The 72,089-nt window shown below is 33.3% G+C and overlaps 2 protein-coding genes, 1 long non-coding RNA gene and 1 pseudogene across 3 annotated transcripts; 3 read left to right on the forward strand and 1 right to left on the reverse strand.

Annotated features, from left to right (window-relative positions):
• Window positions 1-4,358: 4,358 nt before the first annotated feature.
• LOC132714715 (uncharacterized) lies at window positions 4,359-7,975 on the forward strand (the record flags this gene model as incomplete). Its single annotated transcript, XM_060697627.1, is given in 7 exon segments — window positions 4,359-4,535; window positions 4,765-4,809; window positions 5,203-5,274; window positions 5,555-5,638; window positions 5,926-6,021; window positions 7,019-7,170; window positions 7,902-7,975. Coding segments are annotated over 7 exon segments (700 nt in total), but the record flags the coding sequence as incomplete, so codon positions are not given.
• On the forward strand, window positions 5,200-13,830 carry LOC132714710 (uncharacterized). The gene is made up of 11 exons (XM_060697624.1): window positions 5,200-5,274; window positions 5,555-5,638; window positions 5,926-6,021; window positions 7,019-7,319; window positions 7,902-8,184; window positions 8,608-8,844; window positions 9,158-9,234; window positions 9,582-9,686; window positions 10,157-10,377; window positions 11,029-11,193; window positions 11,463-13,830. The coding sequence occupies exons 5-11, from the start codon at window positions 8,025-8,027 to the stop codon at window positions 11,710-11,712; spliced, it is 1,215 nt and encodes a 404-aa protein (XP_060553607.1). The 5' UTR covers window positions 5,200-5,274; window positions 5,555-5,638; window positions 5,926-6,021; window positions 7,019-7,319; window positions 7,902-8,024; the 3' UTR covers window positions 11,713-13,830.
• A 40-nt stretch (window positions 13,831-13,870) lies between these two features.
• On the reverse strand, window positions 13,871-17,619 carry LOC132714711 (uncharacterized; annotated as a pseudogene).
• Window positions 17,620-19,346: 1,727 nt separating this feature from the next.
• On the forward strand, window positions 19,347-21,376 carry LOC132714712 (uncharacterized). The gene is made up of 3 exons (XR_009623595.1): window positions 19,347-20,469; window positions 20,881-20,963; window positions 21,245-21,376. It is a non-coding gene; the product is annotated as an uncharacterized LOC132714712 (long non-coding RNA).
• Window positions 21,377-72,089: the final 50,713 nt, after the last annotated feature.

Raw genomic sequence — 72,089 nt, forward strand, 5'->3', positions numbered from 1 at the left:
GCATCAATGATCCAAAAGGGCCCGGGAAAAAAATATAACAACACTAAAAGTGAAGTACGGGGCAACGTTTTACAGCTGCCACACGGCACTTGACACCTGCTGCTGTGAAGTATAAAAATCTGGAAACAAAGTCGCTGATGTCAAATCTCTTCCACTATACCGTTGTGGGTTTGAATCCTGTTAAGAACTTAAAATTTTAACATGTCAGCAAGCTGGATAAATAGTTTACGGAAAGTAGGTGTTCCTACTCAGGTGCCAGGGGAATTGGGGCTGGACGGTAGATTTGTTTTTGTAGCGCTACCTGAACCGCTTCGCATTCGAAAGAATTGTTAATGTTGTGTGTTACTTTTTTATCATTTGATTGATTGTGAATCAGTAAATTCTAACAGTGTCACAACTGTTTAATTGCTTAAATATGTTTAAACGTTATCTCAAAGATAACGTTTAAGAGCCAGTTTAGAGATAACAGCCAATGCATTTAGATAACATAATACTCCTGTTTACTTCTGGTTTTATATAGCCCCTTTGGAGATAACATTTTGCGAAGAGGATTTACTTTTATAACTTTATGATTTCATGACTCTTAACGTTCATAAACCGTTTAATTCACCAAGCTTAGAACAATAGTAGACATCAATAAAAATACTAAAGATGAATTTACACACAACATTAATGGTAAAAATGTATACAATGTTAGCAAGGTTTAATGGGTCTTCTAATTCGGTTCATTACATAATGAAATAAGTCTCTCATACAGAATTGTTTTTAACAAAACATATTTATTTATTAGCTAAACTCCTTTCACAATGCAATTGCATTGTTGTAAACCATGTATATTTATACAAAAATTGCATGACAAGATAAGTGTATGAGAATCAATGACACGGTTTTGTACTTATATTAGTATTACTATAAACAATGAAAACACCTCTAACACAATTTAAAGATTCATGCTACCTGCATCAACTACTTCATTTTTCGATAAAAATATAGACTGTTTAAACTGTGCATTCTTTTACTAGAAATAATTTTGATCGCACCATTTGTTAATTTATTTTTAATGACAAGAATAATTATATTGTAGCTTAATTTTTTAAGGCATATTTCTTTAAATTTATGAAGTGCCTAGTGACGTCTTGTAAATATAAATAGTCATATCTCCATTTGCTTTTATTCTCTTTCCAAACATATCAATATAGAGTCATATCAATATTATAACACAATTTAATTTTTCATCTGTTTATCAGATGTTTGTCGTATAAATCTTCAAGTTTATTTCACTTCTGATGATAATTATAATCTAAAGTCATTTGGGGAAATGTTATCTGCTCATAAAATAAATTCTGTAAATCCGTAAATTTTATTTTATGTACTTTATTATGTAAATGTATGTATTATAAATAAAATATTGTTTTAACTAAAATTAACGCTGTCTTTCCGCAACTGGATTAATATTCGAAAGGGATTTCATTAAATGGACTTCTGTATTTATCTATTTTGTGTACAAAACTTTGTATCACAATAATATTTACAAGGAAACTTCGTTAAATGTTTATTTTGGATAATATTTTCCTAATAAGTTTTACTTATTTACATGTCGCTTATTAACAGTCTTGTGTAATATGTGTGATAGAAAAAGTGACTTCGAAATATTCATGCAAAACATGCAAGAAACATTTTATATTAGTTTTGAACTGTCCATCGCTGCCAAATGTAAGGTGTCTTTAAGGATTCTGTTTTTCCCTATTTTATTGCCACATCCGTGTTATTTGTGCCGTGTGGCGGCTGTAAAAAGTCTCCCCGTACATTTAATCAATGATGTTATATTTTCGATCCTTGAAGATCGTTCAGCACGACATTATTGTTATGTATACATGTTTTGTGGTAATTTTAGTTTCTTCTATTTGGCCATTTTCAACTTGGGTGGTTCCAGTTTTCCTACTTGAATACTGTATAATCACCCTTAGGATATGTTGCCTGCTTTTTAAATTTGTCTTTTGACGTCTTATCTGTGATATGCAGGCATCATAACCTCGTATCCCCTTTCTAAATTCCATTTTATTTAGTTCCGCCCATTGTTTTCTCGTTTAGGGCAAAAGCATTCTTTAACTTGCGGACCATACGCCGCTTTTCATGGAATGGCACTACTGTGTCACATTGAAGGTTCCATGATAACCGACGTATGAAAACATCTGCGGATGTTTCTAAATTCAAAATTTCACCATTTTCGTGTTAAATGTTGAATTCTGCTTAAGCCGGTGCTAGGGGGCGTGGACGGTAACTTGCACTTTCCAGTACCGTCCATGAACAGGCTCAATCAAACCGAGCCTGCAACATTTTCAATTTTGTTGTGTTGGACTTTCTTTAAGGATTCTGTTTTTCCCTATTCTGTTATATTTTGTTACTTCGTCCTTGTATAATCCCATAATTGGTGGCAGTACTAATTGACAAGTCTAGTTTAGTTGAATGGCCAAATATTTCTGAAGTACTGTCCCCTCAACATTGCGTCCTTTTCTGTTTCTTAGTTATATTTTAGTAAAATGTTAAACTGTGAAATTTACCCATATAGATGATTAAACTGAACTGATTTGTCGTTTTAAAATTCCTTGATTTTTATTTTCAAAAACGAATTAGTTTCATTCTCAAATTGATTTTGTCTCTCAAAATATTATTATTATCAAAGTACATAAATGAAATATAAAAAACTGAAATTAATCAAATTGTATTCCATAATAAGCCGCTAATCTTACCTCTATTAGTTTCCGAGTAATCTGCCCGGTTAAGTTACTTGCATTTGTGTGTATTTAAATGACCTGCCTTTCTAAAAATTGTCTTGGTGCCAGAACTTTGAGAAGGAAAATTTGATAATTTTTAATGAGTTATTTCTTATTGTATATGCTAAAATCAATTCTCGAGTTGTTTGACCTTTTAGAAGTTTTATAATGTGATGCACATAATGTAGGATTCCGACAGCAGTGCTTCCTTCGATACATTGTCCCGTGAATATAATTATATTATCTCTTTTGATCTTTCAAAAACATTGTGATATTATGCAAAAGCATAGAGGGTATTGTACTAATTTAAACAACATCAGTTAATAAACATGTATATCATGTTTTCTATGAAAGAAAACACATTAAATCTTGATTTACTTTTTTAATTCACATTAAGTCTTGATTAAAATTTAGCATTTTAAAACATACGTTATTGTTCATGAATTTAGCCTTGATTCCCACCATATTTTAACCACTTTTTTGATTATAGTGGAAAAACATATCTGCCCCGAGAAAACAGACATATACAAGCACATAATTGATATGCAACGATAATGTAACCGTTTTGATAGATGTACGTGTAGTTGGTTTCTTCACATTGAAATAATTGAGTTAAAGACGTAGCAACTTTGGTTCAAGACATGGATCAATATCCAGCTTGCTTACCTAGTGAGTTTATTTTTATATATTCGTTTGTATAAAAAAAACAAATACACCTAATACGCACAATTCCTGCTTTTGGCCTTGAAGAGGTACATGTACCCAGAGATTTTATATCTAACGCAAATAAGGATAGAAAAAAACATCAGTACATAGTTCAGAAGTTCACATATAAGTGATGAAAAAAATTCATCTGTTGTGTATTTCTTAGCAGATTCCATACAAGTTGATTGAGTACATATACTCTTTAGACATGCCGGATACTGACCGAAAACCAAACTCTTTTAAAATTGAGTAAAATGTGCTGGATATAAATTATCAAGCAGAGATTATTTTTTGATTATTTGACCATTATTCTGTTATTGGCAAGACAAATGTGGCTATATCCTGGATTAGACTCTGGGGTCAGTCTAAACAGGAGAATAGATATAAGGTTCATTCCGTTTTCTTTAGTCACAAATTAGTGTATTATATACAAGTTTATGAAAAATAAATAGGGGTCTAATCCATTAGATTGCCAGATTGTGTGGTACAGTATTCTGAGGGTCCCAATTTTAGACCCGGTCTGGTTGCACATTTTTATTACACTATGACGTTTGGTTAGTGATGATATATAGTGTCATGTCCAATTTCACAGTTCAAAACTGTTCAACTTTTTGGGCTGATAGTATGTAAGCGGCCAGATAGTTGTCTGTAGAGCCACAGTACTGCATCCAAGGGCTCTGATTTGAGTTGTGGTCAGGTTGCATATTTTTTCACCATGTGAGACTGAGTGTGACATCTGTTTGTCACTAATGTTGTTAAATGTTTGAAAAGAAAAAATGACATATACTATAATAATTATTACAACATAAATTAAAATTTATGTATGTTTTTCTAAGTCCATAAACCTGATATAGAAAATGATATTTTTGTCTAATATAGGTATGAGCATAGTTTGGATTTGGCTTCCATTCCAGTAGCAGGTTGTTCAAAGATGATTACCAAGTATGTTCAAGAGGCTGGTCCATCAAAGGTCACATCCACACCAATGCATGCTGAATCTGGAGCTGCCAGAACACCATCAGTGTCTGAAGTGTCTAGCAGGGAGTCAAGTGACAGGTAGCCATATATTTTTACTTGTTATAGAAGACATGTTAACACTTTTTTTAGACATACATTTAAGGAGATGCATTTCTAAATTTTTCATACAAATACCAGTCAATGTCTAAACAATTTTTTAAGGTTACAGGAAAAAGAATTTGAGAATCAAAAATTAATTATTGTTGAGAATATTTATGATATTAATTATCCCAGTTTAGTCTCATACAATCCTATCTTTATAATTCAGGGAAAAGGAAGACATCTCTGGAGTTGAAGTGATTGTAGCATTTCAGCAAGAATAAGTGAAGTATGTAAGTTTGCAAAATATTGTACGATAAAGCCGTTATATATTCAGGATTGTGGTATACAAGTATTTTTAATTAATTCACAAAATTTATTATTCTGCAATTCTGGATAGGGTTAAGGCTATAACAATGTGTGAAACATGGCTAGAAAGCTCCTATTTGTTTATTGCCTTACTTCCATAATGAAATCCACTTGTTAATACCTTGGACTAAGAGTTTCAATATTTTGTAACTATGATTTTTTTAGAGCTCAACCTGTTTTCATTTTCATTAGGTCACTACAGCAAAAATGAAATGATGATCATTCATGATTTTGATATTAATGAAAATGAAACTTAGGTGGTTTTGTTTGTATCAACAACAAATTTTCTTGCTTTCAGGGAACAACAGTTGCCAAAAGTAAAAGTTACTTCAGCTGGAGATGCAAAACTAAAGACTCTTAGAGGACTACAGTAAGTAAATTTCTTTGAGGCCAAGTTATTCAATTTTTCTAAATTAAACATGAAATTATATATCTTATTTAAAAAAAATGAAAATCAGAAATAAACGATTATGAGCGTAATTGATATGTTGTATCATACCCAAAATTCTGTTTATTTACTCACAAGTTAAGATATTTTATCTATTAAGTTTTATCACATTGCTGGACTTGTTATTTAGGTTACCTTTTTGCATTTATCATTTTTATTACTATTTATTACTATGTTAAAGCTGATTATTTTATTAAATCAGGACTTCCAAAGGCCAGGCTGTCTCATCTGCTGGGAGGAAGGTTACTAAAAAACAACTTACAGACTCATTCATTGATCCATTCAAGTGAGAATTTTGTATTTTTTACTTTAGATTATAAAAGTAAACTTAAAAGATTATTCATGTATCTGTGTTGCATGTATTTCTTTGTTAAGACATACTCTCAAGCATGAGAAAAAAGTTCAAACAAAAAGGATATATTGGCAAATACATGTATATTAATATGCACAGACTATGCAGGTATATCCTATGTGTTAGCCTCTAATATTATCCAAAAAGATAACTGCATACATTTTGTATTTTACTGTTTTAAAAATGTGGTGTTTTTATTTAGACCTTTGTTTTTGATCCAGTTTGTCAATTGAGATCTCTGATGAAAAAGACAGTGAAGATGAAGATGAAAACATAGATGAAGACTACCAGCCAAGCTTTTGTTTAACAGCTGTGCTGTATGTATACTCAATTCTAGCAACACAATTTTTAAATTTTAACAGAAATATGTGGCCTGAAACTAAGTGCTTTCTCATTCATTGTAACTCAATTGGGTACATAAAATTTGTATTATGCTATGATTAAACATAGCTGTGCTGAGAAATACTGACACATTTGAACATAACATCAGACACAAGAAATTAATTACACAATTTCTAGATTTTTTGTCACATGATGTTTGTACATAGTAAGAACCAGCATACTTTATTTACATCCATGATTACAAAAAAGTTTGTCATAATTTCTTAAACCTACAAGATTATGGAGTAAGTGATTAGTACTTTATGAAGTTTACTGCTTGGTAAGAGGGATTTTTACAAGGACATTTGAAAGTTTTCATTATTAAATGATAATTAAATGATTATTGATGGCATCAATTATCATTTAATAATAATCACTTTCAAAAGTTTGTCAAAAAATACATGGAAGGGTGTCCGTTTGACCCTTGAAATGACTCTTTGACCCTTAAAATTTCCAAAAGGCCTGACTTGACACCTAGGAATTAATTAGAGGGTCAAACATTTTTAAAATCATGTGGATTTGACCTTGTAGTCAGTAAAACATTGTCAAAATGACCTTCAGGATTTCATGGCTAGTGAACTGTTAGGTCTTCAATAAGCAGTCTTTTCCATACATTTTTGTTAAAACAAGTGAACATAAAGCTACTCAGAAACTTACATACATGTGGCTTTGCAAATTGGTAAATTTATGCAATTTACAGGGTATGAAGGTCAATTTTTGCATGATTTTAAAGCCAGAATTACTTGTTTGTCACAGGTTCATGGTGGACCAATTTTCTTTCACATGTGCTTTGTTACATAAAAGATAGGTTCATCACGAAAAGGAATTTATAAAGATCTGAAGCTCTAAAGTATACAAAATATGACTTGATTGATTTGTAAAAGAAACTTTTATAGTTTTGAATTAAAGATACTTATTGTTTTCAAATTACAGTCCTAGAGAAGTGACAGTGTTAGCAGATGATGTTGCGTTTGAAGAGGTTGAGTTCAATCTTGAAGCAGACGATGAGGAATTAGTTGAGGAAGCCGAAGATGTAGAGAACATTCCAGTGGAAGACATTAAGATTATAACATCTGAACAGGACAGTAAGGACATAACATCCTCAGTGAAATGTTTTGTCTTCCTGGAACAACTGCTGACTCTAGCATCTTATGGCCAAGTTCAGTGTACAGAATGCAGTGACATTGTACAAATAGAGCATTCTTTTATTGGATCAGCAGTTTATATCAAATGGGTAGGAAATAAAAATACATTTAATAGTTTTAACAAAAGTAAAATATGTTTATTCCAACTTTTTACAATGTTATCAATAAAAGTCTAAATGATCAATTCATGTTGATAATGGCAATTGATTACCAACTTAAATTTGTTGTCTTACAATAACATAAGAATTGTACTGAATCACATTCGATTTTAAGGCAATTAGTATAGTTTACTGTTACAGTGATTTTGTATGACAGTCGTTTACGTTATGATTTTTTTTATTACTTTCTTCTGCTGATAAACATCCAATTTACTTGAATTTGTTATAAAATCTTCATTAGAGACATGTTTGTTCCTTCTAAAGAAGAAAACAGCTGTTCATATCTGAGGTGTAATGAGCCTTTAAACAGTGATGAAATGTATATTTATAGAATGACAGGATATAGTTTAATTGCAATTGCAATCAACTGTTAAGTACAATTTAACTATTTCAAATGAAGTAAAATAATGTAAAATTTTCACTTATGATTTATGCTCAACATTTAATCATAGCATAATTATTTATTTGTGAAACAGAATGACAGCATTTTAGCAATTTCATTTTAACATACAGATTTGTGGCAAGAATCATGTTGTGAAGAAGTGGTGTTCCCAGTCCCAGTTGAACAGAAAATTGCACTCAGGTGATTTTCTCATCTGTTCCACAATTTTATCATCTGGGAACAACTATAGTAAAATGCTTTTGTGGGCGAAGCAACTGAACTTGCTGTTTCCCTCTTCGACACGGTTTCATGGAATACAGCGATGCTATATGATTCCAGCCATAGAAAGTGCTTGGGATGAAAATGTGCAAGAAGTTCGGTCAGAATTTCAAAACCGTGATATTATTTTAATGGGTATGTGTCTATTTCTACACCTTTGTAAAGCTTACCCAATAAAACACAATAATTTCTTGAACTGTCAGGATTAATGGTTGATTAATTAGTGTTACCTTGTCTTTAAATTACTTAGTGTGTTACACAGTGTAATTGTATGATTTTTACAGTGTCAAACCATTGACTCAAACCTCTGTCCAGTATTACAATTTAACAAAGATAAATGAAACAGTATTATGTTGGAAGTATTCTTTTTCAAAATAAAAAAAAACAACTATTTATTTTTAAAGGATTGGCAGCAATATGATTATTGAATTTAAATTAAAGAAAAAAACTTGCATTAACCTGCCACCTTGCAACCAGATACTAGTAATCTAGTAACTTATTAGACCTGTTTTTAGTATATAAACTGTTGAATAGCAACTGTGAATTTAAAATATTTAGGTGATGGAAGAAATGACAGTCCAGGCCATTCAGCCCAATATTGCTCCTATACATTTATGGAATATGACACAAAGAAGATAATTTCCTTACTCACCATTGATAAGAGGCAAACAGAAAGAAAGTCGGTGAATATGGAAAAAAGGGGATTTATACAGGCATTAAATGAAATAAAAGATAGTGGCTTGTCAGTGAAGGAAGTTGTGACAGATGCACACTTGGGAATATCGTCTGTGATGAGTATGTTTATACATGTTGTTATATGCATGAACTCTGAAGACATAATTAACATATTTGAGATTTTTGTTTAGTTATAGAATATAGTCTCTGCATATATTTCCTAATGCAAATACCTTGCACAAAATAGATTACAATTCATTTGATTTTCTTATTATAAAATGTCCTTAAATAACATTTGATAGTGCTTTTTCAAATCAGTCATTACTTAATTTATAAATGAAAATATTTTCATGAAATACTAGACAATATATCATTATTTTTACATTTCTGTGACTACTTTTAAAAGTATAATAAGTATCTTTCTGTATTTTAGAAAAACAATACCCTGATGTGAAACACTCATATGACATTTGGCATGTGGCTAAAAACCTTGGGAAGAAAATAGTTAAGGTATATTTATCTTACAAACAGTAAAATTTATTGTAGGCAGTACTTTGTTTAAATTGTTAGACCAAAATAGAACTATATGTATTCTGTTATAGAATTATACAATTAATATTAACAAGAAATCATATTAACAAAATTAAAGCCACATAGTTTTCATATTGCTTCACAATACCATGATGTTTGTCATATGAATGGACTGTGTACCTGGATTCTTTGTAAAATTATAACCAATAAATCATATTAATAACTTAATAGTGATGAAACTTGATAGATCTTTCATTTTCAAATTAAGAGTTGTATGATTGGGGAAAGATATTGTATCAAGCATATGTTGTTGTTGTTTTTTTCAGGCATCTCAAAAGAAGCAGAATATGGTCCTCATGAAATGGTCTAGAGACATTATAAATCATTTCTGGTTCTCCTGTCAAAAGGCTGAGAGTTATTCAGAGTTTGTGGTATGTACATAGAAACTTTTTGTGGAAGGCAGGATTTTTTTCCATAACAATCACCACACTAATTAATTAAATATACTTGTCCTATCTGGACAGAATCATTACCATTTTTAGCCAAATAAAGATAATAAATATGTATTGGCTAAATAGGGAACAGTGCAGACCATAATCAGGTGGCCCAGATGAGGTTGCATTTCTTGGTCTGCACTTGTCACATGGGTATATTCAATGGCTGAAAGCATACTAGAGTTAAGATGTTTGCTTTGATTAATTCTGTATCAATATTTGTATTGCAACAATTTATTAGGAACACTTGCATATATTAATTTTGTGCGTGTGTCTGTGTGTGTGTGTGTGTGGGTGCATGCAACGTGCAAGTTGATTTCTGTATAAAGTAGACTGTTACATCTGTCTTATTGTGTATCATTACAGACATAAAAATTCTCTGTTTTCATTTGGTGCTTGTATTTTAGGGCATTTGGAGAAGTGTTCTTCACCATATTACCAACAAACATGAATGGATAATTCCCCACGGAGGATTGTACCAATGCCTTCATGATCCTCTTGGAGAAGATGAATCAAGAAGCAAACCATGGCTTCATCCTGAAAAAGACAGTCATGTTCTCAAAGAACTGGCTAACATTGTTTTGGACAAGAGACTATTGAAAAATGTGGAGCACTTCTTAAATTTCAGGTATTTGTTGATGAATGTTTTTGATATTTCCATATACAAATAGTCCTGGAGGTAAATAAAAGACATGGTTGTCAACAGTTGATGTATTCAATTTTTAGCATTAAGTTATATATGTTAACTTATTGTAGAATTGAAAATTATATTATGTCATAGTTTTCTTTTATCCCAGCAGACTAACATTTTGGCAAATGAATAGCCATTATATAAGTGGCCTAGTGTCAACACAATTATTATATTTTTGTATCTTGTAAGGAAACATGATTTTTTATTGTAACAGTTTTTTGATCTTTTAAATCAATTTTGGTGACAACAGTTCCCACTAATTACGCCGGTTGAAATAATAATGTGTGTAGGTACCCCTATCCTCCAAGAAGGAAAATACCAGGAAACTTAACCAAAACACATACAGTTTTATTTGTATTCTACAAATGGGGACTTAATAAGTAGTTTATACCATCCAAGCAAATGTATAAATACAAAATACTAGCCTATAGTATCTAGAGTTAGTACTCAATGGTATTTCTATGGATTTGATTAGAACTTGGTTTTCCAGTATTATTTTTGTTTATTTAATAACTTTGCATTTTCTGATCTTTCTATTTCACCAAACATAAGTCAAACAAATGTGAACCAGAAAAAAATGTTTTTCAGGAGCACAGCAGAACTAGAGGGGTTCCATCAACACATACTGATGTACTGTGCTAAACGTTTTGCATATACACCACCCGTATACAGGGCAAGGAACCTGCTGGCTGCACTGGACCACAACAAAAATGCAAGCAGGGGTGAAATGAAAAACAAGGATGGATCTACAAGGTATTTTTAATATTCAACAATTTTTAACTCGGCTTTTTCGAAGAAATAAATTTGAGTTATTTCAACAGGCATCTCATCCTTTGCTGTTGCAGTCCGAAATTAATGGTGATTTTTTTTATATTATGGATTGTCTTCATACTTGGAGACGAGACAAAATATCGATTGTACTTGACCTTGACATTCAAGGACAAATGTTTGCTTGATTTTTATTATAATTGGCTAAGATTTTGTTATTTATGAATGAAATGTATTCACACTTTTTTTAACAGGTACCACAGGACTTACAACAAGAAGTCAGGAAGGTGGTCAGTTTATGCCTGCAAAGAACCAAAATCCTTCGATTACATTCAGGAAGTCCTTGTGAAGGCATTAATGAACAGACTAAATGACACCAAGGGAATGTATAGGAAGGTGACTTTGGACCCAACAGATGTCCGGCTAATAAGCAAGACAATCGCACCTGTTGAACCGCCATCCACACAACAGCTGGTTCAAGAAAAGAAATCCCGCTATAATTAGACAGTCTGTACGGCACTGTTATGGGAAAGCTTGTTTGATGTATTTAAGTGTCAGTTGCTGTCTTTATAAGAGATGATTTGATTACATGATGTCCATTATTACCAACAATTATTTTACAGCTTTGGCCATACTTCACAGAAATGATTCAGACAGGATGTGGACAACAGTTGTAATATTGGTGCTAGTCTGGTGGACAATTAGTTAGTAACAATAGAATGTTGAAGATCTTCTTACAAAAGCTATAATATTTGGTAGCTTTACCTGTTGGTCCTCCACAAAAGTTGTATATTATATTATATGAAAATTTTTGCCGACCATGTGCATGAAAAATGCTGCAGAAAATCATATGACCACCAAGGTCACAGCAACATTTTATTAAATCATTTAATATATGAGCCGCGTCACGACAAAACCAACATAATGGGTTTGCGACCAGCATGGATCCAGACCAGCCTGCGCATCCGCACAGTCTGATCAGGATCCATGTTGTTCGCTTACAAACCCTACAACAAGTAGAGAAACTGATTGCAAACAGCATGGATCCTGATCAGACTGCCCGGATGCGCAGGCTGGTCTGGATCCATGCTGGTCGCAAACCCATTATGTTGGTTTTGTCATGACACGACTCATATATAAACTATATAATAACTATGTAAAGAATAAGCCCTTAGTTGTGACATTTGCTAAGGCCATAAGGTAACATTGTTCTTGTTATTATGCGTAGTATTTGTAAGACCCTTGTCTGATAAACAGCATAAGCAAAAATAAGCCAAGCTAATGTTGCTATGACCAGGCCAGTTGATGACAAATTTCTGCTTTTACAGGTTATTAGGTCAATGTCACAGATGTGAAAATCTTGTCATGCCAATGACAATAAGTTTTGAGTCGGGTTTTATGGACATTTTGAGTTATAACACTTTTATTATACCCCCGCACAACAAAGTTGTAAGGGGGGGGATATATACTGAAATCAGCTTGTCCGTCGTTTTTTCCTTGTCAGCCAAATAACTTAAGATTCCTTTTACCCACAGTCTTCATATTTGATATTTAGATTGGTCATGATAAGTAGATAACCTCTATTGATTTTGAGGTCACTGGGTCAAAGGTAAAGGTCACATGGGCCTTGAATACATAAAGCTTGTCCACTAAATTACTTAAGATTCCATTGACCAACAGTCTTCATATTTGGCATATAGGTTAGTCAGGATTAGTAGATGATCCCTATTAATTTTTACGTGACTGTGTCAAAGGTCAAGGTCAAATGGATTTTTACTAAATCCATCAGATGCTTAAGAATGCAAATCCGCAGTGTATTGATTTTCACATTTGAAGCATGTACAATACATAACATAGCAATGCACTGGCTTAGTAACCTCAGATTTGGCAAGGAGGTTGTCCTTGAGCTGTAAATGGCCACAGTTGATTATGACAAAGTCGTATGCGGGGGTATTCATGTCATGACAGTGGCAGCTCTTGTAATGTATAACACTCAACCACACTTCAAGTATGAATAAATGTGTAAAAAAAGTAATGTCCATGTGACAGGCAAATTAATAGGGGCATAAATGTCTGATGGACTTATTTCAAGTATATACATACTACACAGTGTTTTATTGGAAACAAACTGCTACTTTCAGGTCTTTTTGTTAAAATTGTTGATTAACTGCATTTTATGTTAGAATATGTTCAGCTTATATCAGAGAACTAACAGTTTTTGAGCATATATTGTGAGATTGTTGGTCTTTTAACCCCGAGTTAAAGCTTGAACTTGCTTTAAAGTAAATTTATATGGAGATTTTGTATTGGATAATATTAAAGCCTGTCAGACTCAAGATCATTTTTGTTAAAATATAAAAGTAGAGACCAGATACATACAGGGAGCCTTCATATTACAGGATAAAATATTAGTTAAAGGCCCATTATGCCTCTGAAATGCTGTTATTTTTATTTTTCATAACTTTAAAATTTTGGTATACTTTCAAAGTATTGAAAAAGTTACTCATTGGCCAATTACTGGATAACCCCTTTTCAACTTTGGCTTTTTGGTTTACAATTTACTTTTATTAATTATTTCACTATAACTACTACTTTTTTAAAGCATCTCACAATTCTTTTAGAAGTAAATTTTTGTTTCTGAAGCATAATGTGCCTTTAATGATATGTGGGGCTATGCATCATCTGGAATGATAGTTTTATCCTCAATTATTTGTTTTAAATTATTTCATTACTTTTGATATAAAAATAAATAAATAAAAACCAAATTTTAAATGAAGGTGGTTTATTTTCTTTTCTTTGTATATTACAATACAATCATGCAAACCGAGAAGGTACGAAACCAGTGTACTGCCCGAACGGGTCAGGGTATTTGTCCCGAATGACCCAAACGGCACAGGATGGCACAACACGCTTAACACCTGCTCCAAGGCTTCCATGCTGCCACATGATGTAATTCCTGTAGCCTTGATGGCGGTTTGCCTTATTTCGGTCTCTCTTCATCAAAAACTAAAACATCTCTCCTAAAAATCCTGCCTAGAGACAGAACTTCTTCATCCAAGATCAAAATGTTGAAGTTCTGAAACATAAAGAGCCTTTGCATATAATGCTATAGGAAACAACAGAAATAATAATAAAAAAATCATTTATAGTAATTTACACTAAATCTTGTTACATTATTTTTTATGAGAACAAGAATAATGAATTCATCTTAACCTTTTTACCATTATATGTAATCAATAGTCAGTTGTTGCATTAGAAAATACGTTGTTTGCTAAAGAAAGATAAATTTTTAAAAACAAATTATGGAGAGAGAAAATGTATCATTTTGTCCTATAAAACATGTATGAGTATAACTTACAGGCAATGAAGTAATGCATTCTTCCATTCCACAACAGAGCTTCTCTGCCTCTGTTGGCATCTCTCTGCACTTAGTGCAAACACACCATCCCGGCAAGTTGACCCCAGGTGGTGGGTGGTAGCCTCCAGGTTGTCTGGTAGATGGGTGCATAATATTGAAAACCAACCCTGGCTGAGCTGACACCATCTCCAGGCAGAGCTGTCTTAAATTATCTACATCCATACTAGCAATTTCTTCCTAAAATCAAAACAGATAATAATCATTCCTTTTCTATATGTAAAAAATGTTTTACCTTACCATCTGTTTTCAATGTTATTTTTCTATATTCAAGTTTTTTTTCTATAAATACACAATTTATTTTCATTGAATGGTATGAAAAATATTTCATGACTGACGATAGCCACTACTTGACAAGTGAAATAGGGTAATTTTTGTAACACAAAAAAATAAATCCTGTATTTATAGAAAAAAAGAAATTTCTTTTTATTACATACATTTTTCTTCTCTTTTGACGCTATACCTAACATTTTGTGTAATGGCTTAATGGTTTTATTTAAAAAGTAGTCTGGCAACACATCAGTGAAAACACGGAAAATATATGTTTCACTGCATTGACAAATAAATTTTTACAGTAACAATACAGAAAATGAAAATATGCATTTTATTTCATCAATATTTCATTTATAAGTATATAATATAGTTCAATGTATATTTTACTGATAAAGAAATATACTAAATTCATTCACATCATACACCAGCAACAGCATGGTTACATATTTTAATGCACAAAAGTATGAACAGTTTAAAGGCCTATCATCTGAAATCTACAAGCTGCAGGTTGTCAAAAATGCATTAACATGAGTTGTTTGTTTTTTACAAAAAAAAAATGTATTTCTTATCATAAAAAGGGTATTGAAAATAATAGTGTAAGAAATAGCGGAAACATCAAAAATGCTGGATTACCTTCATTTTCTCATCTCTTTCAGTAAGAACATCAACTGTGCTTTCAGCTTCCCTTTGACGTGATCTTCCCCTACCTCTGGCCCTCCCTCTGGAACCGCTTCTACTCCTTGACCTTCCTCTGCTAGTGCTTGTTCCAGCTCTCCCTCTTCTGCCTCTTGAAGAGCTACCTCTTCCCCTTGGAGAACTGGAAGGGCTTTCTTCAAAGAGCTGCCCACTGTTACTGCTTTCTGACTGCAATAAACAAAACTTTTTTTGCAATTTGAGGTTTGCGACAATTAAGTTACATGTATGTGTTCATTATAAGTAAAAGCAGAATCAACCCAGTAGCAAGTTGCGTAAAGTTTCTTATTTTACTAAGGCAACAATGGCTTGCCCCTGAATGGAACAACAAATTCTGAAAAAATCACTAGTAAGTATTTAGTCTGAACTGGGATATACAAAGTTATCTTCTGTCGCAGGTCTGGCTCATTAACAGTTATGCCATGCCTCAATTAAGTTTCAATTCGACAAGTAGTAAGTACTCGAAAGAACATTCCAGCAGTTTTTTTATTGTTGAATATATATAAATTGATCAGCTGCCTCATTTGCATATATTGTTATTTTCTTTAATCATTCTTATGGATCCATTTCTTGCGCCACTTAATTTATGTAATCAAAAACTCATGGGTGCAAGTTGAAAATTTGGAAAAACATGAAAACAGTAATTCATGATCATTTTCCTACATAATCTAATGGTAAAACATGAAGAAATCTGTCACAAAAAACCTGAACTTCAGGCATATGCCTGAAAACTTGCACCCATGAAAACTTGTATAAGAGCCGAAAACTGTCTAGCTAAGAACGACAATATTGCCTCAGATATGTTGGTGTCTGAAATACTGCCATCTATGACAAATAGTGGCATGCCTACAGTATCTCTATCCTCCAATAATGTCAAACATTATCTCCCTGTAAAGGGCGATAGGTTTCCTAATGTTGAGATAGATACACCTGCAAGCGACCTAAAGCATATGCAGTTCCACTAAGTTCCAAAGTTTGAAAGTCAGACACTGCACAAACTCTGATATTGGATGTCACATTTTATAGGTAAAGAAGGAAAAGTTATACATTTTGGAAGTCACAAGCCAAAATCAAGGAGTAACTGACTCCCAAACTTCCATTAATGGAAGCCCTGCTGAAGATTTTATCACTTACTAATGATATATTTAATGGAGTAATTTTTCTAAAAAAAAACAGCACCCAGTGAACTTGATTTGAGTGGATTGACAAAACATTTATTTGAAAATAAATGTTATTTCTTTCAAATGCACAATTTGCATGAAAAAAAAAATGTAGAAGCTACATGAATGTAACTGACTTTGTGAAAATAAATTCCATGTCCTGCAAATGCACAATTTTCATGAAATGAACTTAGTAGATCTAGTAGCTACATGAATATCTAGCTGATATTCTAATTTCTAAATAATTTATATATACATGTACGTGAAAATAAGACTTTCCAAGGCCCGACTATAGTCACAAGCATGTAAACTAGTACACTATTAACGAGTAACTTAGATAATATAATTATAATTTTTTAAAATGGACACGCAAAAGAATACAGTAAAAGGATGTGACGCAGAATAAACAAATACTGAATACACAAACTTCAACTCGGCTGTCATAATACGCATTCATTTTGTCCTGCAAATACATGATAATTTGTTTATCGTAACCTATTAAAATCTAAATCAAATAGTCTTCTTCAAATACTAACACTTACCGAAGACATAGGTTCCTTTCAACTATGACAGAACGGTAATATTATTCTTGATAAATGTCACGTCGCTTTGTTTTTGTTATGGCGGTTCTACATGTATACAGCCTCGTTATGAAATCAATCCGGAAAACCCCGAAGATGTACGACGCATTCGGGGGAAATCGGAAAACGTTCGTTCCGTTTAAAAACAGGCATGACAATGGCATTGATTAAGTGGTCGTATAGAAATATTATAATCATAATATGTTTTCAATCTACTCAGTTTTACATACTTGAACAATTTTGAGGTGATAAGAAAAATGTCTTTTGTTTAGCATACTTTTTATTGGGTCTTAGTAGTGGACCTTTAAATAAAATCTGTTTAATTATATTGGATTCCAAGTCATGTAGGTATACGAGGAAATGAAAAATTAGATGCTTAAGCTAAACAATCATTAAATTTTCAAAAAACTGACTTATTGTTACGTGCTTGTGATTTTAGAACGGCTATTAATAAACTCTTTTCATCTGAATGGAAAGCAAATTGGGACAATGCCGTCTTTAATAAACTGCATGATATAAACACATCTCTTGATGTGTCACCATCTCTGTCTTTGTCAAACCGCCATGATCAAACAGTTCTTCTTCGATGCCGAATTGGAGACACTAAAGTTACCCATTCTTATCTCCTTACGAATGACAATGCCCCTTTCTGTGTAGCTTGCAATGAAAATTTTACTGTCAAGCATTTTCTTCTGGAATGTCATGATTTTTCACAGGCCCGTAATAGATTCTATAACGTAAATTCACTCAAAGAATTTTTAATACAATTCCATCAAAAACATCATCGTTTATTTGAAAGAGATAAACTTGTATTCAAGGATCTAATTGGCTCTTTTTTATTATCATTTACAAAGTTTTACATAATATTTTAAGCCTATTAAAGCATTCGGCACGATATGGCCATTTATGTGTTGACGTGCCGTTAAATCCAAACAAACAAACAAACAAACAAACAAACTTTGTTAATGGCTGGGTGCAGACGTGACACTACCGTAAGGGTATGAAGGGGATGTGCATCATAGCAGGAACTTCACATATAATTTTTACCGATGCTCATTTTTGAGATACATTTTGAGTTCCACCCCTGTGTATGAATACACAAAAGAGTTTGTTTTCCTCAGGCGAAAGGGTTGTTGAAAGATGCCGATAATCATAAAAATGTAAACAAAAACTTAAAAAAAGTGTTTTAAATAATTTCAGATAATTATTATATGTGTTCAGCAAAGGCAGAATGATAAAAATTCATGTTCAATCATTTACATTAGTTTTATTTTATGTGTCATTGTCTATTATGCTCTTTTACACATAGAAATAATAATAATTGACTTGGAATTTTGTATTTTGAAGTCTTTGAAATAAATAAAATGAATCCACATAAAAAACAATAACATTGACAGTGATTAAATGATTGCAAACAATCACTGTCTAATATGGCATCTTCAAACATTAAACACCATAACAGTGAAGAAGCCCTTATTTTCAAAGATTTTAGAGTTTTTATTCAATATGCTTATTTTTTTTTGACTTCCAATGAGGATTTTTTTTATCTGTGGATTGGGAGAATAATATACTATATTAAATTGGGAAAATGACCCAATAACGGCTTTAAAATAAGCCAAAAATTTTTTTTTAAAAAACTTCATTTGATCCAACATCATTCATTATTTTGTTACTTATCTAATTAGCATACAGTCAAAGATGAACTGATAGTTCCATATTGATTAATATCTCACTTAAAAAGAATTGTTTGTTTGTTTGTTTGGATTTTTACGGCACGTCAACACATAACTGGCCATATCGTGCCGAATGCTATATAATAGGCTAAACTTGTAAATGACAATGAAAGTGAGCCAGTTAGATCCTAGAATACAAGTCTATCTCTTCCAAATAACCAATGATATTTTTTGGTGGAATTGTTCTTTGAGTGAATTTACACAATAGAATCTATTACGGGCCTGTGAAAAATCATGACATTCAAGAAGAAAATGCTTAACAGTAAAATTTTCATTACAAGCTACACAGAAAGGGGCATTGTCATGAATTGGACCTGTTTACAACTTGTTAACTCTTTAATCCCTCAGGGGTTAAAAAACCACTCTGTTATGGACTGGACATGTAAACATCTTGTTAAACCCACACCCCTTTGAGACAGATATCTCACACCATTATGGATTGGACATGTATACAATTAGTTAACTATTGTATATAGTTCAATCACAAATCTACAGGGGTCCATTTATTCTCGCTGAATGAGAGGAATTTTTGGTCTTGTTTATTACATTATCCCTATAATTCTACTATCTAAAGGCAATGGATGACTTATCTACAGTCTTGTTGAATGCTTTTTACTTTTGGATTCCTTTATTTAAAGCAGGCAAATCTATGTTTCTGGTATTGCTTAGGATCAAAACAATTTGCTATAATTTTCCTCTTAGATATAAATTCCTGTTACAGATGAAAACAAGATAGCATTTATTCCTTACCACAAATATCTAAAATGGACTTATCCATCTCTCAATCTGGACAAAACCATTCATCATTTATAGGGTGAATTATGTTAAATTTAAATTCAGCCCTAGGCTAATTTTATCTGTTATTTATTGACAAAATATAAAGGATTATTTTCTGTAAAGTTGAATGTGTCATAAAAGGAGCAAAATAAACACAAGAAAAACAAAGTAGTGGTTTGACTTCCATACAAAATACTAAAACTAATTGCCAAAAGCAACAGAAGAAAAATGTTGTCAAAACTAACAATGTGCAACTATTTAGAAACTGTAACAGTAAACCAAAAATAAAAACTTTAGAGAAGTAAAAATTAGAGCATATTAAGAGCATAATAGAAAGGGTATTTCATTCAACATAGTTATGTTAGTCTTCGAGACAAAATACGTAGTATGATTTTTTTTTAATTAATTCAAATAAAGGAAAGCGATTACTGCAATAAAAAAAAGTTGAATTATAGTTCAATTTACACTCTTAAAAGTAAGAGACATGCTTTGTTTTAAGTTGACACAGTTAACAGCTGTATTAGTAGTGTAATTAATTATTGTTGTTTTTTCTCACACAGGCTCGGTGAAGTATTCTCCCATGTAGCTGTGTGACAGGTCCGAGTTTTATCAGGGTTATTCTGTGTTTGGTAAATATATTAGTTTTTAGCCTCGTTCTGATTGGTCCCACTTTTAATTATTGATTTTCATTGGTCGAGGCATCGTTTCCGCCTAAGCTGAGTTTAGTAAAGGTTTTTGGAGGGTAGATGTGTTTGACATCTTCTGGCTGTTTCATTTTTGTTTGTGTTGAATAGGTATGGTGTATTGTGAAATGGATTGATTGTATTGAGGTATGTTTTGACCTACTGTTGTTTACATCCATTTTTGGTAATGAGTGTTAATTTAATCGTGAGCTTTTGGTAACTTATTTAATACATAGAATTTATGTACATGAAACTATCAAAACGGCGGTACGGGACTACTTTCTTTAACAAATCTAAATATCACTTGATATCTTCAATATCTTATCACATGTTTTTATATAACCTCTAAATTTACAGTTTTACTGATAGTCACAGTGTGAAGAGGCGATTAAGAGAGTTGTACAGGTGTTGGTTATAATTGTGGACAGTGTCATACACTGGTGAGTTAAATTATTGTTATTGTACATGTATGATGTGACTATATTGTTTTTAACAGATGATAACTTTATATGAAAATTGTAATATTCAACCTTCTATGTTAAGGTTTAGTTAATAAGAGTGTAAGCCACTAGATTCCACTTACTTTATATTAAAGGCATCCTTTAATGTTTATGTATGACTTATGTGAGAAGATGAATGATTTCTTTCAGAGATTGTAATGTATTATATTGCAAGTTATATATGTATTACTTGAAGTAAGGATTTGTAATGTATTTTACAGGTCACCTTGTAATTCAACTTGTAACTCACCTTGTAACTTATGTTTGGAGATTGGAGAAGAGTAGTTTACCAAGTGGAATGGATTTTGGTGTAAAATTTATGTGATGTACTCATATCAGGTGTTATTATAAATGGAATAATTAATATTAATTAGAACTGCTTCATGGTGTTGCTTTTTTATGTTTTGGACCACCATTTATATATAACCAGAACCTAACCAAGACAACAGCTGCAATCTTGTTCAAAGTAGACAGCTGTGGGAAGCTAGGGTTGAACAAAGAGCATGTACATCCGAACCAGAACTTTGTTAAGAAGGTAAAATGATAGATGTTTGGGGGGGGGGTATTTAAAGGTTCATTAAGCCTTTCAATTAAATGATTTCTAATTATTTAGACAGGGAAAAGGATGCTTATTATTTAAAGATACCGATAGTAGTGCAAAATGTAGTAAAATGTAAACAAAATTGTATTTTGACTTTAATACAAAACACTTTTTCATTTAAGATATTATTTATGCCAATGCAAAAGGATTACAATCCTTATATATATGACCAGTGTGTAACTTTAAAGACGGTATAAGAAAGGTTTCACCAACAGTAAAAAGGTTTTGAGATATAAAAAAGGAAGTTGATAGTTTGTCGGTTTCAAAAGAACAACGTCAGTTTTTTGGAAGAAAGCACACGGTGACAGTCAAAAAGTGGTCTTTGGCACGAATATCGCCGTGGACGTATCATCGCATCAGTATTTTTCGATGTTTTTAACACAGCAGTTGATAAGCCGTCACCATCAGTTATAAAAATATTTGTCATGGTAGTTTCTTTAAAACACCTGCAACCGAGTGGGGAATAGATAATGAAGAGACTGCATTGAATTCATATTACAATTCTGTCATGGAAGGACCTTCAAATTTTGCTATAAGTAAGAGTGGTTTTGTATTTAGTCATGATCACCCCTATATTGGAGCCTCCCCGGACAGTATAGTTGAATGTGACTGTTGTGGAAAAGGGGTCGTAGAGGTAAAATGTCCTTCTAAATACAGGAATGACCATCCTTGTGCAATAAGTGACAAAACATACTTCTTATTACCTCATGACCATAGTTCTTCATGCGACAATGCTTTGAAATCAGATCATTGCCATTATGTACAAATTCAGGCTCAAATGGATATTTGTGACCTGAATTAATGTGATTTTGTAGTCAAAGGGCCTTCATATTGAAAGAGGTTTTTTAGACTGTCAAATGTTTAATTTAATGTTGGAACGTATTATTCCCATGTTCAAAAGGCATATTTTACCGGAAGTGTTGACAAGAAAAATATTGAAAAAAAAAACCCAAAGAAAGTAAGCCTAATTCAACATGAAAAGACTTACCCTTCGAAAAGTTTCTATTAAATGATCGGAGATAAAAAAAAATGACTTGGCATAGATACAGGAAGAGTGTTGTTGATTATACTTAGATACAGGAAGAAATTGAGTGCTGTTCATTATACTTAGATACAAGAAGAAACTGAGTGCTGTTGATTATGCAGATACAGGAAGTGTGCTTTTGATTATATTTAGATACAGGAAGAAATTGAGTGTTGTTGATTATACTTAGATACGGGAAGAATCTGAGTGCTGTTGATTATGCAGATACAGGAAGTGTGCTGTTGATTGTACTTAGATAAGGAAGTGTGCTGTACGGAAAGAGTGCTGCTGGTAAACCTTAGGTAAAAGAAGAGTGCTGTTGTAAATACTTAGATACCTAAAGAGTGCTGTTGATTATACTTAGATGAGGGAAGTGTGCTGTAGATTATTCTTAGACACTGGAAGAGTGCTTTCGATTATGCTTAGATACAGGAAGTGTGATGTTGTTAATATTTAGATACTGGAAGAGTGCTGTTGATTATACTTAGATACGGGAAGTGTGCTGTTGATTATTCTTAGACACTAAAAGAATGCTTTTGATTATGCTTAGATACGGGAAGTGTGCTGTTGTTGATATTTAGATACCGGGAGAGTGCTGTTGATAATACTTAGATACAGGAAGAGTGCTGTTGATTCTATGTAAATATTTCTAGCATTTAAGTAAACATGTGTCATATTTATGAATTTTTCAAATAAATCAATATTTAAATATTTATGGAAGACAAGTAATAATACAATAATCATTCTGTTTTATAAATGCATACTTTACAAGATAACATAATTATCTTTGCATTGTCACTTAAGTTTATACTACTAACTAGCTCTATTTTTTTATGCTCCCCGAAGGGAGAGCACACACTCGCCGCCATGTCCGTCCGTTGTCTTGTCCGGAGTATAACTTGAAAACCCTTGGAGATAATTTGTCTAAACTTCACATAGTGGTATAGGACATTGAGGCCGTGTGCATTGTCAAAGAACCAGAACTATTTTGCACCGTTTTTGAATTATCTTCCCTTTTAGAAAAATCTTGTCCGGGACATAACTCTTAAACTATATGAGATATCAGCATCAAACTTTTTATAGATCTTCATTAGATGTGCAGTGCACAAGAAACGTAACTCTGCCTTGACTTATTTTGGAGTTGTTGCCATTTGTTCATTTTGACATTTTAAACATTGTCCGGGACATAACTCGGAAACCATAAGAGGTATCAACAAGAATCTTTGTAGGTAGACAGATCTTATGTATTAGAAGTCCAGTGCAAAGAACAGTAACCCTGCCTTGCCTAAATCTGGAACTATTGCACTTTGAACTTTGTCCAGGGGCATATCTCTGAAACTACAAGAGGTGTACTTTTCTGTGTCAAAAACCTATTCGGGTAGCATCACCTGGTTCAAACCGGGCTCTTGTTTCTCATATTTACCAAAGCAAAATTATGCTATAGAAACATAAATGCAACGTAGACATATATTTTAATAAAATCTTATTTTTTGTAAGCTTGGCTCAATATGAGTCGTAAATATAATAGTGTTCTAGCAAAAAATAACAGAACTGTCTATTTGTCAGTCAATTTGTTGCTCATTCACTTGTCAGCTGACTAGTTAACATACATGTTTATATTCAAGACAAGTTTTAACTTATTTGAATATGTATATATTGTGTACATTACTTAATCCTCAAGAGTCCACAATTCAGATACCTGCTCTAAAAAGAGATGAGTTTCATTTACACACTCATTCACAACAAGGGGATATTCATATTAGCAATGCCTCCAACCACATGTAAAACTTTTTTGCACGTCCCTTTCTTTTTCACAAATGCTAAAGGCATTGTCCCACTTATGGTTTTAAAGTCTTTCAATCGTCCAATTAATCTTTAACATGGTTACGAGCTCGTGACATCTGACAACTTTTTTCTACTTCTTCTGTCGAGAGTTGGTTCTTTCCCTTAGTAAATGCTGGCATGATTGTTTGACTTGACGTGTCGCAAATTCCTCCTCAACTAGGAAGCCTCTGTCAGTCATGACTATATCCCCAGGCATAAATTTTTCCAACAACTCACACTCATTTGTTATTCTCTTATCACTTGCTCTTCCACCTCAGCAATGAGAAATATGTGTGACACTCCCCGAAGGGCTTATTCTAACCAGTACTTTAACAGTATCGTGCCTTTTATAATTTGAATATGTCTTGGCACGGGCTTTTAGAGAAAGTGGTTTTTCTATGAAAATGTCGGTACAGTCTATAACACATTTTACTTTCTTTAACTCTTTTGTGTTGAACACATTTGGGAGTTGTAATTCTTTGTCACAAGGAGGCCAGATGACAAGTCCACCTATGGTTTTGTTCAAGGCATCCAGCCAGGCATGATAAATCCGACTACCTAATCCAGAACTTATTCCAAAGCGATTTCCCAAGTCTTCCATTGGAAGGTTCAGTCTTAACTTTACTAATGTTAATAACAGTTCGTCGTTAAGGTCAAGCTTAGTTTTTTTTCCTGGAAACGACCTGTTCCGCATCTTTAAACACTACAAGAAAAGTTGTGTAATGTAGCAAGCCTGTATAAAATACTGTGAGCTTGTCGTTGTATTCAATGAACTTAAAATTGAAGCAGGTTTTCACTTAAATTGTAGATATGGTTACATTTTCTTTTTCCAACTCTTTAATCTTTTCCTGTAAGTCTGAGACTTCTTTGATGAAAATATCAAACTGCTGTTGTCTTATTTTGTGAGCAGAAATAAGATCATCAATAAAGGATCTTTGTTTATTTATTACTTCATTCTGAGTTGTATTCAAGTCTAAATATGTCTCAAAGGATAATCCATCCATATCTGTTTGCGTCCCTGCCTCGCTAGTTGAAACAACTGCCTGAATTCCTTCACCTGGCTCTAAATCTTCTGTTCTTGGTAACTCCAGTAATGTCTGGTAAAAGATAATAATATGATGTTTAATTACTAATATACATTATATGAAACTGGGGGTTGCGTTCATTGAACGCCGCCTTTCCTTGTTGATCTTGTTTTTTATATTGTTTGTACATAAAAAATGATGCAGTTACAAAAGAATATTAAAAGAGGTGCCAGTTATATATGCAATAATGAATCAGACTTTCATTTTAATGCTATAACCATAAATCTAGCTTAACCTGCATTATACACCACTTACTTGCTGACATAAGACCTTAATCTTATTTCGGAATGACATTAAAATGCACAAACACTGCTTTTAATACAAATGTATTACAAGTTTCTAGAATGGCATAGCCTCAAGAGAAAATATATCCATACAACACTATAAACTTGATAGAACAGGCAACCAAATTTTCTATTCACCTCATGTTTTCTAGTTTGAGTTTTTGAACTTGTTGTAAGCTAATTCTATTCTATTTTTAAAAAAAAAAATATGCTGTTTCCTTCTTAACATCATTACGTTGTCTCTATGTGAGTATGGATTTCATTTTTTAAGTTGAATAATATATGTGTATAATATATGTTACATTTTACGTAAATCCACACATTTGTCTATGTGATTACTTCTGTTTTAATCGAAATTCAAAGTTATATTTCATGATGTTTTGATATCAGTTTGAAGGAATTTTCTCTTTTCATTTAGATTTACTGCTCGGTCATGCCTGTTGAAGAACATTTGGTGTTTTCATCACATCCGGAGTATGAGGAAATATTCGGCACATAATCTGTACTCTAAAGGTCATTCACCGGCTTTCCTGAAGAAGAAAAAAATGTGTGTGTTTAAGATATATAATTGCCAAGACTTGCCATTTTAGTGTTTAAATGTTGAATTCTGCTTAAGCCGGTGCTAGGGGGCGTGGACGGTAACTTGCACTTTCCAGTACCGTCCATGAACAGGCTCAAACTAACAGAGCCTGCAACATTTTCAATTTTGTCGTGTTGGGCTTTCTTTGGGGATTCTGTATTTCTCTATTTGATTCTCACATCCGTGTTATTTGTGCCGTGTGGCGGCTGTAAAAACCGTACATTTTATCAATGATGTTATATTTTCGATCCTTGAAGATCGTTCAGCACGACATTATTGTTGTGTTGACATTTTACATGGTATTTTTAGTTTCTTGTATTTGGCCTTTTTCAATTTGGGAGGTTCCAGTATTCCTACTTGAATACTGTTTAATCACCCTTAGGCTATGTTACCTGCTTTTTATATTTGTCTTTTGACGTCTTATCTGTGATATGCAGGCTTCCTAACCTCAGATCCCCTTTCAAAATTCCATTTTATTTAGTTCCGCCCATTGTTTTCTCGTTTAGGGCACACGCAATCTTTTACTTGGGGACCTTACGCCGCTTTTCATGGAATGACACTACTGTGTCACATTGAAGGTTTCATGAAAACCGCCGTATGAACACATCTGCGGATGTTTTTAAATTCAAAATGTCACCATTTTAGTGTTTAAATGTTGAATTCTGCTTAAGTCGGTGCTAGGGGGCGTGGACGGTAACTTGCACTTTCCAGTACCGTCCATGAACAGGCTCAATCAAAACGAGCCTGCAACATTTTCAATTTTGTCGTGTTGGGTCAATTTTCGGGGATTCTGTTTTTCTTTATTTGCACCTTGCTCAGGTCTTAATCATTTATTACCTCAAGAATTATTTTTTGTAAGTAAAGTGTACTCTCATTGAACAAATGAAAAAGAGAAAAACAGAAACCGTAAAGAAAACCCTACACAGCCAAATTGGAATTCTTGCAGCCTAAATCAAATTGTTAATGGACATATTGGTAGCTGCAGCTACCTTTTATGCCACCTAACACCGGCATAAGTTCAACATTTTACTTGAACTAGACTTTTTTTGAATTTTCAAACACCCCCATGTATGTTTAATTATCTATTTTAGGCAGCAAATTTATTAAGCATTTCTGATGCAAAATAATAGGTGTAACATGTCATAATGTTATACAGATTTAAAAAAGGGTTAAAAAGGGTTGCCCTGTCCTTTTTATGTTTGGGGTCCACCTGGGCTCCTTGCCATTGGTTCTTGTTGCTGGGTCATATGGGGGTTGCGTTCATTGAACGCCGCCTTTCCTTGTTGATCTTGTTTTTCATATTTTAAAGTGACACACCACTAGATGAGAAAAATCTTTTAAAAAAAACAAACCTATGAAAATTATAAACTAATGAAATGTGTAAACATTGACATTCCACCAAATCATATTCTTTGAGGTTATTGGATTATAAAAAGAATCCATATTTAGACATTTCTGTGTCGTTTCATTTATGTTATTTGTAAATGCTTAAAGAGTTAAACTTGTATCATGCAGGACTTTTCCTTCCGTACTTCCTCTAAAGAAAATTCTTTGAAATCATGCACACAAATATAAGGGGAAAAAAGCCCCGACTGTCATCCTTTTTACTTGTGAAAATAGTTCTCCTATTTTGATGATCATTAGAGAAGCTGCTTTAAGACATTAGTAAATTCTACTATTTTGATGATCACTAGAGAAGCTGTTTAAGACATTAGTAAATTACATTTATATATTTCATTTAAGATCAAATAGGCACCATCTTGTCACATGTCACGCAGAATGAAACAAGTTAACAACTTGCAAATCTATGAAAATCTAACTTGTTCTATCTGAACTTTTTCATACTGTTTCATACTGTTTTGGTGACACTTTTGCTTGTGTCCCTTGTTGTTTTCTCGTCTACGGTAAGTATCTTCCCCATTGCCTCTAGTTTTTATTTCTTTGATTAACCCCCCCCCCTTTCCCCCGGTCTCCTGTCCCCTTCCCCTTTGTGGGCCTATTATTATTTTCTTTGAATTCCTAATCAGTTACAAATTATTTATCATTTAATGATTAACGTGTCGTTGCCCTGTCCTTTTTATGTTTGGGGTCCGCCTGGGCTCCTTGCCATTGGTTCTTGTTGCTGGGTCATATGGGGGTTGCGTTCATTGAACGCCGCCTTTCCTTGTTGATCTTGTTTTTCATATATTATTTGGTACACAGACATAACTGACATAAGTATTTAAGGTCTCAATATCCCATACCTTTAACAAAATGTACATTGCAAATTCTGTTGTGCATTTGAGGTTCCCAAAGACCATCAAATCGATTACTTTTCTTGCCAGGTGCTGGTAAGTCAACCATTTTTCGAGCCGGTCGGGGATTTCCCCACCTTTCTCTATCCTGGAAGTGCAACCAGGTTCACTACACGACGAAGGCATTTTTAATAATACTTTTGAATAAAAAAATCGTTTTGTCTTATAAATTGCACAATAAAATGCTCAATTTCTACAATGTCTTCGCACTTTCTCTACATAACTCTATTGAAGGCGGCTGTCTTTTAGCCCTACGCAGATTTCACAGGCGCGGAGAATACTACATCCGGCCAATTTTTCATAGCAACGGACCGCGTCGTAACAAGGTCTACAGTTGATGTTGGCATGCAGTGATGCCATGGATCGGACGCATAATAATACTTTCTTTATATCTAAATGTAAAATACTGCTTAAACCGGTGTATAGAGGCGTGGACAGTAACTTGCACTTTCCAACAAGCTCAATCAAATAGAGATAAACAGAATCCCTAAAGAAAGCCCAACACGGCAAAATTGACAATGTTGCAGGCTCGGTTTGATTGAGCCTGTTCATGGACGGTACTGGATAGTGCAAGTAACCGAGCCTGCATCATTTTCAATTTTGTCGTTTTTTGCGTTCCTTAGAGATTCATTATTTCTCTTTATTTAAAAAAGGTCTCACACATCGACCTTATTACCGATCGATTGTTTCCTATATACAACTATGTCTCCCTAACCCGCCTTAAGCATAATTTTTATAAGACATTATTCATTATTAAAAAATACATTATGATTTATGCTCTTTGGACAATGTTCGTGTAGCTTATACTTGACAATGATAGAAAATGGAAAGATCAACAAAAGTATGGCTAACATACATGCATATTTTAAAGATAATATTAATTAGTTAGTAACTTCATATGGACGCCTTTAAAAGCCTTTTCCTCCCCTTTTGAGTCCTCAAATAGTTAAAACTGCTGTATTTAGACCCCAAACAGTAGACCCCAAACACTTATCTTTGTTTGAGAAAATGTGTAGATGGTTTTAACAATAATAGTGTTCGGCGCGGTATGGCAAGTTATGTGTCTACGTGCTGTTAAATCCCAAACAAACAAACAAGAAACAATCGTATATTACAGTGAACCAATCAATAAATGTAATGTTGTTGTTTAAGAGAGCATCTGCCGGAAAATCATTCATTGTGATACCATTGACAAAATAACACATACTATTTCATACTTTTTAAAAGAATATACCAGATATATTAATTGTTGGAATCTAGTTTGAATGGAAACATACGATTTTTCTAGTTTCACGTCATCATTTTATTCTGCTTATACCACATGAAAAAACAATAATAAATACAAGCAAACAAACAAGAAACAACCGTATATTATAATATATCACTCAATAAATGTTATGTCTTTGTTTATGAGAGCATCTGCCGGAAAATCATTCATTGTGATATCATTGACAAAATAACACATACAATTTTATACTTTTAAAAAGAAAATACCAGATAAATTAATTGTTGGAATCTAATTTGAAATGGAAGCGTACGTTTTCGCTTGTTTCAGGTCATCATTTCATTCTGTCTAATTCCGCATGAAAATTCATTAAGAAACACATTCACTAGAACTGTGTGAGTGTGCCGTAAAACAATTCCACATGTTATATATTTTATTATAAGTGGAGTATTTCATTACATCATGACAGGCCAAAATCAACTACGTTTGACGGAAAATAAATTATAAAGTAAAACACTTTGTTTATGTTATTTTGGATGCAAAACTCATATGAATGGATACGGATTTTATTGGGTTTTTTTAAAAATTTATTTTGATTTATTGTGTTTCAAAACATATTATTTACAAGTCCAATTGATAAAGGTATGGCAAAAATGAATTATACGTTAATTTGTATGCCATGATTAATAAAGTGTATATTAAAATGCTATACAAGATGTTTACATTATGTTATGATGCTTTCCCATTCCTCACTGAATCATTCATTGTGATATCATGTAACCAACGCTGAAAAGCCTTTTACACTATCTCAATCCATTTAATATCCTTATGTTAACCATAAAAGTGTTCAGCGCGGTATGGCTAGTTTTGTGTATATGTGCCGTTAAAACCCAAACAAACGAACAAACAATCATATATTACAATGAAACAATAAATGTAATGTTGTTGTTTGTAACAGCATCTGCCGGAAAATCATTCATTTTGATATCATTGACAAAAAAAAAAACACATACATTTTCATACTTTTTAATAGAATTTACCAGATAAACTAATTGTTGGAATCTAATTTGAAATGGAAGCGTATGTTTTCGCTTGATTCACGTCATCATTTTGTTCTGTCTTACTCCAGATGAAAATACATAAAGCTTCATTTTGAAAACGCTATTCATTAGAACTGTGTTGTAGTGCCGTAAAACCATACCACCTGGCTATATATTTTATTATAAGTTAAGTATTTTATTACATCATGACAAGCGAAAATCAACAATAAGTAGTTATAAAGTGAAACACTTTGTTTATGTTTCTTTGGATGAAAGACTTATATGAATGGATACGGAATTTATTGTTTATTAATTTATGTTGATTTTATTGTTTTCCAAAAAATATTTTCACAAGTCCAATTGATTAAGGTATGGCAAAAATAAATAATATGTTAATGTGTATGCCATGCTTAATAAAGTGTATATTAAATTACAATACAAAATGTTTACATTATGTTTTCCTCACTGAATCATTCATTGTTATATCGTCGACAAAATTTTTACACAATTTCATATTTTTTTCTTAACAAATTAACCAGATAAATTAATTATTGGAATTTAATTTGAAATTAAAGTGTGAAGGTTTTCATTGTTTCACAGCATAGATTCATACTGAATAATACCTTATGAACATACATTAAGCTTCATTTTGAAAACGTTATTCACTACAACTGTTGTTGGTGTGCCGTTAAACCAACCAAACAAACACAAGTGACTATGAGGCCTTATGTCATTCAGTTGATTTATAGTTGATGTTGGCATGCAGTGATGCAATGGACCGGACGCATAATATTACATCCTGAATATCTAAATGTTAAATACTGCTTAAACCGGTGTATAGGGGCGTAACTTGCACTTTCCAACAAGCTCAATCAAACCGAGCCTGCATCATTTTCAATTTTGTCGTTTTGTTCGTTCCTAAGAGAGATTCACTATTTCTCTTAATTTAAAAAAAGGTCTCACACATCGACCTTATAAGCGCTCGATTGTTACCTTTACACAACTATGACTCCCTAGCACCGCCTTAAGCATCATATGATGTTAATACGACATTATTCATTGTTACAAAATACATAATGATTTATGCTCTTTGGACAATGTTAGTGTATCTGATACTTGACAATGATAGAAAATGTAACGATCAACAAAAGTATGGCTAACATACATGCATATTTTAAGGATAATGTAAATTAGTTAGTAAGTTCATATGGACGTCATTAAACGCATATTCCTCCCCTTTTGAGGCCTCAAATAGTTAAAAATGCTGTATTTAGACCCAAAACACTTGTTTTTGATTGAGAAAATGTGTAAAAGGTGTTAACAATAATAATGTTCGGCGCGGTATGGCCAGTTATGTGTCTATGTGCCGTTAAAACCGAAACAAACAAATAAGACAGACAGATACAGACAGACAGATATCTTTATTCACTCAAGCAAATTTGTACAATATGAGGATTTTCTAATATAACAAATATATAATACATTAGTTTTCCAGCAGTAAACATACATAATTTTGCACAGTATATTTTTTTCTTATAATTTAAACAATATGGTGGATTATTACAGTGTGTTTCCTGGAGGGGGGGGGGGAATTCGGATATTCTTAATTCTAGATAATTTAACAGTTCATCTTGATAAGGAAAACAAGAAATAATTATAAAAACAATAGCAAAAACACACATATATAAAAGAATGTACTAAGAGATTCAATCAAGTTATAAATACACCTTTATGCTAAAACTTTACGTTCAAATATAATTTTGAGATTCTCCCTTGATTAGTTATGTCACGCTTCAATATAGATCTTGACCTTGGTGTATTTATTATTATTGTTATTATTACTATTATTGGAAAATAGTAATAATAATAATAATAATAAACAAAATAAATAAAATAAATATATTTTTGAAAGAGTTTTGAAACGATAAGTTTGTAATTTAATTACGCTGTTTCGGGTAGAATTCAACAAGGTACCATTATAACGGATAATTTATAATTGGCGAAAGATATAAATAGATATGCGCGCGCTCAATATGGGAAAGTTCTCACACTGAGTATATATGTATTCAAGTATTGCAGAAGTATCTATATGGATTATTTTGGCGAGAAAAAGGGTAAGTCTGTACAACTGTTATCATAAATATGTTGGATGCTATATAATTAAAATTTTGCCAAGACTATACGGATAAATTTACAAAGATTCAACAGTTTGGGCACATTTGTTGAATTTATTAAGCTTTCAAAACTGTTTTCGTTATCAACTAAGTGAAAGTTATTAAGATACATGCTGCGTTGATTGTTAAAATAGTTACAGTTAAAGATGTAATGTCTTTCTGTGCCTGGGGAGCCACTTGTACACAGAGGACAGGTTCTATCTAAAAAAGCGGTACCATCATAGCGCCCGGTCTCTGATGGGAGTCTTGTATTACATGTTCTAAATTTGAAAAGCGTAATGTAGTCATTGCGCGGGATTAAATTTAGATACTTTTCATAAGTAAGCGACTTTTTAAAGCTATTGTATATACGGCCTTTATTTGATGATTGCATTTGATCGTGCCATATTTGTTTATATTGATCAATTAAGGTGAGTTTAATGCGATATGGAATACTTTTATTTACGGCTGTATTTTGATTAATCCATAAGTCAGTCCTGCCAACAGAGTTTAAAATATCTTTAATTTTATTTATCCACTTATAATTTTGGTCTGAATGATTTAACATAAATTGGTATAGGATATATGAAAGTTAACTTTGCTTTCCAAGTAAAAGTCTAACCCAGAAAGATATCATCCTAGTCTTGACTATGATTTCGAGAGGGTATCTGCCTAATTCACCAAAAAGCATATATTCTGGAGTGCTTTTCCTAGCACAGGTTATTCTTCTAAGAAATGTGTTATGGATTTTTTTCAAGAAGTTCTAAGTTCTCAAAGCCAAATATTTCAGATCCGTAGGTTAAGATAGGCATTACAGTATGATCAAAAAGTTTAAGTGTAAGATCGATTGGTAAGTCTGTTACCAGCCGTTACTGGTAAAGGTTACTCCAAGATAATGATAACAGTCTTCAATAGCTATGGCCTGGTTACCTAGAGTAAAATTATATCTATTCTTTGCATTTCTACTTCCGAAAACAACTATTTTGGTTTTCTCAGCATTAACTTTTAGTTTCCATTCATTACAATATGAATTAAATGAGGATAAGCATTTTTGAAAGTCGTCAGCTGATTCTGACATTATAATTGTGTCGTCTGCGTATAATAAGAGTAATAGTTTAAGCCATGTTTCATTAGTTATAGTATCAGTTAGATTTACTCCCAAAGCTCCATTTGATATAAAATAAGATTCAAGGTCGTTTAGATAAATGGAAAAAAGTATCGGGCTCAAATTTTCCCCCTGGCGGACCCCTATTTCTGAAGTAAAAAATTGAGATGTTTCTCCTAAATGTACTACGCAGGACTTGATATTATTGTACATATTGAAAATAACTTGAAAAACTTTACCATTAATAAAATATTGAAGTAATTTATGCCATAGCCCAAAACGCCAGATAGTATCAAAACATTTAGAGAAATCAATAAATCCGCAGAATAGTTTTTGTTTACGCTTCTTTAAAATTTCAATTAATGTATGCAATGTAAATAAGTGGTCCGAGCAAGAGTAGCCATTTCTAAAACCTGCTTGTACTTCATTTAGGAGATTTAATTCTTCCATATAATTGTTAAGCCTAGAATTTAGGACAGCAGTATATTAATTTACCAAGACATGATAATATTGTTATTGGTCTGTAAGAATTAGTGCTTTTCGATTCACCTTTATTTTTATAAATTGGATATATCCAGCCTTCCAGCCAAACAGGCGGTAAATGTCCGTAATCAAGAATTATGTTAAAAAGACGTTCATAGATGGGTAAAAGCATAGATTTTGTACTCTTAATATATTCATTTGTTATACTGTCAGAAGGACTCGAGGCCTTGCCATTATTTAATTTGTTGATACAAATTAGAATTTCTTCTTGCGTTATGACTTTATTTAAATAGACATTTGAATTATCTATAAATGTTTGATCTAAATTAATATCTGTATCATTATGTGGATTACTATTTACATTTTTAAAGTACTCGTAAAACTCGTTTATAGAGGGAGATGGCTTACTACCTGATTTTGGATTAATAGATTTTAGAAAATTCCAGTATTGTTTTGTGTTTTTGGTTTGCATTTGTCTTAGCTTATATGAGTTATCATGTTTAAATTTGTTTATGTGATAGTTCATTGTTCTTTTATATTGCTTGCTGCTATTTTTTAAGCGCAACTTATTATCGTCTGTTTTATTTAAGTTATATCTAATTTTAGCATCGTGATAATTTTTTCGTGCTTTGTGGCATTTCGGTCCAATCCAAGGCTTATTCTTGTTATTCTTATGGTATGTTTTACGAGTCAATGGTGGAAATATTTTGATTGATGAATTTTCAAACAGTAATTGAAGTTCTGTTGTTATAAGTTCTATATTTCCATTTACATTCTGAGCACTAGTTGAGTTACACAGCTGTTGTATGTATGATAAATGATTAGTGTCAATATTTGTTACAAAGTTGTCGCTTTGCTCTTCTCGCCATTTCGGTTTTGATTTAGTTTGCGATTTATTATACCCCCGCACAACAAAGTTGTAAGGGGGGTATACTGGAATCAGCTTGTCCGTCCGGCCGTCCGGCTGTCCGTCCGTCCGGCCGTCCGTCGGTTTTTTCTTGTCCGCCCAATAACTTAAGATTCCTTTGACCTACAGTCTTCATATTTGGCATGGAGGTTAGTCATGATTAGTAGATGACCCCTATTGATTTTGAGGTCACCAGGTTAAAGGTCAAGGTCACAGGGGCCTTGACTTCAAAAACCTTGTCCGCCCAATAACTTAAGATTCCTTTGACCCACAGTCTTCATATTTGGCATGGAGGTTAGTCATGATTAGTAGATGACCCCTATTGATTTTGAGGTCACCAGGTTAAAGGTCAAGGTCACAGGGGCCTTGACTTCAAAAACTTTGTCCGCCCAATAACTTAAGATTCCTTTGACTTACAGTCTTCATATTTGGCATGGAGGTTAGTCATGATTAGTAGATGACCCCTATTGATTTTGAGGTCACCAGGTCAAAGGTCAAGGTCACAGGGGCCTTGACTTCAAAAACCTTGTCCGCCCAATAACTTAAGATTCCTTTGACCCACAGTCTTCATATTTGGCATGGAGGTTAGTCATGATTAGTAGATGACCCCTATTGATTTTGAGGTCACCAGGTCAAAGGTCAAGGTCACAGGGGCCTTGACTTCAAAAACCTTGTCCGCCCAATAACTTAAGATTCCTTTGACCTACAGTCTTCATATTTGGCATGGAGGTTAGTCATGATTAGTAGATGACCCCTATTGATTTTGAGGTCACTAGGTCAAAGGTCAAGGTCACAGGGGCCTTGACTTCAAAAAGCTTGTCCGCCCAATAACTTAAGATTCCTTTGACTTACAGTCTTCATATTTGGCATGGAGGTTAGTCATGATTAGTAGATGACCCCTATTGATTTTGAGGTCACTAGGTCAAAGGTCAAGGTCACAGGGGCCATGACTTTAAAAAGCTTGTCCGCCCAATAACTTAAGATTCCTTCGACCCATAGTCTTCATATTTGGCATTGAGGTTAGACATGATTAGTAGATGACCCTATTGACTTTGAAGTCACCAGGTCAAAGGTCAAGGTCACAGGGGATTGACTTCAAAAAGCTTGTCCGCCCTATAACTTAAGATTCCTTTGACCCACAGTCTTCATGTTTGGCATGGAGGTAAGTCATGATTAGTAGATGACCCCTATTAATTTTGAGGTCACCAGGTCAAAGGTCAAGGTCACAGGGACTTTGCCTTCAAAAAGTTTTCCACCCATTTACTTAAGATTCCTTTGACCCACAGTTTACATATTTGGCATGGATGTTGATCATGACTATAAGGTGACCCCTATTGACTTTGAGGTCACTGGGTCGAAGGTCAAGGTCACAGGGACCTTGACAAAAAAAGCTTTTCTTCTCAATTGCTATTGATTTTGACATTTTCACATTTTAAGCTTGTAGAATACATAACTTAGCAATGCACTGGCTTAGTAACCTCAGATTTGGCAGGGAGGTTGTCCTTGAGCGCTAAATGGCCACTGTTGATTCTGACAAAGTGGTATGCGGGGGTATTCACGCCAAGATAGTGGCAGTTCTAGTTTTCATTCTTTTATGATTTGTCAAAATTAATGTCAAAGTTACTTAATGTCCAATATAACGCGTTGTGTACATCGGAAAAAAGCGAGTCTGTTTCTATAACTTTAAAGTCAGATATAAGTTTAAATGCATCAACACTCGCCATGAGATAGTCAATAATTGATTTATCCCTGAAAGTTAAATTTGCGGGCCTATCAGTTTCAAATCTACCATTAACAACAAAAATGTTGTTGCTCCTACAGAGTTCGATCAGTTGAATGCCATGATTATTCATTCTTTTGTCACTTGACAATCTACGTAAAGGAATTGATAATTCCTCTAATACTTTATATTTATCAAAGAAAGACACCGATTCGTCGTCAATGTTAAAATGATCATTTAAGAAAGAACAGATGGAATGAAATCAGATAATTCTGCAATACGTGAGTTCAGATCGCCAGCTAAGAGGACATATTTATTAGAACTATACTTTGAAATAATTTCATTTTCAAAAGTACTGTAGTCTAAATCGTTAAAAAATCTTGAACCTTCTGGCGGTAAATATATTATACCTAGTATGACATGCTCACTTAGCTTAAACATATGTTTATCCAAGGAAAACCAAAAAATATAGTCAGTATCATTTTCTATAGGTTTTACAAATTGACTTAAGGACTCTTTAACATATAGTCCGATACCCCCTGATTTTCTCAAATAAGCTTGACTACGACATTTTGAAAAATATACAAAATTTTCAATGTCAACAATATCAGAAGCATCCGTATGAGTTTCTTGTATACATACAAAATCGTGCAAGTTAATAAAATCGACAAAGTCCGGATATTGAAGGCGTTTTTTTAAACCATTCACATTAAGAGAAACACATTTTATTTCATTTTTGTTACATTTTGGAAAAGAATTCTCCCGAATGTCCTATTTTTTGCCATCGGTATGCGAGTGAGTTTCATTTAGTAATGATTTAGTAATGATTAGAATGATAAGAAACAATCTTATATTACAGTGAATCAATCAAAAAATGTAATGTTGTTGTTGATGAGAGCATCTGCCGGAAAATCATTTATTGTGATATCATTGACAAAATAACACATACAATGTCATACCTTTTTAAAGAATATACCAGATAAATTAATTGTTGGAATCTTATTTGAATTGGAACGGTACGTTTTCGCTTGTTTCAGGTCATCATTTTATTCTGTCTAATACCACATGAAAATACATTAAGAAACACATTAACTAGAATCGTGTAAGTGTGCCGTAAAACAATTCCACATGGCTATATATTTTAGTATAAGTGAAGTATTTCATTACATCATGACAGGCCAAAATCAACTACATTTGACGCAAAATATGTAATAAAGTAAAACAATTTGTTTATGTTATTTTGGATGCAAAACTGATATGAATGGATAAGGAAATTATTGTTTTTTTTTTAAATTTATTTTGATTTATTGTGTTTCAAAATATATTATTCACAAGTCCAATTGATAAAGGTATAGCAAAAATGAATCATATGTTAATTTGTATGCCATGTTTTATAAAGTGTATATTAAATTGCTATACAAAATGTTTACATTATGTTATGATGCTTTCCCATCCTCGCTGTGATATCATGTAACCAACGCTGAAAAGCCTTTTACACTATCTCAATACATTTAATATTCTTACGTTAACAATAAAAGTGTTCAGCGCGATATAGCCAGTTTTGTGTATATGTGCCATTAAAACCCAAACAAACAAACGAACAGACAACAAACAATCATATATTACAACGAATCAATCAATAAATGTAATGTTGTTGTTTAACAAACAAACGAACAGACAACAAACAATCATATATTACAATGAATCAATCAATAAATGTAATGTTGTTGTTTATGAGAGCATCTGCCGTAAAATCAGTCATTGTGATATCATTGACAAAATAACACATACAATTTCATACTTTTTAAAAGAATTTACCAGGTAAATGAATTGTTGGAATCTAATTTGAAATGGTAGCGTACGTTTTCGCTTGTTTAACGTCATCATGTTGTTCTGTCTTACACCAAATGAACGTACACTAAGCTTCATTTTCAAAACGTTATTCATTAGAACTGTGTTGGTAGTGCCGTAAAACCATTCCACCTGGCTATATATTTTGTTATTAGTTAAGTATTTTATTACATCATGACAAGCCAAAATCAACAATAAGTAGTAATAAAGTGAAACACTTGGTTTATGTTTTTTTGGATGAAAGACTCATATGAATGGATACGGATTTAATTGTTTATTAAATTTATGTTGATTTATTGTTTTTCAAAACATAGTAGTCACAAGTCCAATTGATAAAGGAGTGGCATAAATGAATTATATGTTAATTTGTATGCCCTGATTAATAAATTGTGTATTAAATTGCCATACAAAATGTTTACATTATGTTATGATGCTTTCCAATTCCTCACTGAATTATTCATTGTTATATCGTCGACAAAATTACACAATTTCATAATTTTTCTTAACAAATTAACCAGATAAATTAAATTAATTATTGGAATTTAATTTGAAATTAAAGTGTACAGTTTTTCATTGTTTCACGTCATAGATTTATACTGTCTTATGACTCATGAACATACATAAAGCTTCATTTTGAAAACGTTATTCACTAGAACTGTTGTTGGTGTGCCGATAAACCAACCAAACAATCACAAGCGACTATGAGGCCTTATCTCATTCAGTTGATTTATAGTTGATGTTGGCATGCAGTGATGCCATGGACCGGATGCAGAATAATACATCCTGAATATCTAAATGTAAAATACTGCTAAAACCGGTGTATAGGGGCGTTGACAGTAACTTGCACTTCCCAACAAGCTCAATCAAACATCTGGAAAGAAAGTGATCCCTCGGAAGCATTAATCACAACAAAATTACAAGAGAACTGCAGATTCGGTTTGACTGAGTCTGTACATGAAGGATAATGAATATGTGCAACATCCCTCACGCCCCCTAGCACCGGCTTCAGCGGTACTCAATTCTCAACACTTAATAGTGCTGGCATTAATGATCTCGAAGGACCAGAAAAATATAACAACACTGAAGTGAAGTACGGGGCAATTTTTTACAGCTGCTACCCAGCACTTGACACCTGCTGTTGTGAAGTATTAAAATCTGGAAACAAAGTGAGCTTGCATCATTTTCAATTTTGTCGTTTTGTGCGTTCCTAGTTCCTATGAGAGATTCATTATTTCTCTTTGTTTAAAAAAGGTCTCACACATCGACCTTATTACCGATTAATTGTTACATATACACAACTATGACTCCATAGCACCGCCTTAAGCATCATTTTTTTATTAGACATTATTCATTGTTACAAAATACATTATGATTTATGCTCTTTGGACAATGTTAGTGTAGCTTATACTTGACAATGATAGAAAAAGGAACGATCAACAAAAGTATGGCTAACATACATGCATATTTTAAAGATAATGTAAAGTAGTTAGTTCCTTCATATGGTCGTCTTTTAACGCCTATTCCTCCCCTGTTGAGGCCTCAAATAGTTACAAATGCTGTATTTACACCCAAACACTTGTTTTTGTTTGATTTTGATTGTTTCATTTTACGCCTTTTCCCCAACAGTATTTCAGTCATATAGTCAGGTAGTTTCCTAACAATCGTTCCTGGAGAGTGACACCAGTACTAGACTACGTTCCTCTGTGCTAAATTACCAAAGAATCAGCCGGGGATCAAACCCACGCCAGAGAAGTAACTGGATTAGAAGTCATTGACTCTAACCCATCGACCACGGAGGCGGTTGAAAATGTGTAACAGGTGTTAACAGTATTAGTGTTGGGTGCGGTATGGCCTTATGTGTCTATGTTCCGTTAAAACCCGAACAAACAAACCGTATATTACAATGAATCAATCAATAAATGTAATGTTTTTGTTTATGAAAGCATCTGCCGGAAAATCATTCATTGTGATATCATTGAGAAAATAACACATACAATTTCATACTTTTTAAAAGAATATACCGGATAAATTAATTGTTGGAATCTAATGTGAAATGGAATCGTACGTTTTCGCTTGTGTCACGTCATCATTTTATTCTGTCTAATTCCACATGAAAAAACATTAAGAAACACATTCACTAGAACTGTGTTAGTGTGCCTTAAAACAATTCCATCTGGCTATATATTTTATTATAGGTAAAGTATTTCATTACATCATGACAGGCCAAAATCAACAATAAATAATGAAGTGAAACGCTTTGTTCATGTTATTTTGGATGTCAAACTAATATGAGTGGATACGGATTTTATTAATTATTAAATTTATTTTGATTTATTGTTTTTTAAAACATATTATTCACAATACTGCTTAAATTGGTGAATAGGGGCGTTGACAGCAACTTGCACTTTCCAACAAGCTCAATCAAACCGAGCCTGCATAATTTTCAATTTTGTCGTTTTTTGCTTTCCTTAGAGATTCTTATTTCTCTTTATTAAAAAAAAGTCTCACATGTCGACCTTATAACCGATCGATTGTTACCTATACACAAGTATGACTCCCTAGCACCGCCTTAAACATATTTTTTTATATTAAGGCATTATTCATTGTTACAAAATACATTATGATTTATGCTCTTTGGACAATGTTAGTGTAGCTTATACTTGACAATGATAGAAAATAGAAAGATCAACAAAAGTATGGCTAACATATATTTTAAAGATAATGTAAATTAGTACGTTACTTCATACGGACGTCTTTTAACGCCTATTCATCCCCTTTTGAATGATAACGCATGCGCAGGGCGATAATGTCAACTTAAAATCGCGCTAAAAAAGATAAATTTCTATTAACAAAGGGAATATACAAAATAATTTTTTACTTGGAGATCTTTTAACAAGAGCTGTCGGTAGGACAGCAACGCTCGACTATTCGTAAAAAAGCCTTGATAATGTAAAAAAAATTAAGTTAACAAAAGCGCAAATTTTTTCTTTAAATCCATGTTACAGTTATAGGCTTTGAAGAGAGTCCTAGTATGCTCTCAAAGAATAGTCTAAAATTTCAACTTGTTTTAAAGCCAGATGTCAATAGAATATGAAAATGTCTGAGGTGGTATGCAAACTTAAATGTAAATTCTAAGTGGAAAAAGGGGCATTTTTCTGCCAAATGCTTGATAAAGTTACCTCCTCCTGTCTACAGGTTGGGGTCATGATTGTGAAAAAATGTGCAAAGTTTCAATGCCGTATGTCAATGGACTTTGAATTTTTTTTTGAGGTATTACAAAAACTTTAACATAAGTGGTTACGCCGACGCAGACGCCGACGCTCGGGTGAGTACAATAGCTCTACTTATTCGAGCTAACAATCAAAACTGAAACTTTTAATTCAAAACAAGCAGTTTTAAACCTTTTTACGTGCTTTTGGACAATTTTCACTTGAGTTAGGCTCTACAGACGCTCGGTCTTTAACATCCGGAAAGTGTTGTCATCAGACGCTCAATAAAACAAATTTTGATAGCGCCTACTCAACATGGCGGCCCCAATGACAGCAATCATCTGGATATTTATAACAAACAACAATCTGCTTTGTCCATGTGAAAAACCAGAGATTACTGACAATTTGTACATAGGTAACTAACCGAAAATAGATGATGATCTTCAACTGAATAGTCCATCAAAGGATTATAAATGGTACAAAATTGCCCCCTAATTTGGACATTATAAACACTCATTGTATCATATATTTCCATCTCAAACACACACGTCGAGCTCAGTCACGGCCTATCAAAGCCGGTGCTAGGGGGCGTGGACGGTAGTTTGCACTTTACAGTACCGTCCATGAACAGGCTCAATGAAACCGAGCCTGCAACATTTTCAATTATGTTGGGTTGGACTTTTTTTAGGGATTCTTATTTTTTCTATTTTAACCAATGCTAAAAACTGTATTTATTTCTACTTGCTGGGGATATTTCTCTCAACCCGGGTCCCACAAAATACCCTTGTGGTATATGTAGCCGACCAGTCGCAAGTAATCATAGAGCCCTAGAATGTGAGGCCTGCTACAAATGGATACACATTAGGTGCGGTAATATCTCCCCCCAAGAATATATTAGACCTGCAAATAATCCAGATTATTCGGCTTGTACCCGTGTGAAAACTTTCACTTCCCAGACTCACTTTCTGGCATAAATTGTAAAATGCCCGGGAACTGAATGGTTCATCTATCATTTTTTTAAATTAAAAGAAACTCGGTACCAAAAATCAAAAATTTTTCGACAATTTTTTTATGAACTTTATAAAAATTTCCCTTTTGTGCACAACCAAAAAAATAGTGAAAAACCAAAAAAAAGAAAGCCCAAAATTTCTCTCCGCTTGTTTGAACATTAAAAAGTCCGAGGGAAAAAACCCTTTTTGGGGGGGGGGAAATTTAAAACAGCCCCAAACAAAAAGCCCCCTTTTTTAAGCCTCCTTAACCAAACGCTTTCCAAACCGCCCAATTTACAATTTTCCCAATACGCCCCTTTTAAGCCAAAAAGACCAAACATTTGGAGCCCAAAGGGGCTTTGGACTTTTGTAATCCCGGCTTTAAAATTTTAGGGAAAAAGGGTTTTTGAAAAACTTCTGTTTTCGTCCGGGAAACCTTTCAACACTAGTCAAAAGGACCGGGGAAAGTAAAGTTACAATTCGTGTCACCAGTCGGGGAAACGGTTGATTTCAGGGCCGGAAAGCGAACTCAAAAAGTGGCGGGCGACTTTTTTCCACAAGCAAAAGTCGGAAATTAGAACATCTGGAACTTGTAAAATCAAAGGTAGAAAAGCGACAGAAGAGGCAGCATTTTGGTGGCGGCAAATCTCAGAAAAAAGAAGAAATTCAGCTACAAAGCATTAAACGACATATTCAGTAAATCGCGAATAGGCAAAGATGTCTGTTCTCTCTCCGATGAGCGGCAACGAGAGCGCACCCATTAGCCTGGACATTTTTCAAGTGTATCCTAACCAGGTTGCTATTCAGAGATTCGAACTCGAAGGTATTAGACCCGTTTCTCAGTACAACGGTGTAGACGCTCCTCTGGAATTCGAAACCTCGCTCCAGGGTTACTTACTGCGAAACGAAATCGACAAAACGCTTCTTAAAGGTTAGAATAGTAAATGCCGACGGAGGTTCTCTGCCCGATGACGCCAAAGTGTCGCCTTGTGATTTATTTTTTCATGCCATGTTTAAAAAAATTGACGTGTACATGAACAGAAATCTGATCAGTTCGACAGGTGACCTGTACGCTTACAAAGCTTATTTCAACAAGCTGTTTCGAAGTAGTGCTGGAAGTTCTGCCGACACATCGGCAGAATCCGAAATGTTCCTTAAACAAGATGGTGGATTTCCGGAAGCGACGGACCCTGGCTCTGGTAACTAAAGTTTTCTAGTTATTGCACCTTATCTAATTTTCAAGTTAGCTTCAGAAGCTTCAAGTTGGCATGCTAAGATATGTTATAATACATATATGTTCAGATAATTTAACAAATATGAACAAATGACAAAAAAAAAAATTTAAAATGTAAATGAAACATTTTTCGCGGTGTGTACAGTGTAGTGAGTTCAAAACGTACCAAAAACGTTATTATTGCATAGTGATTATTGAAAAGTTACATCAAATCAATTATTCATTCGATCAAAATATGAAAAACAAGATCAACAAGGAAAGGCGGCGTTCAATGAACGCAACCCCCATATGACCCAGCAACAAGAACCAACGGCAAGGAGCCCAGGCGGACCCCAAACATAAAAAGGACAGGGCAAGTCATCATTTCCTGACTGGTCGGTATCTGGGAGCATAATTTCAGTTTTGTCAAGTAATAAAAACGCATTATCCATTCGTTCCATTAAAAAAATAACTTCATGATTGAACATGTTCTCTGAATTTTTATAATCAATATACGCCACGCCCGGAAAGAAGGGGGGGGATATTAAAACCATGTTTATTCTTAGCTTATTTATATGCGTGCATAACGAAATTTGAAAGCATCATTATTTCTGTCTTATCCGGTGATGGTGGAAATAATGACGTAATAAAAGTAATAACAGTGTAGGTTTTGTTGCTCTTCGATATATTTGTATACATAAACCAATGATAATCTCCCTTTATCTTTTCAGGTAGCTACGGGCTTTTCTTACTTCATAACATAACACGAGGTTCTCGACCGTTCGATTTGGTAGGACTTCCCTTAAGCGACGTTCTTGAATTAGATCGCTACTTAATAAACGGTATACATTTAAGAATCGTTTTGCACAGAAACAGCTCCGAATTCTGTCTCCTTGGCGACGATCAAGATATTGGGAGAGTTTATACGGTCAAGATAGAAGACGCCTTCATTCGTTTATGTAAAATGAAAATTAAATTGCGCATTCAAAAATGCTCAAAACTGTGACTGCCAATTATCCCTTTATACGCACTGAAACGAAGTGTGCGACTATAGCCCGTGGACAGAGCACCTGTTCTTGTGAACACATTAATTCCTCTTGCTTGCCTAAATCTGTAATCGTGACATTTGTAGAAAGTGAGTGTTCTGGGATCTTTAAAGAAAAATCCCTTTAACATGGGACATTTTGATCTCCGACAGATAAGCTTGCTTGTGAACGGTGTGACATGCGCCGGTAATCCAATTTACGCTAATTACGGGGAGGGTCAAGTAATGGAGGTGTTCAACAGACTTTACGGCTACAGTGGGGACATTCCCAGAACGAACGAACTCTCTGGGTGGCATAGGGGGTAAAGATCGCCGCCACATTTGAATCACCAGGAGCGATTTGCTGAAAGGAAAGGCCATGTACCTGTTTGAACTTGTCCCGGTTATAAATGAAGATTTTCACTTCGAGCTATTGAACACTGGGACGTTATCACTGCACGTGAAATTTGGGCGTTCTCTAGCACAAAATGTCACTTGCATACTTTATGCAGAATTTGATTCCCTCTTACTCATAGACGAATCGAGGTCTTGTAAAGTAGTGTAAATATTACTATTGATTACTGCGTACTGCTTGCTAACATGAATTTTGTTTACATACAATTTAATCTCTGCTCTTTAACTTTGAAAATTTACTCTTTTGATTTAAAACAACTGACTTATTATATAGGACATCAATGATCAAGGGGGTGGGGGGTTGTAACTGTTACATTTTGTGTAAATATTGTCTTTATGTTCTGCGATAACTTTTTTTTCATTTGTCTTCTTATTTTCCATATTCACTTTATTTTGCTCGTGTAAATGACGCCAATTAAAAAATGTTAACTACATCCAATAGTTCATCGTTTGTATATCAAGTTTCCTATGTAATTATCAAAGGATATTAGAAGTCTGCCGATTAATGCGAGATAATGCTTTTTCGTGTTTACATAGTGGCCTCTAATTGTTTCGATAATTGTTTACACGTGAGTCATGTTATACGTCGCTTTTATGTTATTAGATTACGCTCATAATAAGGAAAAACAAAACGGCTAAATAAATGTTTAAGATCATTTATTAACACAAAAAGTAATACCAAAACACACCAATAATAAAGATTGAACATATGTAAGTTTACATGTATATCTTTGAGCAGTATGACTCTAGTGTTATGCGCTAAATTATAGGTTCTATTGAAGGTGGATTGAATTTCAACACAATGTTCCGTTTTATCATTTACTGTTTCTTTCTCAGTGGAATACCACAAACATTTATAATATATCAAATATACACCACAGGTTATCCTGATGTTTACAAATTAATATTAAAAACAGTAACAATTATTTCTAGTGGAAAGCCACAATGTTATCACTTGGAAATCCAAAATCTAACTGTTCAAATTTTCTATCTTTACGATATTTCTAAAAATGGTTTCGTTTTAAACTGACCAATAAAATTTAAACATCCATGTTTCTTAAATAACAAAATGACCAATCCGGTTTCAATACAAAATAATGTTACATAGCAACATAGAATTTATAACAACAATCATCGCCTAGATATTTTATCAGTCATAAGGTTTAACAACATGATAAGTACAGACAGCTTAATTGACCTTATCACCTATATATTATAAAACTTTTAGCATAGTTGATTGGACAAACAGGAAAAGCCGCATTTTAATCTTCCAGTTACATAATTTTAAATTTGACATCTGTTATTGAAACATATAATATTTGTATTTAAAAGAAAATCATCATGCATATTTATTCTTTTTCTTTTCTTTTTTTTTAAATGAATTTTATCATTTTTCGGCTGCACAACACTAGATCTAACCCTACAAAAAACTTTTTTTTAAAAATCTAATAAGAGGTAACTAGTCCACATACATACAATACATATATACATACGGACACACAGATCAATATATTTGGTAATTACGGAAGCTTATCGAGGCCTTCAGTTGATGAGATGTTTTGCGCTAGGTCGACTTATTTTTATTCGCATTGATAAGATGTTTTTGCTATTTCTAAAAACTTCTACGTATTACGTATTAATCACAACGTCTTCATGGAATGTTTTATGTATTACGTATTAATCATAACGTCTTCATGGAATGTTTTTGGTCAATACGAGAAGAAAATGAATGACATGAAACTTTTAGGTAAGTTGGGACCCCGATAAGCTTCCGTAGGTTATATTACAAAAATAACAACAACCTTAAAAAAAGAACAATACGTTATTTATCTTCTAAAATCTTAATCAATAAACTTGCAACGCATGGTGATAATTATGAGAGTTCGTTAATCCTGGTGTTCGTTTACACTGAAAAGACTGACCGATTCCAGTGAAGACACGGAAGCTCATCGACGTCTTTGGGACCTGAATCGGGAGCATTCTGACAGAGTGCTGGGTGTCAAAGACGTAACTTCAACAAGCTGAACTGGTCGCTCTGTCCTTCTTCTTCTCCTTCGCAACCGCACAACGAGCACAATAAACCCAGCCCCTATCACCACAACGACCCCAAGCCAGGTTAACGTGACCACGGATAACTGAAAAAAGAGAAAATTTCATGAATAATAATTAACAAAATAAATACTCTTACTAACCGGCGGGTGCTAATGCGCAATTATATATTAAAGCTGTGTTTTACAAATTTTCCTTCTACTTATTCACAGTTATATTAACGGTCCCCGTAAGCAACAGTGCCGAATTGAAATGAATTAAAGTGTCCTTATTAATTTTTATTTTTCTCTATTCACGAATTCGAAAAACCTAGCTAAACGCCGTTTTCCGGTACTTTCTGTACATAGCTCTGGGGAATTCAACCAGTGGAGTGTAATAGCGAACTCGATGTTTACGGCCTTTTTTTAATTAAATTGAAATAAAACAGTTTTTTCTTTATAAGAAAATAAATAAATATCATTGTAAGAGTAATTCCATACAAAAAATAAAGTAAATACACAAGTTTACGCAGAAAATAACCTGGCTTATTTATTATGGAAGATTGATTTTTATTGATTTTCATTATAAACAATTTATTTTTTTGAAAAATTTGCAATAGATATTAAAGGAATATTGATAATTTTCAAATACATCATTTTTTTCACCTTAAACGGTAAAATAATGATAGTACTTCATTTGGTTACTTATTCACTATAATTATAATAATTACCAGCAGAGGAAAAAAGAAACAACGACAGTTCATCTGTATGGCAAATGGGTATTTCTTTTGAAACAGTAACAAAATAAAAAAAATAATAATGTGCCTTTACATTGAATTTGTTAAAATTTACCTATGGCACTCAGTCTTTCCACTGTGGTGGTTGACGCCGTACTCGATGTACAATTTTCTGTGGTGGTGATGGTGGTGCTATTCGTCGTCTCCGTGGTTGTTGATGTTGTCTGATCATCGTCGTTGTCATCATCGTCGCCGTCGTCGTCGTTGTTGTTGTTGCCGTCGTCATCGTCCACAGGAACCACCGGAGGTCTGCCTTTTGGTGTTCTCTGCAAAATTGAAAATTGAAATTTATGACAAAAGTGTTTTATGTTTATTTTTTTACGTTGACATTGCTTACAGATACGATATTATACGTTATTAATTCTACAGTTCCTACTTAAAACTAATTGAGTGCCGAAAATCATGACATTTTTTCACTCTGTTAATTAAAGAAACAAATAAAACTAACTTTTATCTTTCATCAATATTAACGCCGATTCATTAAAGCCTGCACACATTCGTACTTTCAATGTTATTTAATCAAATGATAAAAGTTACACCAACCAGTGTTGCAGTCGTCAAAGTCGTCGGCGGAGTAAAACGCTTTCTGTAAAGAGTCACGTCGGTGCTGCTGAATATATTCATGACCCTGCCACAATCCAACGTGGTCTTGTGCAGGAATACTCTGCTCATTGGCGCGGGAACCGTCGTTCTGACACCTAGCACGTATTCGTCGCCCATTGATCGCACCAGTTCAGCTCCCGGGCACTCTGGGATTACGACTTCCTGACTGCCTGACGACAACTGACATGTCACCTCTTCCTTATTACATTTGCACTCAAGTGCCTCACAAATTCCATAAATGGGTAAAATTGCCAAGAACGCAACTAGCAGTTTAAAGGTTTAGAACTGATAGAACATTACCTATTTGAACTCGATGTAAATTTTTCCGAGGTTGATTATATCATACTAGGCGATTTAAATGCACGAACTAGTAACCATAAAGATTATATTGAAAATACTTCAAACATCCCAATATTATCGGACTATGATGACATTTTGTCAAATTCTTTACCGACGCGACATTCGTGTGACTCAGTCATTAATAGGTTTGGCGTTCAGTTATTAGATTTTTGTAAAACATATTCTTTATATATAGCAAATGGACGCTGTGGTCAAGATTGTGGAGTAGGTCATGAAACTTTCATTAGCAGTAATGGCAGCAGCGTAATCGACTATTTAGTTGCATCAGAATCTATATTTAATCTTATGTCAGATTTTAAAGTTGGGGACAGAACTGAATCGAGTCATTTACCAATTGAAGTAAATCTTTCTAGTACTGTTGTGTTCTCAAATATACTACCCGGAAATAATAAGAATAAAGAACGTGTCGTTTATAATTTCAGTGATAAGACTGTAGCAGATCTGAGACAAACCTTAACTTACACTTTAAATAATGAAAAGTTACATAACATGATTTGTTATATTACAGATTTCTCAAATGATATAGATTCTGTACTAGATTCCATAATGGATATTTTTAACAAATCTAAAGTATGCGTGACTGAAACAAAACGTACTGTTCTTAAGCATCAACCTAAATGGTTTGATAACGAATGTTTTGTACTGAAAAAGAGTAAATACTATCATTTACGTCGCTATCGAGAATGTAGATCGAATTCTAACCTCGAGCATTACATACAAGTTAAAAATCAATTCAAAAATCTTTGTGATTATAAAAAGAAACATTTCTTTAATAACAAGCTCGATGATTTAGTAAAAGATTCAAATAACCCTAGATCGTTTTGGAAAAAAATTAAGTATTTTTTGTCTCCGTCTTCAAATGGTAGCGCTCAGAGTAGTATTCCTTTAGACTCTTGGAAAGATCATTTTGAGAAATTATTTCAAGGCCTAGTTGATGAAGACGCAGATGAAATTGCCTTAGTTGATGGAAATTTAACTGAAATTGAAAATGAAATTTTTAACGCAGAAATCACAGAAGAAGAAATATTAATGAGCATTCGTTCATTGAAATCTGCCAAGGCGCCGGGACTTGACGATTTCCCACCAAATTTCTTTAAATACACATTTGATTTAATAATGCCATTAATGGTTACTTTATTTAACAGACTATTTGCTAAAGGGGAATTTCCAGATTCATGGAGTACCGCTATTATCATACCATTGCACAAAAAGGGTAATCGTAATGATCCAGCGAATTATCGCGGAATCTCTTTGCTTAACAATTTTAGTAAGATATACACATCCATTTTAAATAGACGACTATCTTTTTATGCCAATGTTTTTAATAAAATAGACGAATGCCAATCTGGATTTAGAGCTGGTTATAGTACAACAGATAATGCATTTGTTCTGCAATCACTTATTTCTAAGGCACTTTCAAAGAAAAGGGGCAAATTATATGTTGCATTCGTTGATTTCAAAACAGCATTTGATTCTGTCAATCGTAACAAGCTTTGGCAAATACTTTACAATGCTAATATAAGGGAAATCTTTTTAATTCTATTATTGCTATGTATAATAATGTAAAAGCATGTGTACGTTCTAACGGTCAAATCTCAGATTATTTTAATTGCCCGATGGGCCTCAAGCAGGGATGTTTGGCTTCGCCGAAATTGTTCTCATTTTTTATAAATGAATTATCAGTTATGATGAACAATGACGATAAAATTAAAGGTATACAGATAATGCCAAATGAAATTTCAATATGGCTGCTAATGTTTGCGGATGACGTAGCCTTGATTGCACAAACAATTAGAGATTTACAATATCAACTTAATGTATTAGAAACGTTTTGCAAGTCTAGTTGTTTGCAAGTAAATATATCAAAAACAAAAGTCATGGTTTTTAAAAAGGGCAGTCGATTAGCGCGTAATGAATGTTTTTATTATAATAATCAGCAACTTGAAATAGTTAATTCTTTTACCTATGTTGGAGTAACATTTACATCCACTATGTCGTTAAATATTATGAGCAGTGAACTTGCAATGAAAGCTAAACGAGTATTATTTTCTTTACTTTCTTCTTTGTATGATTATGGACAATTGCCTTCAAACATATTTTTTAAATTATTTGATACCAAAATATTACCGATCCTTCTGTATGGATCCGAAATATGGGGTTTTAAACCCCGTGAAAATTGTGAGCTTATTCATCGTTTAGCTTGTAAACGATTTTTATGCGTAAATAGAACATCTAGTAATAATGTAGTATTAGGCCACTGTGGTCGTTATCCAATTTATGTAGAATCTGCCATGCGTTGCATAAAGTACTGGTTCAAATTATTGAAATTACCTAATGACAGATATGTAAAAATTTGTTATAGAATGCTTTCAAGTACAACAAGTGCTAAATATTTTAATTGGGCAAATGAAATTGAACATCTTTTATGTAGTAATGGGTTTGGGCACGTTTGGTTGAACCAAGGAGTTCAAAATGAAAGATTGTTTCTCCATTTGTTTTGTCAAAGACTTAAGGATAATTATTTGCAAGGATGGTATAGCAAGTTAGATTCTAGTGATTGTCTCTCATTGTATAATCGTATTAAAAATAATTATGACCAGGAAACTTATATATCTATCTTAAATATCAGGAAATTCAGACATTGCTACGCTCAATTACGTTCAGGGCTTTCACATTTAGAAGTGACTAAAAAGTCATATAGAAAAATTAACACGAATGATTGGAATTGTAAAGTATGTTCCTTAGGATTATTTGAAAATGAATTTCACTTTCTACTAGTCTGTCCTGTATACGCAGATTTAAGAGCAAACTATATTGCTAAGAAATATTATACTTGTGCAACAGAGCACAAATTGAATATATTATTATCGTGTAAAAATGAAAATGTTATAAAAAGTCTTGCCAATTATGTTTATCATGCAACAATTCGAAAAAAGATGATTATGCAGTTTTGATTTAGATACGTCTATATTTTATCATTAACAATGTAATTTGTGTGAATTGTTATAATGTATTGATGAGTGTATCCACATAACTTTGTATCTTTTTAATGTTACAATTGTATATGTTATGGGCTGGTGGCCTAAATCAATAAATTCTGTTCTGTTCTGTTCTGTTCAACTAGCAGTCTAAGACTCATTTCGCAAAATTTTTAGTCGATCTAATGATTAAAAATGATTAAGCCTTAATTTAAGTAGATAAAAATGACAACGTGACCACAAAATTTGATTGACAGGTCATTTGTCACGTGACTTAGCATCAAAGTAATGCCGCCGTCTCAGAAAGCAATCTTGCGCCCCATCAAAGGATATTTAAAAATAACACGTGGCCGGGGATAACAGTTTGTATATTTCATGCTGAGCGCAGGTGCAGTGAACTGGTCAGTTTCACATCTTGGCTGATATATTGTAGAAAAGTAGAATGAACATAAAACAATAACTAGGTTTTGTGAATGGCGTTTCAAAAGTTCCCGATTCTTCTGATAATAAGAACTTGAGAGTAATCGTTGCTTCGTTAGTGTTTGTTTTTTGTTTCATTTTTTTATTTATTTATTTTTTTTAAACTTTTTTTTTGAAAGCTTAACATGCTCTTTATATTTAAATAAAAGAATAATTTAAAATATAAATAAAAAAGAAACAAACAAACAAGAACGTTTCGTTTATAATAAAAAAAAAATTATAATACACATAGAAATTATGAAAATGAATGTATATAGTTTCCGGAAAACATTTGTAAAAAATGCGTTTTAGATGTTCCGATGATAAGTTAAAGATATACTATGCTCAAATTTAATTTTTGAAAATATTGATAATTGCTACACAGTCTCTTTGTTTGTATGTTTAAACATGTTTCGACTTCATTTAAAGTAGATATGTTATGATTTGAACTCTACACACAATAGGTGGTGACAATATGAATATATAGTGTCGTTAAAAAATCTGGCAGTCCGATTTTGCAACTCCGTAAATATGGTATTGCACGGCCATGCATATAATTATTTTTGACGTGACGTCATAAGCGTTATACAAACATTGTGTAAAGAGCGCTAAATGTTAGCGTAACAATTTAGGCACGTACATGAAAATGACTCTTATTTCACCTTAAACGGTCTTTATTTTGGGTATGTGATAAAAAGAATATTAAATTCGTGTAAGCTCCAGAGACTAGCATAATATAATTTTATTCAACTCGTGCAATAAATTCAGTATTGAACTTACACTATTCAATATCCTCTATATAATTGAACACAGATGGAGGGGCGGGAGATAACGCTTCTTCGTTCAATAGACAATTGATATGATATTTTTTCTAGACACTGTTTTAATTGACTGTATTGTGTTAATCTAAAACTCTTTTGAAATTTTAATGTTTCCGACTAAATATACAACAAAACTGTAGGCTGTGGCATTATTTTTTTCTGTTTTCTTTTTTAAATTGTTCATGCATGTACATTTGTAACAATGTATATATAAACCTCAATTAAATATTGAATGTACGAGGTGTGGACGGGCATTACGAAAGACAATGTCCCCGGGAAACATGAAGTTTTGTACTTTGGTTTAAAACCATTGGCACTTGGATTCACAAGAAGAATTATCAATTCGATTAATAGTTTGTTTTTTTATTTGGATATCATTTTTTCCCGAAAAAATGATGAGTTTATCGAATTTCTATTTTCATTGATTAATGTACGAGTATGTACATATCATTTATTTTTCTTCTTGTGAAACTGTCTATCTACAGTTTAAACTTGTGAATGTGTGAATATTTGTTTATCCACTCGCCATTTTAAATGTGTAAGAAAACCGACGAAATATAAAGACAAAATTAATATTTTATCACATTCTTTATTAGATTTAACACACAACGATAGAACATTTGAAATTACAATGAAATATTTTTTTTATATAAAATTAGGCAAACAACGATTGAACATTTTAAATTACAATGAAACATTTTACATATCAAGCAATTGGACATTTAAAATCACAATGAAACTTTTTTTTTCAAATTAAACAAGCGAGGATTGAACATTTAAAATTACAAAGAAATTCCGGAAGAACCGTACGTGTCCTTATGAATTTTGTAGACCGTTTTTTGATTGGTTGACATCGTCGATGGTTAAATTCACTCTAAAGTCACTTATTACGCGATTTTCCAAAAAAATCCAGTTTCTGTAATTTCATGAAAACACTTTCTGGTTAGATTGAAACTTTGAAGGTCTTTTAAATCCAAAAAGTGTGCGATTTTTAAAATCACTGTTTCTGGCAGTTGTGACAGTCAGCTGTCAGAATAAAGAGGGGCAGCCTCGATTTCAAAAAGTTCCGATTCGGAAATCTCGCAATTTGACCACCCCTCTTCATCACAGGACGAGATTTCGCTGTCCGTTGATAGAAATTCCTGACCGTCCGGAAATCGCTGGGTTACAAATACCCCCTCGTCGTCCTCTTCCTGCATGGAATCCTTCGAATCCGTATAGCTTAAAACCCGGCATAGGCGTTAAAATGGGCGTTGTTTAGGCGTTCCCTCCGCGTCAGACGATATCACGTACACGTGAGGCTGGGGTGGCGGTCTCGTTGGGGCCATCGGTCTCTGTTCTGGGATGAACGGTGCTGGTGTGGCAACAATAGCTGAACCCATAGCCTGCTCCCTGGCGTGAAATAGTAACGGGAAAGCCTGGCTGAAATCAAGCATGGAAGCAGTGATTAATTCCATTGTGAGGTCCGTCTGAAGGTTCGTAACAATTCCGTGGACGATTCCGTCTGTCGTCCTAATTTCTAGTTCCGTAGTCTCGTCTAACTTAACGAAAGAAGTTCTAGACGCCATGGCTTTTGTTTGGTTTTTACTCGAAATGTCCAAGTTAATGAAACGTAACTTTAAACTGAAAAATATCCAATGCAAGTAGTAGTTTCTTTTTTTAAAAATGTCCAAGTTCGTAAAATGAAACAAAAATTATCCAATGCAATTTCACGGCTGCTGACAAGTTAGTTCTTTGTAGGCTGACCACGGTCAAGACAATGATTTCAAGAGCTTTTTACATGCAGACTTTATAACGTTAACGTCTGTTATGTATACAACGTTTACACGTGGTTAAAATCACGTGCCATCTAGTATCTTGATTTTCTAAACGGGGGTGGTAGTTCAAATCTTCTAGTTTATCAGACTGATAACAGCGGGAATGCATGAAAACAATAAAATGTTTGCCACTGACGGTATTGTTTTACCTGATGTAATCGTTGGACAAAAGACCTCAGAGATCGCGGGCTGAGATAGCACCAACAATGTAAGAAGGTAACGCGCATTTCTGTTGACATAGGGTTAATTGGCCTTCTCGTGTCAATTCAAGACTGGCCTTTTTAGTCTCGCCTTTCACCAACGATGACCGGACAAAGCAAAGCCCATCAGTAGTTAATATTACATATTATATAATAATTCATTTATACATGTACAAACACACAATATTCGTTTTATTTCTGATGTCTGTATTTACAAAATAAAAATTAAAAAAAAATATAATGTTGATGTTGATGATGTTGTCCACTTAACTCCAAAACAGCATGTTGCTTCCAAATCACATTATAAATCATCACGTGTCTCCAAAGAGGAATAAAACTACATTTTTTTGTGAAAAAAGTGCCAAGGAGGCAATACTTGGGACATTGCGGGATTCGGACTTTGTAAAAATTGTAGGACAAAGAAAAATAATAGAAAGAATATTTCAGACTCCTATAGGATATCAAACAATTGCGTTTTGAGATGTTGTCGGGTAGCGGTCAGTTTGACAACAGGCCACGTGATCACTGCGTATCCGATTAATGACTGGAAATTCTTAGGATAAATGAATGTGCTGTGTAGCGCTATTCTGTGATTGATTCGATGTACTTTACATCGTTGCAAACGTTTCTTCTTTATTTAATAAAACATTGACTTGATCCGAAAACTAAAAAAAAAACATAAAAAACAACATAAAATTATAACTAAACTAACAAAAAAAAGAGCGATCACGATAAAATTATAACCTCTTCTATTTCCAAACGAATCATTTACATATAAACCGGACACAAATTTAGTGTCTTTAGAAACGGATAGACTAGCACGATTGTTACAAGATGGGGAGGGTGAAAACCGGTGCAAAATTTGTTCGAAAACATTTTCACGCCGGCATGTTGTGAATTCCTGGCTTCAAGTCCGAACTGCTATTCGATGAAAACGGACAAAGGGTTTAAACAAGTCAAGAAAGGATGCTCGAGGGAACTACGTCACGAGCTTTATAAAGAGTGTCTGTTGTCCGGCTCGTGCTGCACAATGAACGTTAATGAGATTCAATATTACGATCAGAAACTCTATCCGGTCTCGGCCAGAAAAAGAGTGCTTAATATTTAAGATATAAAAAGATATCATCTCAACGCCACAGATAGCAATCTTGAAAAGCTGTCTTAGTTTCTATTCGGATTAGGGACATGTAAGGCAAAGCAAAGTATGTGATACAAATTGATAACTGTTTAATTTTGCATTCTTTTTTTCTTTTTTAGAAATCCTGAAATACATCTTAATTATTTAGTTTGCGAATTCCCGTTCGTTCATTTTAAATAATGAATAAATGAAACTAGAACTCCGCGAGTCGGATGTGTCGCCTTGTTAACAATGTAGTTTAGGAGAAATGGCCAGGACAAAAATGAAATATGAAAAATAACAAAGGGCAATAACTAAAAAAATAATAAGTGCAGAGCAGCAGTTTCTGTGCACTGCACTTGTTATCAATAAGATCTATCATTCTATGATGTTTCAAGTCCATAGCTTTCATACTTGAGGAGAAATGACCAGGACAAAAATAAAGTAAGAAAATCAACAAAGGGCAATAACTCAAAAAATAAGAAATGAAGAGTATCAGTTCTTATGCACTGCAATTTTTCTTAATGAGATCTATCATCCTATGAAGTTTCAAGTCCATAATTTTTATACTTTCGGAGAAATGGCCTGGACAAAAATTAAGTATGAAAATTAACAAAGGGCCATAACTCAAAAATTAAGAAATGCAGAGTACCGATTCTTGTGCACTGCACTACTTCTTAATGAGATCTATCATCCTATGAAGTTTCAAGTCCATAGCTTTTATATTTAAGGAGAAATGGCCCGGACAAAATTAAAGTATGAAAATAAGCAAAGGGCAATAACTCAAAAAATAAGAAATGCAGAGTACCTTTTCTTGTGCAATGCACTTCTTCTTAATGAGATCTATCATCCTATGAAGTTTCAAGTCCATGGCTTTTATACATAAGGAGAAATGGCCCGGACAAAAATAAAGTATGAAAATTAACAAAGGGCAATAACTCAAAAATTAGGAAGTGCAGAGTACCGCCTCTTGTGCACTGCACTTATTCTTAATGAGATCTATCATCCTATGAAGTTTCAAGTCCATAGCTTTTTTAGTTGAAGAGAAATGGCCCGGACAAAATTAAAGTATGAAAATTAACAAAGGGCAATAACTCAAAAAATAAGAACTGCAGAGTACCGGTCCTTGTGCACTGCACTTCCGGTTATTGAAAGAAGCATGCATACCAAGTTTGAAGTCAATCAGACTTATAGTGACTGAGTTATGCTCTGGACAAGCTTTAGGGTACGCCGACGCCGACAACGACGCCGCCGACACAGACGCCGCCGACACCGCCGACAAAAGTAACCCCTATATGTCACCTTTTCAAGGCGACACAAAAACAATGCGATTCAACATTAGTGAATTAAAAAGTAGAAAAAGAATAACTTCAAACAAAGAAATAAAATTGTTTTCTCATCAAACCCGGGGCTAAAACCCAATCGATACACTTATATATAATTTTACGAATGTACATTATTACAATGCATTATTGCTCCGCGCCCACAGGCGCGGAGCTATTTGTGTTTACTTTTTAATGCATGGGCCCGGATTTTATCAATTAATCCCTTCGATTTACAGCTAAAAATAAATCTGCATTCAAGAACACCTTTCGATTTCATTATTGGTTTCCCCTTCGGTGATTCGCAACATGTCATATTAATGAATGAGAACTAGAAAGCAGTTCTGCTGTACAGGAATTCGAAAGCTATAAATAGCTATAAATGTTCTGATTTTTGGCACTCAGGTTATGAATTTGTTATTTCCCTTTTTTAGTAGTACATGAAATTACAATTTGTTACATTTTGAATTACATTTACTCGCAGCATATCAAGTATACTATTAGTGATTGAATTTGTCAATATAAAGAAGATTTCAGGCATAAGACTTTAATAATTTTGCTTTTGATAATTATTCTTAATTTATATTTATGAAATTAAATGTTTAATAATAACATGTTGATATATTGGTTGTTTTGAAATAATTAAACTTTAGTATATAAGGTTACATTTCATTGGCGTCATTGGTATTGCATACCACTTTGTGCTTCAAAATTAACTCTTTAAGGGTATGACTGGTGACATGTCCGGGGTCCGTACTCGACAGCGAAAGCTGCATTTTGTGGCCTTACGAGCGGATGGACCCTCATTAAGCATAGGCTATAGATAGATAGCATCATTGATAACAGAAACTTTGATCTGCAGTTTGAACATGAAGTGTAATGTTTTTTATGAATGGTTTTAAAGCAATTCAACAAAAAAGTATATTGATCTCACAATAAATCAATTAACTAACAATAGTTTTTTTATATATCACCAATGTCAAATAGCTTTTATATCTTTGACTCGCACGAACATGATGTTAGTGAATTTCCTCATACCTGCCTAAAATTCAGGTAACTGTCTTCTAAATTATATTGATAAATACTGTATAACCATGTAATGCGTGTATAACAAACAAAACATTCCTGAATTTGGTCTTTTTGAAATTCATCCCATTTTTTCATTCCAGAGTGTGTTCTACTTTCAGTATTGAAAGAAACCATTTTTTTTTTAATTTGACATGAAAAAATGCATGTAATAGTACTATATTATAATATTAGTCCCTTTTGTTACTATTTGTATATTTGTTACAATTATAATAATAAAATAACAGACTTTGATATATTTATCATCTAATGTTACTGACTACAGTAGCGACACAAACAGAACACAGTACAGTCATGTCACATAACATTTACAAGTCTTGTAAGTCTTGTTTGTATTCAATGGAATTACTTTCCTTACCAGGTAGGCATCAATGAAAGCATTTTTATACTAAATATCTTTCCCCTCTTTTTAATTATGGACAGTGCATAAGATAAGTATAATTATGCAAAAAATGGTTTACAAAACATTCAGAAAAAATCTAAAATAGTACTTAATCTGAATATAACAGATAAGATAAGATAAGATAGTTTATTAAAGTCTCATCATCATGTACAATATTAAAATAATACAAATATAAAACCTACGACATTGTACATAAATGCCACTCATAGATGAGTTATAAGAGACTATACATAGCTTTACAACAAATCTAACATACTGGACATATCTACAAAGTTACTTAAAAATAAAACCAAGTATTTTTTCTTCTTTTTTAAAAAAAATAATGTGTAGAGTTGAGACAACCAGACTGAATTTAATTTAGTTGAAATTCTGTGTAGTTTCTGTTGTTATTGCTGGTTGTAAGATTTGAATGTTACAGCAGTGTACAAGTTTACAGTGTTCTGAGAAACACCCAGATATATGCAGATCCTACACACATCCGAATGTTCATCCAAACACTATACCCTTGATATAATATGTATGTGTGTTTTACCTAAATAGTAATAAGATTGGGTGTAAAGCAATAAACAAGAAAGTGTGATTTATTCATGACTAGACATTGCATTCTTATAGTATCATAAGACCTATTTGTATGTTAATTCAACTGTATATGTTACAATGGTTCAATTCAAGAAGCAGCCTCAAACCAAATACTCATGACTAAAATCAAGGCAAAGCTCAATATTGCGCATTAGAGCGATATCCTATATCAATATAAAAAAATATAAAAATCTTAAATTAGGAATTTTTATCACGTCTACTTATTGGAACCTACTTCTTGAATATATTTGTAAAAACCATAAAAACAATCTAAAATATTACTAACCATTATTTACATATTGGTTAAAATGATACTCCATAAAAACAAATAAAAGAATCATGATTTACAGTACAATTTTCTTTTTCTCTCAATCAGAATATGGTGGCAGGCTTTGGCAGAAAATATACTAGGTTTTCACTACTAAAAATTGTAACCATTTTGTCATCATCAGATATAATATCTTTATTTCTTAATACATCATCTAACGCAGAGACCAACTCTTTCCTTATAACATGACCTGTGCGTAGGAATAATTTGGTAAGGTATCTGTAATGAGCGCATTTTTTGCGCGGAGCTTCTCAATATTTATACTTGTTAGCATATGATTTATAGATAACATTTCGCCGGTTTCGTAAATGCGTTTATTATGACGACATCACAGTGGGGGGGGGGGTGGCGATACAGGTATTCTTTAAGTTATGCTGTGTTATTGGTCAATTTGGCATTTCTTTTAGTTTGTATCTAGCTTTATTTTTTTTTTCTCAAATCAATTTTCTGGGCACCCGTGGTCATTGGACAATATTTATTTCTTTTTCAATGCATATTTTCTTGCTTTTTTGTCAATTTTGTTTTCGTATTACATAGATATATTATTTATCAATTTTTGTTTTCGTATTACACAGATATATTATTTGTCAATTTTCTTTTCGTATTACACTGTACATAGATATATTATTTGTCAATTTTTGTTTTCGTATAACATATTATTAAATATAATTCCAACTTTTTGTGAATGTATATATAACTGATGATTTTTCTCGATGAACCGGTCTAAAATAAAGAAAAGACGAATAGGTAAATTTATTTCGTTTTCTGCGTTGAGAAATTTGGAGATATATTGTACGTAAATGTACATCCTGTTGCTAAATGGAATATTCGTTCCACACCTTACTTATCTATTGTTTCCCTATCTTACGTGTATATTGAGATAAGACAGAAAATAAAAATAACTTTTTTGAAGTTTATTATCTAAAACGCACTGCATAGGAAACACTGTACATATTTTCATGGAGAAAAAACTGGATATAAAATATAAATTATGATAAAAAAGGTAAATAAAATGTCCGGTCAGTAAGATATCCAATCTCTTTTCGTACCGTAGTTACTTCTTGACTCTTCACCGAAATCTGCTCGAGTATGAAATTGGGTTAGCTTGCCATTAAAGTTCTTTTCCGGCATTAAAAGTTCGGGCACTTTAGCGTCAACAATAGCCTTTTTGAAATACGAAAAGTCGTCTGGTCGCATTTGCGTATCGCCTGAAAAATAACAGAATATATAGTCCAGTACACTGCCTTGTATTAAAATGCCGTTTATTAAGAACCTGCCAATTTGGTCAATAATGAAAATGTCTCTTGCACGTTCAAAAAGTAAAGAAACAGTCTCTTAGCCATGTCATTGAAACCCGCCGGAAAAGTGCGGTGGATGGTTTTAGAAATATCGTTCGTGATTTTATCCAAAGTACCGGAAGCGCCATTTCTATTTATCATGTCGCCAGTCGAATTTGACGGCGTTTCAGATGAAACTGTTGTGTTTTTTCCATCAATCGGCGTCACATTCTGCTCTGTCCTGTGAACAATTCGGTGATTCTGCTCTTTGAAATCGCAATTCGGCTGTTGCTGTTGGCTCGGATTTGTTTGCTGTTGCTGTTTTTGAATAAGCTGTTGATACCGGGTCAGGGGAATCAGTATCAATTTGCGAAAGCCCTGACCTGCCTCCGCCGTTGTCATTATTGTTAAACGTTCCCTCCGCCGAAGGTATATAAATGTCTCTCCCGTTTGATAATTCGGGATTCCGTGCACTTGTCCGAGACCAGTCCTCGTCGCCGCTGAAAGACGTTTCGCTGTCTGTGCAATTTTCGTAATGTTTTAAAAAAAACACATGTATCAGCGATTTTATACCGTTTGAATCTTTACACATTAGATCACATTCGCGCAATGTCCCACTGATTTAATCGACAATTTTCGCAACGTGTTATTGTGCCTGCTCGATCTTGCAAAGTACCCGTCAGAAATTTCAATGTTTCCATGTAATAAATTTAAACTTATCTCTGAAATCGCATCGGTCTGTTGCCTTTATACGAAGAAGCTGCTTTCTTTGATAAGGAGTCGCCGTTGCCAGGTAACGCAGCGAGATCAGCTCTCTGGTTATTCTGTCCATAGCCTAATTATGCTTAAACAAACACTGACCGTTTGATTGATCTATATCAAGCAAATACGCTGTTTCTTCGTGCTATTCTTTTCGAGCTTGTATATAATTGGTAGTTGCCCAGGTAACACGTTCGTTCTTAGTTTGTAATCTGAGCAGCGCGCCTGCGGACTGAGATCGATGATAAGGGGGCTGAACTGGTCAGTTTCCATGACAGCGTCGTATACCTGTACAAAATGTTTAGCCTTTTTGTTGTGACAAAAGAGAGCTGCGTAGCATAGAGAGCTGCAGGCGGTTTTGTAACTTGAATAACAGAATGTAGTGTAAATTGGTCGTTATTGTCTTTGCGTATTTAGAGCTCATGAATATGTTGTGGCAGCTAATGACCAGTGTTCACGTCAGATGGTGACACAAAAGTGCGAACAAATCCAACACATCTCAAGAGTTTATCATTAAGTGATACAGGTCGTCTAGCAGTATCACTAGATGAGTCTCATTCTTGGCCCATGCCTCCACGTCAGAACGCGATGGCAGCCCTTGCACAAAACTTACGTTCGGAACGTCTCTCTCTATGTCGTCGTTAATATCTTGATAAATGTTGTATAGCCAGATGTACCTAGAGGGCGGGATGGTGAACATGCCATCTCCATTCTGAACCAGCTTCTGCATGTAACGCGTTTTCCCCGAGTTGCTTTGACCAACCTGTGCGAAAGAAAATGAGAAGTTAAAGCTTACAGATCTGTTTTTTACACAAAAGTAAATGATGTCTACTAACTAAAATCAGCTATGTGTATTTCTTTATTAAGAAATCGCTTACGCACACATGCACGTGAAATTTCGCGCCAAACTCACCAGTAAAACGGTCGCAGGAGTTATGAACTTGGCAAGAGAATTCTTTTCATAAATTGTGTACTGATTCCCTTATTTTAAACTGCTTCACTTCCTTTGCATCCATTTTACATATATGCATTTGAATGACTGTCTAAGCAAAAGGCTTGTTTCTCAAAATATCAAGCACTATCCGCGCATGCGCTTCTGAATTATTTACTTCCCGATTTCAAGAGTGCGTATGCTATTTTCAGAACATTTGCTTTCCAGTAAAACCCATTCATTACTGTTTCTCTGTAGTCGCAACGGCGAAAATTTAAAGCGTACATGTTTGAGAAAGAGTCGGCTCCGTGATGAGTAGCATTTCCTGCCCACTCGCAAACAATCTCATCCTCGTTGATGTCCAGTAGGATTTCTTCTAAATAATATGTCAATTTCTCCCTCTTGTCTTAAACTATGCACATATGGTCTCTCTGCGAAAGAGTGCTGTACTCACATCCGGTGCATAATCTTCTGGCCGTGTCCTCAATTCTATTCACAATGGCCGTTGCGTAGTAAGCTTGTAAAGACAATTCTAACATATAGATTTTCTTCTTTAAATTTATTCGGGTACTCATGTTTCATTCGGCAGTTATTTATTTATTTCTTTAATTTATTCATCAGTTTATTGATTCGTCTATATATTAACAATTTTTACCAATCTCTGGTAATAATTTGCCTAAATCTTTATCTATCAGTGAAATGATATTAATGATCGAAAAGCGCAAAAATAAATCTCTTTTCCGATTTATTGACACTGATAAGCATCTTTTTCTATGACCAATACACATTTTCTAACTATAAATATTATTAATAAATGACAATAACTAATCGTGTGTGATAAGCATCTACTTTCGCGCGTTTTTTGCCCAAGGGTGTAATAATACACGACTGATGCAATACACATGACGCAATACACTAATTGATTACGTCAAACGCCTCTACGCCGTTGCCGCTGAACCCAAACTCTCTTATAACTCCCCTACTCCTGTTTATTATGTGTAAATATCTCACAGCTCTAGAATTCGGACATCATATTGCATCATAATAAGGTCAGTTGTAGGTCATTAACCAGGAAAAAAATTAGGCCTAAAGAAACATTAAATTTGTTTTGTTTCTCCAGTACCTTTTTAACAAAGATGAGTTTGTATGCTCATTTTTTTATTGAATTTTGTTAAAAATTGTAATTTCTTTGTTAAATTGGATTTAAACTTTGAAAAAGGACATTTCAATAAATTTTGGGACAGAATACTGAACCTGAGTTTCATGTGCCTAATTAAATTTTGGTATCAGTGGAACTGTTTTTGATATTTTAAAAACCATTGTACATACTTTCTTGTTTTTGATGTACAGAGACTTGAAATTTGGACCAGGAATGTAATTTCTGATGCAAAACGAATTAAGATATCAATTGACTTCTGAAGGGGTTTAATTTCTGATCCTGAATTGATATGAATTTTGATATGAACTGGCCTACTTTTGGTATATTTGATATTGCTTTACCTACTTTCTTTGTCTTTTATGTACAGACTTGAAATTTGGACCAGGTGTGTAATTTGTGTATTTTTGATGTTGAACTCAATTTTAATACCAGCTGACCTACTTAAAGTATTATTGACACCATTTGACGTACTTTCTTATATTTTGATATTCAGATTTGAAATTTGGACCAGGTTTGTAAATTCTGATGCCAAAATGAATTTTGATATCGACTGACCTACTTTTGATATAATTTGACCTTCATTCTTGTCTTTTATTGCATACAGACTTGAAATTTGGACTAGGGGTGTAATTTCTGATGATAAATTGAATTTTGATATCAACTGGCCTACTTTTTATATTTCTTAAAATGTTTGCATTTTGTCTTTTTTTAAGGTACAGTTATGTTATCATACAGAATGTATAAAACATTTGTTGTCCCAAACTGTAAACTTCAAACATCTACACCTAACATGTTTTGCAAGTGACATTTTGTGTTTTCATTCAAAAAAGTTATTAAAAAATTGTCCAGTTAAAATTAACCCTTCTTTAGTGGTCATTTATTCTGCATTTATTCTACATAGTCTCATAGGAAAACAGCTGCAACTTACATATTTTTAACAAAGCCTTTCCAAAATATAAGGGCAAAATATTTCAATTTATATTGTGAATAATGAAATGATGGGTTAGATTAGTAATCTAGGGCCATCTTAGTGGCCCTATTGTTTATTATGAAGAAAAAAAGCTAAAACAATCAGTGTTGTGAAAGTATATTACTAGAGGGGCAAGTTAAAGTTGAGTTGAACTTGCCGAAAGAGCTTGACTTGCCTTTCGGCAAATCCTTTCGAAAAATAATTTCCAACACTGAAAAGCAGTTGTTTCTGATGAGCGACTCAGGGCTATGATGGCCCTCTTGTCATATGTTAAACATGTGTATTATATTATAGTAGTCGGTGTAAAAAGCACAAGAGAGCTTATGTTTATTGTTGATGTATCCGACTTATAAATAAAATGTACTTGACTTGACTTGACTTGAGGCATCAAATGATTACAAATGCTGTCTTTAGACCCCAAACACTTGTTTTGTGTGAGAAAATGTGTAAAAGGTGTTAACAATAAAAGTGTTTGGCGCGGTATGGCCAGTTAACAAACAAACAAGAAACAATCGTAAATTACAGTGAATCAATCAATAAATGTGATGTTGTTGTTTATGAGAGCATCTGCCGGAAAATCATTCATTGTGATATCATTGACAAAATAACACATACAATTTCATACTTTTAAAAGAACCAGATATATTAATTGTTGGATTCTAATTTGAAATGGAATCGTACGTTTTCGCTCGTTTCAGGTCATCATTTTATTGTGTCTTATTCAACATGAAAATACATTTTTTAAGAAACACAAACAAACAATCAAGAAACAACCGTATATTACAATGAATCAATTAATAAATGTAATGTTGTTGTTTATGATAGTATCGGCCGGAAAATCATTCACTGTGATATCATTGACAAAATAACACATACAATTTCATACTTTTTAAAAGAATTTACCAGATAAATTAATTGTTTGAATCTAATCTGAAATGGAAACGTACGTTTTCGCTTGTGTCACGTCATCATTTTATTCTGTCTAATTCCACATGAAAATACATTAAGAAACATATTCACTAGAACTGTGTTAGTGTGCCTTAAAACAATCTCACAAGGCTATAAATTTTATTATAATTAAAGTATTTCATTACATCATGACAGGCCAAAATCAACTAAGTTTGGCGATGAAAAAGTAATAAAGTAAAACACTTTGTTTACGTTATTTTGGATGCGAAACTCATATAAATGGATACAGATTTTAATTTCTCATATTAATTTAACAGCTCCTTTACACAAAAACACTGTACAAGTCAGGGTATTAAGTGCTAAAACCCAAGCTTTAGTTGATACAGGAGCTGGCGTTTCAATTGTTTCTAAAAGTTTTTTACACAAAGCCAATTTTAACTAAGTGCTCTAGAACCTTCTAATGTAAGAGAAGTCACTGGTGTAAGTGGTACAAGAATTGATGTTTTATGCTAAATTGAACTTCTATTTAATTGAATTCCTTCTGAGATTGATTTTAATGCTTGTCGTGGTCAGATTGCTGAATCTATAGAGGATTTTTCGGTCAAATAGTGTCGCCGTGAAAATGCGGATAGTAATGCTCTAGTTACATGGAAACGTAACATCTTTAAAATAATTGATTCACGTATTAATTTTTATCGTGGAAATGAACATCTTTTGCCACCTAAACCAAGACTTACTTTAAGACACCTGAAAAAAGATATCAAAATTTGTTTTGGTGCCAGCGGACAAGGCGGCTAATAATATTATAATTGTATGACGAATCCATTACATTAACGTTTTGCATGAGGAACTAAATAGTACTAATGCGTATTCTTAAACCTCTGCCTCCGAAAAAGACATTGTGAACAATCATATTACTAATATTTTCAATCTGAAAGTCCAAATTAATGAAAAAGAACTCAAACTTCCTATTATGTATTGGATTCCTAAATTACATAAAAAAACGTTACAAAGCCAGATTCAATGCTAATTCTACATCTTGCACCACAAGTAAACTTTCTATTTTATTGACGTCTTGTTTGACTGCCATTAAAACACATGTAATTAGATATTGTGATAAAGTCTATGAAAACACAGGCACACATCTCTTTTGGTCAATTAAAAATTCTGGTGAAATCTTGGATAAATTCAAAATTAAGAACTTTCAAGCTTCAACTGTCAGTACATACGATTTTTCTACACTTTATACAACTTTGCCACGTAAATTAATCAATAATAAACTTATTTCCCTAATTCAGAAAACTTTTGCACGGGAGGGGGTTGCGTTTCTAGCATGAAATTCTAACAAAGCTTTTTTTACTAACGGTATTGTTAAACATTATACTATGTGGACCTGTGACGAAGTTTGTAGAGCACTCTCTTTTCTTTTAGACAACATTCATGTCAGGTTTGGTAATACCCTTTTTAAACAGATCATAGGAATTCCTATGGGTACTAATTGTGCACCCCTGGTCGCCGATTTGTTTTTGTACTGCTATGAAAGAGACTTTATGTTGAGTCTCTCTGAAGATAAACAACAAGATGTTATAGTCGCATTTAATAATACCTTGATGATATTTTTAATTTAGATAATCTTTATTTTGATCAAATAGTGTCTGACATTTATCCGCATGAACTACAACTTAATAAAACGAACTCTTGAAATTTTAGTACATCATTTTTGGATCTTCATATTACTATCTACAACAATTCTATTCACACGAAAATCTATGATAAAAGAGATGACTTTGACTTTTGTATAGTATAATTATCCACATTTAGATGGAGACGTACCCCATGAAACATCTTACGGGGTTTATGTTTCTCAGTTAATTAGATTCGCTAGCGCTTGTAGCAACGTAAAGGATTTCAACGAGCGGAATATTTTTATTACCAGCAAGCTTCTAAAACAGGACTACCGCTATCATAAATAACGGAAATATTTTACTAAATTTTACAATCGTAACTTTGATTTAATTTCTAAATTCAATAGTGATTTATAAACTATTCTGCGACAAGGGATTAGCCAGCCTGGTTTTTATGGCGATGTGATTTACAAACTTCGTAAGATTTTGGGTCATGGTAATTTTTCTGCTGTTTTTACTAAAATCATTAAACGTTTTATTAAAAGAGGTTATGACCCTACTATTTTAAGACAAACTGCATGTTTAGTGTTTAGTGTTCAACCCTTTTACAGTTGGACACTACGCTTTCCTCTTTTGATTGAATCTGACGGACCAAGTGGGAGACTATGATGGATAGTTCGTAAAGCCCTTTGGGATTGAATTGTCTTAATGTTCGTCTTCTGCCTTGCTTTGTCGGGCCCTTGTAGGTGATTTTCTTGTTGCTCTGTCTTCCTTTAGGACATTGAGTACTTTTGTTATGGTCATTGGGTTTACTTTTATATGTTTCTACATGATCATTTTAGTGTTTTACTTATTAAACCTTTTGTTACCATGATAACTGTTAGAATTTCACTTGGCGGGGATTCATTTTATTTACACTGTCTCGTTTATAGGAACAGAGCGAGGTTTGGTGCACCATTAACCGGTTTAAACTCCCCAGCAGTCATTATTATGCTGCTGACCGTTCCAAGGCGGCCCCCACTGTGTTCCTCAGATGTATGTCTATGTTGTTTCATACTGTTTTGGTGACACTTTTGCTTGTGTCCCTTGTTGTTTTCTCGTCTACGGTAAGTATCTTCCCCATTGCCTCTAGTATTTATTTCTTTGATTAACCCCCCCCCCCTCTTCCCCCGTCTTCTGTCCCCTTTCCCTTTGTGGGCATATTATTATTTTCTTTGAATTCCTTATCAGTTACAAAATATTTATCATTTAATAGCTGCCGGTTTCTTTTTGCCGGGCCAGTTTTTGGCAAATTCAACCCCTATTTTTACGCGTTTTAAAAAAATGAAAACTATCTTAAATTGTTATATTTACTAAAAGGTTTAATAGTTAATATGTTTTGTTTCTCTATCTTTACTACTTTTTTGTAAAAATGCATTTAAAAAATGCATTTGCCATGGCAAAGTGTGTTTTGCCATGGCATTTCGGCATTTTGCCATGGCAAATTTTTGCCATGGTATATTTTTGCCATGAGAAATTTTTGCCATGGCAATTACATAAAAGTTTGCCATGTCAAATCATTATGATATTGAAAATTTAATGTATAATCGTTATATTATATTGAAAATGGAAAATGTTATATTGTTCTTAAAAGGCGGTTGAATATGCGCACATAAAAATCATATTTCTAGAAAATAATATAAAAGACCTTTCTTTTAAACTTTGTTTATTCGCCATAATGTATAATATAAACAGAAAGAAAATAATTGGTTACTGTCACTTTTGTAAAAATTGTTTCCCCTTTTTAATGTTTATGACACACAATTTTTTGAAGTCCTTAAAAAAATATGTTGCAATGTAAAATTGTTAACAGAAACATGTCCAACATCTTCATTTGGCTCAAAATTACTGCGCCAGTACCTTTATTCTATATATTTGGATTTAACATTCTGTTCCTGGCATAAATATTTTGACGATTCTTTGACACTGAACATAGTACTTTGGAATTTCCTTTGAAAACTGAGTGAAATGTATGCTGACAGGTGTTGGCACAATGATTTGGATCATAAAGAAATTATTTAATCTATTTTGTTTTATACAGGGAAGTCAAAGACCGGGCCCGGCTATAGACTACACGTAAATATTTAAAAGAAAATCAAATAAAAACAATTAAAAAATATATAAAATTCTTTACCTATCAATGAAATTTTCAGTGTCAGTTCTAGTCGGGCGCCGCCATTTACAATATATGTCAATGATAATAGGAGGGGTATTCCGATAACGGAACAAATCTCAATTTTTCGGATTAGTAATAATCATCGAGTGTTCCGAGTCAAAACGGAAGTGGTGTATGTAATATCGAATGACACCTTTAAAACGTAAAGAATGAAAGGATTTGTTTAAAGACTTCCCCGTCCATAGGCTTTGCCTAATTTCATATTAATTTATATGTAACTAATTTTATAAGGACTTTGAATTTATGAAAATTATTCTCACAAAAGTGACAGTTACCAAATATTTTTCTTTCTGATTATGTTATTAGCCCAATCGGGCATTTTCACCAGTCTGTTAAAAGTAAAATGCAATTTGTGATAATGTGATGCCTTATGGTCAGGGTAACAGAATCTTACCTTATTTAGCTCTGTCAGCAGTAACCTTGACTTGTTCAATGTTTTATGATGTGAGCTGTATTCAAACCAATCTTTCGAATTACCTTTCATTGTTGATAGTAACGAAACATAAAATTGTACACATACGTGTAGATCAACATACTTTAAACAACCTATCACGTATTATACAGCTTTATGCTCGTTTAACTTTAATCCAAACGTGTTCTGTTTTTATCTCGCACATCCGGTTACTGTTCCTCACACAGATGTCCTGACTTTAGCATGTAAGTCTGTGTGAATTGTTATTTATTGTATGTAATTACCCCAGACACTTTTATTGATTGATTTAAATAACTGTCAGCACTCTAATCCTTCTGAATTTTGCACAATTTACAATTATTTTTATTAAATTATCACGTTTCCTGCAAGGAAATAGAATAGCCGTTTTGTAGACATGCATTATGGGAGTGTTTATATGGTAACCGTTAGCAGCCGATATCGCTGTCGTCTACATGATGAACGCAATGAAAGTGCGAAATTCAATCTAATGGTACGGATTAGTACTGACCATTTATTTTGGTAAATGACCAAAATTGACCTCTTATTAACCATTTTTGTTGGTCAATTTTCTTGATTAAGTATATTAAAAGGACCAAAACTTGGTAATCTTGGTCAGAATCTGCTTAAAAATTGTACTGTTAGCCTGTTTAGCTTGTCATCAGGGGCTAACATGGAGAAAACTCATTACACTATTAATGTAAGCAATGCTAACTATTTTTAGAGGACTTTTATATAAATACAGATCTAAATTTTAAAATAGGTTTAGAAATAGTGTTTTATTTAGAGGAAGCTTGTCAGAGCTCATTTATTAATAAGTAGCCTACACTTCTGAATTTCTACTAGAGGTCTGAAAGTTGATACATATA

The sequence above is a fragment of the Ruditapes philippinarum genome, unplaced genomic scaffold (genome assembly GCF_026571515.1).
Source record: "Ruditapes philippinarum isolate M1 unplaced genomic scaffold, ASM2657151v2 ctg2378_1_1_1_1, whole genome shotgun sequence".
NCBI classification, from domain to species: Eukaryota; Metazoa; Mollusca; class Bivalvia; order Venerida; family Veneridae; genus Ruditapes; species Ruditapes philippinarum.

Bases quoted from the DNA above. Each gene is read 5' to 3' on its own strand.
- LOC132714710 (XM_060697624.1), top strand. From the start codon at position 8,025: ATGCTTTTGTGGGCGAAGCAACTGAACTTGCTGTTTCCCTCTTCGACA. The intron at 8,845-9,157 runs GTATGTTTATAC...TCTGTATTTTAG, and splicing joins GGGAATATCGTCTGTGATGA to AAAAACAATACCCTGATGTG. The intron at 11,194-11,462 runs GTATTTTTAATA...TTTTTTTAACAG, and splicing joins AACAAGGATGGATCTACAAG to GTACCACAGGACTTACAACA.